This window comes from Somniosus microcephalus, chromosome 4 (assembly GCF_052327205.1).
Source record: "Somniosus microcephalus isolate GS21.2 chromosome 4, FLI_Smic_1.0, whole genome shotgun sequence".
NCBI classification, from domain to species: Eukaryota; Metazoa; Chordata; class Chondrichthyes; order Squaliformes; family Somniosidae; genus Somniosus; species Somniosus microcephalus.
In genome coordinates, this window is record NC_140990.1 from 155984512 (window position 1) to 156039159 (window position 54648).

A 54648-nucleotide genomic window follows, 5' to 3' on the forward strand; every position below is an offset into this window, starting at 1 on the left:
AGAGTCTGGAGAAGGCAGGTGTGTTGTCTAAGGTCGACTGGAGCGAGTGGGCGACACCCATCGTTCCTGTCATGAAGAAAACGTTAAGCAATAAGTCCGGGGAGCCAAGGAAGATTCGCATCTGTGGGGATTTCAAGGTGACAGTGAACCCAGTCCTTCACACAGTACAATATCCTCTTCCAAGGATAGAAGACATCTTCGCCTCACTGTCTGGAGGGAAGCGTTTTACAAAAATTGACCTAGCACAAGCATATTTGCAGATGGAGGTTGAAGAATCCTCCAGGAAGTATCTCACGATAAACACTCACAAAGGTCTTTACCAGTATCTTCGATTGGTATTCGGAGTAGCATCGGCTCCGGCGATATGGCAAAGAGCGATGGAACAAGTCTTGCAAGGGATTCCGGGAACTCAGTGTTACTTGGACGACATCCTTGTGACAGGTGAAGATGACAGTGAACACCTTAACAACTAGAACAGGTGCTCACTAGACTACGGGAACATGGGCTGCGAGCCAACCGTCCCAAGTGCGAATTTTTTAAGAAACAGATATCGTATTGTGGCCACGTGATTGATGAAGAGGGGTTACATAAGTCCCCTGACAAAATTGAAGCGGTTGTTAAGGCCCCAGCACCTGAAAATGTGTCGCAACTGAGGTAATTCCTCGGCTTGGTGAATTACTACCATAAGTTTTTGCCGAATTTGTTGACAATTCTGCACCCACTGAACGCCCTGCTACGAACGGGGGTAGCATGGAAATGGAGCGATGATTGTAAGCGGGCCTTTCAGAAGAGTAAGGACTTAATCACTTCAAGGGAAGTATTGGCTCACTACAACCCAGCACTGCCGATCAGACTGGCGTGTGATGCGTCTCCCTACGGCATTGGGGCGGTACTGTCACATAAATTCCTTGATGGTTTGGAGAGGCCGATAGCTTTTGCATCACGCTCGTTAACTTCTGCCGAGCGTAACTACGCCCAGATTGACAGAGAGGCCCTCAGCCTAGTGTGGGGGGTGAAGAAGTTCAATCACTACCTGCACGGTCAAAAATTTACTCTACTAACTGATCATCAACCTCTTGTCTCCATTTTCAACCCTCAGAAGGGCGTACCGATAATAACAGCGCAATGGCTGCAGAGGTGGTCCCTTTTCCTAGGGGCACACCAATATGACATCGAGTACAAAGGAACTAAACAGCATGGAAATGCTGATGGATTGTCATGCCTACCGTTGCCGACGGTGGAAGAAGAAGACCTTGCAGTGGATCCAATGGAGTTATTCCACTCGACCATAGTCGAATGTCTCCCTGTGACGAATGCAAACATAGAAAAGGAAACACGGAATGACCCGACACTATCACGGGTCTATGATTTAATGGTGAAGGGATGGCCAGCACATGGCGAACCACTGCTGCCAGCATTCTCGCTGAGAAGAGAACAGCTGTCAGTGTGCAGAGGAACCTTGATGTGTGGATCCAGAGTAGTAATTCCACCTAAGTTGACGGATAGAGTGCTCAATGAGCTTCATGAGGGTCATCTGGGTGGGGTAAAAATGAAGAACTTAGCCAGAGCGTTTGTGTGGTGGCCAGGAATCGATAGAGAAATCGAAGAGATGACCAAGAGCTGTGCAGGATGCCAGAAGGTCCAAAACGCCCCACCACAAGCTCCTCTGCATCCATGGGAGTGGCCCTCATCTCCATGGCAAAGGGTGCACATTGGTTTTGCTGGTCCCTTCATGGACTCGATGTTTTTAATTGCGGTGGATGCACATTCAAAGTGGCCAGAGGTAATAAAAATGTCCTCAACCACCACGGAAAAAACTATCACAGTTTTACGAACCATATTCGCCAGGAATGGGCTGCCTGAACAGATTTGCTCTGACAATGGACCACAGTTTGTGTCTGAAGAGTTCCGGAGGTTCTTAAAGAACAATGGTGTTAAGCATTACACATCTGCCCCATATCATCCAGCCACTAATGGATTGGCCGAGAGGTTTGTCCAAACATTCAAGAAGGCTATCAAGGCAATGTGTAATGAAGATATACCCCTACAACACAAGGTGGACAACTTCTTGTTTGCCTACCGGAATGCGACCAAACTCCAGCCATGATGTTCTTCAATCGAAGACTACGATGCCGCTTGGATTTGGTTAAGCCAAACGTCCGAAGAGATGTGGAGAACAGGCAGTTTCAGAATATGAATGAAAGGCCGACCAGGAGTTTCAACCAGTTTTGGCCCGGGACTACCGCACTGAGAAATGGCAGCCAGGAACGATTTGTACACGACAAGGACCTCTCATGTATACCGTGGACGTTGGGGAGAGCATTGTAAGACGCCATGCTGACCAGATTCTAGAGTCACTGGCAAACGTCAACTCCACACCATGATCTGATACACCTGGTAATGAAATCGACGTTCCAATTGCAGCTACCGCAGAACCGGTAGTATTGGAAGCAGATGAACCAAACAACGACATTGATCCCGACTCAACATTGCCAGAAGAACCTGATACCCCAAAGAGGCGTTATCCAGACAGAATCAGGAAGCCTCCTCAAAGACTGAACTTATAATTGCTTAAACTTAACCAATGTATCTAGCAACCGTAATTGTGATTGTAATTAGTTATCATTTAGTTGTTAAATGAATGTTATGTACTGTTCATCTAAAAGGGGAGGAATTGTTGTGTATGTACCTTTAAGAGAATAACTGGTCTCAGACTGCAGTACCGGCAGTGACCACCCCTGTATAAAAGGCGCTAGTGAGCCTCTGTTGTTTTCAGTTCACTATTGACTTCCATCAGTAAAGACCTGTTTTGTTCAACTCCTGCTGTCCGTGTCTCAATCATTCACGGACGTAATAAGCTGACTCCTTAGGAACAGGTGGAGGCCATTGAGCCCCTCGAGCCTGTTCTGCCATTCAGTGAGATCATGGCTGATCTGTGACCTAACTCCATACACCCGCCTTTGGCCCATATCCCTTAATACCTTTCGTTAACAAAAATCGAACAATCTCAGATTTTAAATTAACAATTGACCCAGCATCAACTGTCGTTTGGAGAATCAGAGAATCAGAGAAACTTACAGCACGGAAGGAGGCCAGTCGGCCCATCGTGCCTGTTCTGGCTCTTTGAAAGATCAGTCGCGCTTAGTCCCACATCCCCGCTTTTTGCCCGTAACCCTGTAAGTTCCTCATCCTCCAGTACCTGTCCAACTCCCTTTTAAAATTATTTATGGAATCAGCTTCCACCACCTTTTCAGGTCGAGCGTTCCAAATCCTGACCACTCTTATTCCTCATCTCCCCTCGAGATATATTTCCAGTGATTTTAAATCTGTGACCTCTGGCTATTGACCCACTATCCAGAGGGAATAGTTTTTCTCTCTACTTTATCAAAACCTCATCATCTTGAAAACCGATATTCGGCCAGCTCTTAACCGTCTCTGTTCAGGGGAGAACAGTCCTAACTTTTCCAACCTCTCCTCAACTGAAGTCCCTCATCCCTGGTATCATCCTGGTAAACCTCCTCTGTACCCTTTCTAAGGCCTTTACATCTTTCCTGAAGTGTGGTGCCCAGAATTGTCCACAATACTCCAGCAGAGGCCTAACCAGTGATTTATAAAGTTCTAGCATGATCTCTTTGCTTTTATATTCTATTCCTCTGTTTATAAACCCAAGTAACCCACATGTTTTATTAACCACCTTATCAACTTGCCCTGTCACCTTTAAGGATTTGTGTATATGGACACCAAGGTCTCTGCTCATCTACACTTTTCAAATTAAGATGTAGTATTAAAAAGTAGAAACAAGGTGCGCAGAGAACTGGGAGAGACAGTGTTAGAAATAATACAGAATTAGGTAGGATCATAGAAAATACACAGAGGTCTAAGTTAGGTTTGGAATGCATGTGTGTAAATGCGCGAAGCGTGGTTAATAAGGTTGGTGAGCTGCAGGTGCAAATAGCCACATGGGAATATGATGTAGCGGTGAGAACTGAGACCTGGCTCAAAAAAGGGGAGGATTGGATGCTTAATATTCCTGGGTACAGGGTATTCAGGAAAGATAGGAAAGGAAAACAAAGAGGAGGGGTAGCAGTTTTGATTAAGGAAAATATTACAGTGCTAGAAAGAGAGAATGTCCTTCAGGGGCCAAAGACAGAGGCCACGATTTTATTAGTGGAGGCGGGTTGGGTGCGGGTCAGGTGGTTTCCGGCTCACAGTCACCCCCCCCCCCCAGCTGCATCCGACCCACAGACATGATTTTGCCTTGATTGGCCTTGTTAAGCCCGCCCTGCGGGCTTGCCGGCCAATTAAGAGGAAGCGGGTCAGGTGATGTCATTTGATGATGCGTCATCTGCCGGTTTCCTTAAAGGGACCATGCACAATTTTATTTTGACAGTTGATTTCTCAGTGTTTGACAGCATTGAGGTGCTACAAACACTGACAATCACTGCACAAAGTTAACCTCTTGCACCCAGGCTCTCCAATGACTCCCTCCATCGGCTGGAATAGATGGCAGCTGCAGGTGAGGTGGCAGAAGCGATCTGTTACTGGTGAGCGAGGTTCTCCCAATGAGGTGGCACTGGACATGGATTTAGAAACTTGTAACCTAAAGAAAAGTGTAAATGTATTAAAAATGCAGTTCCCAACATTTTCTTTCCTCTGAGACTCACCAGTGCACTATTGGACCCTTCACCCCACTTCTGCAGCTGTCATCAATGCAGTAACATTACAGCAGACTCACAACACGCCACACCTACCTGGCGTGGTGTCCGGACATCGGGAAGCCCGAGGCAGAAGCGGCAAAATTCAAAAATAGCCTGTCAATTACTCTCAACTACCTGTTAACAGGCAGGTAATTGCCTTCAATCCTCTTCCCGCCGCTACGTGTCGGGTCCATTTGCAAATCGGGGACCCAGCACTTGGGAAAATTGTTTGGAGACGGGTTGACGGCGGGATCGCAACCTGTCGGCAATCAAAACCTTTGACCCGCCTCCAAACCCGCCCTCTGAGCACCGGCAAAATCCAGCCCAAAATCTATTTGGTTGGAATTAAGAAATCATAGTGGAGCTATTACACTACTTGGTGTATTTTATAGGCCAACAAATAGTGGGAAGTAGATAGAGGAGCAAATTTGCTAGGAAATTACTGAGAGGTGCATGAACTATAAAGTAGTGATAATGAGAGACTTTAGTTAGTCCAACATTGAAATGGGGCAGTGATTGTGTCAAGGGCAGAGTTGAGGAGGATGGGTGAAATTTCTGAATTGTGTTCAGGAGAACTTTCTTGATCAGTATGTTTCTGGCCCAATGAGGAAGGAGGCATTGCTGGATCTAGTCCTGGGGAATGAAGTGGGTTAAGTGGACAATGTCACACTGTGGGAGCATCTTAGGAATAGTGATTATAGTATCTTAAGTTCTAGATTAGTTATAGAGAAGGACAAGGAGCAATCTAGACTAAAAAATACTTAATTGGAGGAGGGCTAATTTCAGTGAATTGAGGAGAGATCTAGCCCAAGTAAATGGGAGTCAAAGACTGGCAGGCAGAAATGTAATGGAGCAATGGGCAGTCTTTAAAGAGGAGATGGCTTGGGTACAGCCTTGATACATTCCTCCAAGGGGGAAAGGGAGGGCAACCAAAGCCAGAGCTCCCTGAATGACAAAGGAGTTAGGGAGTAAGGTGATGCAGAAAAAGACAGATGTCAGCTTGATAATACAAGGGAGAATCAGGCTGGGTATAAAAAGTACAGAGGAGAAGTGAAAAAGGAAATAAGAGGGGCAAAGAGAGAATATGAGAATAGATTAGCAGATGAGATAAAAATAAAGAGGAGGTACTATAAAGGCTGGCTTAAAAGTAGGTAAGTCACCCAATCTGGATGAGATGCATCCTAGGATGCCGAGAGAAGTATGGGTAGAAATTGCAGAGGTACTGGCCACAATCTTCCAATCCTCCTTAGATACAGGGGTGGTGCCAGAGGACTGGAGAATTGCAAATATTACGCACTTGTTCAGAAAAGTGGAGAAGGGTAAACCTGGTAATTACAGGCCAATCAGTTTAGCGTCAGTGGTGGAGAAGGTTTTAGAAACAATAATCCAGGAGAAAATTAACAGCCACCTGGACAAGTATTGACTAATAAAGGAGCCAGCACAGATTTAAGGGCAAATCGTGTTTGACTAACTTGATTGATTTTTTTGATGAGGTAACAGAGGGTGGATGAGGTCAGTGATGTTGATGTTGTGAATATGGACTTTCAAAAGCTGTTTGATAAAGTACTAATGTTAGCAAAATTGAAGCCCATGGGATAAAAGGGCGGAGCAGCATGGATACAAAATTGGCTAAGGGATAGAAAACAGGGAGCAGTGGTGAATGGCTGTTTTTCAGACTGGAGGGAGGGATACAGTGGTGTTCTCCAGGGCAGTAGGACATAAGAACATAAGAAATAGGAGCAGGAGTAGGCCATACGGCCCCTCGGGCCTGCTCCGCCATTCAATAGGATCATGGCTGATCTGAATCTAGACTCACGTCCATTTCCCTGCCCTCTCCCCATAACCCCTAATTCCCTTATCTGCTAGGAAAATGTCTATCTCCATTTTAAATTTATTTAATGTTGCAGCTTCCACAGTTCTCTGAGGTAGCAAATTCCATAGATTTACTACCCTCTGAGTGAAGAAGTTTCTCCTCATCTCAGTTTTGAAAGGGCAGCCCCTTATTCTAAGATTATGCCCCCTAGTTCTAGTCTCACCCATCAGTGGAAACATCCTCACCGCATCCACCCGATCAAGCCCCCTCACAATCTTATATGTTTCGATAAGATCGCCTCTCATTCTTCTGAACTCCAATGAGAAAAGTCCCAACCTACTCAACCTTTCCTCATACGTCAACCCCCTCATCTCTGGAATCAACCGAGTGAACCTTCTCTGAACCGCCTCGAGAGCAAGTATATCTTTTCTTAAATATGGAAACCAAAACTGCACGCAGTATTCCAGGTGTGGCCTCACCAATACCCTGTATAACTGCAGCAAGACTTCCCTGTTTTTATACTCCATCCCCCTTGCAATAAAAGCCAAGATTCCATTGGCGTTCCTGATCACCTGCTGCACCTATATACTAACTTTTTGTGTTTCATGCACCAGGACCCCCAGATCCCTTTGTACTGTAGCACTTTGCAGTTTCTCTCCATTTAGATAATAACTTGCTCTTTGATTTTTTCTGCCAAAGTGCATAACCTCACACTTTCCAACATTATATTGCATCTGCCAAATCTCTGCCCACTCACTTAGCCTGTCTATGTCCTTTTGCAGGTTTTTTATGTTCTCCTCACTCACTGCTTTCCCTCCCATTTTTGTATCGTCGGCAAACTTGGATATGTTGCACTCGGTCCCTTCCTCCAAATCGTTAATGTAGATTGTAAAGAGTTGGGGTCCCAGCACTGACCCCTGCGGAACACCACTAGTTACTGATTGCCAGCCTGAGAACGAACCATTTATCCCAACTCTTTGTTTCCTGTTAGATAGCCAATCTTCCACCCATGCCAGTATATTACCCCCAATCCTGTGATTTTTTATCTTGATCAGTAATCTTTTGTGTGGAACCTTGTCAAATGCCTTTTCGAAGTCCAAATACACTACATCCACTGGTTCCCCTTTATCCGCCCTGTATGTTACATCCTCAAAGAATTCGAGCAAATTTGTCAAACATGACTTCCCCTTTGTAAAACCATGCTGACTCTGTCCTATTAAATTATGTTTATCCAAATGCATTGTTACTATTTCCTTAATAATGGACTCCAACATTTTGCCAACCACAGATTTTAGGCTAACTGGTCTATAGTTTCCAGCTTTTTGCCTACTTCCCTTCTTAAATAAGGGTGTTACATTAGCAGTTTTCCAATCTGCCGGGACCTTTCCTGAGTCCAGGGAGTTCTGGAAAATGATCACCAATGCATCCACAATCCCTACCGCCACTTCTCTCAAGACCCTAGGATGTAGGCCATCAGGTCCGGGGGATTTATCCGCCTTAAGTCCCATTATTTTACTGAGTACCATCTCCTTAGTGATTTTAATCGTGTTTAGCTCCTCCCTCCCCCATTGCCCCCTGTTTGTCCAGTGTTGGGATATTTTTAGTGTCCTCTACTGTAAAGACTGATACAAAATATTTGTTCAGCGTCTTTGCCATCTCCATGTTCCCCACCACTAGTTTCCCAGTCCCATCCTCTAAGGGACCAACGTTCACTTTAGCCACCCTTTTTCTTTTTATATAGCTGTAGAAACTCTTGCTATCTGTTTTTATATTTTTTGCTAGTTTACTTTCATAATCTATCTTCCCTTTCTTAATTAATCTTTTAGTTATTGTTTGCTGGCTTTTAAATGCTTCCCAATCTTCTATCCTCCCATTAGATTTGGCTGATTTATATGCCCTTGTTTTCAGTCGAATACTATCCTTTATTACTTTACTAAGCCACGGGTGGCTGTCTTTTCTTTTACTCCCCTTTTTCCTCAGTGGAATATATTTATCTTGAAAGATGTGAAATATCTCCTTGAATGTAGACCACTGCTCTTGAACCGCCTTACACTTTAATCTGTTTTCCCAGTCCACTTTAGTCAATTCTACTCTCATACCTTCATAGTCTCCTTTATTTAAGCTTAGTACGCTGGTTTGATATCCAACTCTCTCACCCTCAAACTGAATTTGGAATTCAACCATATTATGGTCACTCATTCCAAGGGGATCCTTTACTAGGACATTTTTTATTAATCCTGTCTCATTACACAGGACCAGATCTAAGATTGCCTGCCCCCTGGTTGGTTCAGTTACATACTGCTCAAGGAACCCATCCCTAATACACTCTATGAACTCTTCCTCAGTGCTGCCATGCCCAATTTGATTAGTCCAGTCAATATGAAAGTTAAAATCCCCCATGATTATAGCTGTTCCCTTATTACAAGCCCCAACTATTTCCTGATTTATACTCCGACCAACAGAGTTGCAACTGTTAGGAGGCCTCTAGACTACACCCACTAGTGACTTTTTCCCCTTATTATTCCTTATCTCCACCCAAACTGTTTCACTATCCTGATCCTTTGACCCAATATCATTTCTGACTATTGCAGTGATTCCATCCTTGATTAACATAGCAACCCCACCTCCCTTTCCTTCCTGTTTGTCCTTCCTAATTGTCAAATACCCTTGTATGTTTAGTTCCCATTCATGATTATCTTGCAGCCATGTTTCCGTAATGGCCACCAGATCATACCCATGTGTAGTTATTTGCACCGTCAACTTGTCAATTTTGTTACGAATGCTGCGTGCATTCAGATAAAGAACTTTCAAATATGTTTTCTGACAATTTATTCCTGCTTTTACCCCTTTTACTACTTTACCTTTATCATTATACATTGTGGTTTTTGATATAATGATTTGGACTTGGTGGGTACAGGGCACAATTTTGAAATTTGCAGATGACATGAAACTTGGAAGTATAGTGAACAGTGTTATGTCCCCATGAGACTTTTAGTATTGTGTTTTGTCTCCCCCTAGTGGTTTTACTACTTACCTCCTTATTGTTGATTTATGTCATGTGACATGATGAGAAAGTGAAAGTAAAACACAACCACGAGGGAGCCAGAAATCATGGCTGGCGATGTATACAGTATCTAATGCCATCCTTCCCAGTTTCCCCCTTTGACTGGCATTGTCTGTAAGTAGCCTTTTATCAGATGTCTTTATGTTTGATCTATGTCACCATTTCTTGATATTTGTGGCCAGATGAGTTAAAATATTGCACTTTGTGGAGTTTCCATGTGGCTGGCTATTAGTCTTTCTCCTGGCATTCATGTGTTAGACCTTTGATTGTTGTATCAGATTTACCTCAAATTGTAATAGAACCGTCGAGTTATAGTGGTAACGTTTCGTTCTACTATCCTAGGTTTATTTTGTGTATTCAGATCATGATTGTAATATCAATCGGCCTTATTTGATGTTGTAATTTCTTGCTTTCTTTGCAGTTTCACCCTGTGTCATTAAACTGGATTAAAAGTAACAACGCCTCCTGTTTGGTGATGAGGGTTTAGCTGTCTGTCGAATCATAGCCGTGAGGAGGACAGAACAGTGAAAAGACACCTTTCCCATGGGCGAATCTACTAAAGGTACAGATACTCAACACCAACACGATTCAATGCATCTCCGAAGCCACACATTCCAGACACGAGTCATAAAAGCTAAAATGGAGGAACAGTCACCATCGAAACAAGCAGAGGAGACCAGATCTCACTGTTCTGGCTCCTCCAGGCATTCAAGTAGGTCTGTTACTGGCGCAGCGATGGCCAGAGCCAAGACCGAAGCAGCCAAAGCAAAGATATCCTTTGCTCAAAGAGAAATGGACATAAAAATGGAAAAGGCACGTATTGAAGAAACATTAGCAGCACGGTGGCATAGTGGTTAGCACTGTTGCCTCACAGCGCCAGGGACCCGGGTTCGAATCCGGCCTCGGGTGACTGTCTGTGTGGAGTTTGCACATTCTCCCCGTGTTTGCGTGGGTTTCCTCCGGGTGCTCCGGTTTCCTCCCACAGTCCAAAGATGTGCGGGTTAGGATGATTGGCTATGATAAATTGACCCTTAGTGTTAGTGTTAGGGGGATTAAATACGTGGGGTTACGGGGATAGGGTGGGATATGTGTTGGTGTAGGGGTTACGGGGATCGGGTGGGATATGTGTCGGTGCAGGCTCGATGGGCCGAAATGGCCTCTATCTGCGCTGTGGGGTTTCTGTGATTCTGTGATTCTGTGATTAGCCGTATTGGATATGGAAAAAGAGGCAGCAGCAGCTCTAGCGGAGGCAGAAGTCCTTGAAGCAGCTGTTGAAGGTGAAGCAACAGGCAGCAACCTTAACCTTCATCTCCCTCACCAAGATCCAGTGCAATGCACCACAGAATACATACAAAGCCACTCCAGGTCACAAACTGTTAACTCTTCAATGCCCAACATAGAGCCTGTTCCAGAGTTAATACACAAACAGGAGGAGCCAGGCCATGCATCTCAGTGCCGCTGTGAGCTCAACAAAAACACTGTGGAAGAGGATGAACACAAGTTTCAACCAGAAGACCAAAGGCTAACCCATCATTATCGTTCACAATATCTGCAGACCTATCGCAGTCCAGCTGCTCTACCTCACTACAAACAGGCCCAAGGCATGTCAGATTTCGTGAGGTTCTTCGCACGTCGTGAACTCGTCACCACCGGGTTGCTACAGTTCAACGACCAACCTGAAGACTACAGAGCATGGAGGTCTACTTTTCGGAACACCATAAGAGGGTTAGACCTGTCAGCAAGCGAAGGAATCGACCTACTCGCTAAATGGCTGGGTAAGGAATCCTCTGAGCAGGCCAAGAGAATTCGAGCTGTGCACATTAACCTCCCGGAAAGGGGGTTGAAGAGGATATGGGATCGTCTGGACGAGAGCTATGGCTCCCCGGAGGTGGTTGAGAATGCACTGTTTAAGAAGCTGGAGAACTTTCCCAAGATCCTCAATCGAGACCGCCTGAAGCTCAGAGTTAGGTGACGTCCTAATGGAAATTGACTCAGCCAAAACTGAGGGATGTCTGCCAGGTCTTCTGCACCTTGACACGGCACGTGGGATAAATCCCATTGTTGAAAAGTTACCATTCAACTTGCAGGAAAGATGGATAACTCAGGGATCAAAGTATAAGGAAGATCACAACGTTCCCTTCCCACCTTTCTCCTTTTCTGCCAAGTTTATCTGCCAGCAGGCTAAAATAAGAAACGACCCAAGCTTCTTCTTCTCCACTCAAAGCCCTGGGCCACCGAAGACAGCACAGTCTGCTACAAGCTACAACCAGAGAACTCCAGTGTCAGTTCATAAAACTGAAATGTCACTGTCCACCACCTCCTCCAGCGACGACGCAGATGGGAAAATGGACGACCCCGTCAAGCAATGCCCTATTCACAACAAGCCGCACCCGCTCAGGAGGTGTCGGAGCTTCAGAGAACGGACTTTGGAAGATCGCAAATCGTTCTTAAAGGAACGTGGCATCTGTTATAAATGCTGTTCCTCTTCAACTCACCTGACATGGGACTGTATCACGGCCGTCAAATGTGCAGAATGCAATAGCGAAGGCCACAACACAGCACTCCACCCAGGTCCAGCCCCCTGGGTCTCAACGGCCTCTACCGCCGCAGCAGAGCACGGCGGGGAGGAAGAGGAAGACATTCTGACACCGGAAGTAGCCTCACATTGCACCAAGGTCTGCGGAGCACACATCAGCAGCAAATCCTGTTCCAAAATCTGTCTTGTGACGGTCTACCCTGAAGGACAGCAAGAGAAAGCCATAAAGATATACGCCATGCTGGATGATCAGAGTAACAGATCACTCGCCAAGTCTCAGTTCTTTGACCACTTTAACATAGAAGGAAACAGCTCCCCATATTCACTGAAAACTTGTGCCGGCCTAGTGGAGACATCAGGAAGGAGGGCCAGTGGTTTCGTAGTGGAGACCCTTGATGGAAAGGCGAGCCTGCCTCTGCCCACACTAATAGAGTGTAACCAGGTGCCTGATAACAGGTCAGAGATCCCTGCACCTGAAGCAGCGCTTCATCATTCTCATCTCAAACCAGTGGCTTACCAGATTCCACCGTTGAACCCTCAAGCTCCCATCCTGCTTCTACTAGGCAGAGACATATTGAGAATCCACAAGGTACGTGAACAGATAAATGGTCCACACGACTCACCTTATGCTCAGAGACTTACATAGAAACATAGAAACATAGAAGATAGGAGCAGGAGTAGGCCATTCAGCCCTTCGAGCCTGCTCCGCCATTCAACGAGATCATGGCTGATCATCCAAACCCTAGCACCCGGTCCCTACACCGACAGCCATCCCACACAAGCCCTATCCCCGTAACCCTGTAACCCCACGTATTTAATCCCCCCTAACACTAAGGGCCAATTTTTTATCATGGCCAATCAACCTAACCCGCACATCTTTGGACTTGACCTAGGGTGGGTCATCATCGGTGATGTTTGTCTGGGAAACGCCCACAGACCTGCCAAAGTGAACACATTCCATACAAATGTGCTGGAGAATGGTCGCCCCTCACTCTTTGATCCGTGCCCCAACAGCTTTCAAGTGAAAGAAAGATACGGCATACAGGTTCCAAGCTCTCTCTCTGATGATCCTACTGAGCAACCAGAACACGGAAAGCAAGAGGATTGTCTTGGCCAGGCAGTCTTCAAAGGGACGAGTGACGATGACAAGTTAGCTCCTTCCATTGAGGACAAACTCTTTATAAAGAACATGGATGAAGAGGTCTTCATGGACAGTAGCAATAGCTGGGTCGCTCCTCTACCGTTCAGAACTCCAAGACGACGGCTTCCTAACAACCGAGGACAGGCACTCAATCGACTCATCTCTCTCCGCCGCACGCTGGAAAGAAAGCCGGATACAAAGGACCACTTCATTTCATTCATGCAGAAAGCCTTTGCCTCAGAAGACCACGCCAATGACCTAAAGGACCTGGACCTTGGAGTTGACTTACCTCCTCTACAGCGCAGCCTTGGGCTCAGTTGGGACCTGAATACGGATACCTTTACCTTCCAAGTTGAAGACAGTGAAAAGCCCTTCACTCATCGTGGTGTCCTTTCTACAGTGAATGGCCTGTTCGACCCCCTTGGGTTTGTGGCACCAGTCATCATCCAAGGAAAAGCTCTGCTTAGAGACCTCACGGCAGACACAAACGATTGGGATTCACCACTACCTCGAGAAAAGGAGGGATCTTGGCACACTTGGAGAAACTCTCTCCAAGACCTCAGAAAGCTTCAAATTCCAAGACCCTGTACTCTCATCTCTCCCTCTGAAGCTCAACACGAAGAAATATGTGTCTTTTCTGATGCTTCAAACAATGCCATAGCTGCAGTTGCCTACCTCAAGGTCACAAACCCCAATGGAGAGTGTGAAGCAGGCTTCATCCTCGGCAAGGCAAGGTTAACACCACGTCCCGAACACAGCATTCCACGACTGGAGCTCTGTGCTGCCGTTCTGGCTGTAGAGATGGCAGAACTGATCACCTCCGAGATTGATCTCAAGCCTGACTCTATCCAGTTCTACACAGACAGTAAGGTGGTGCTGGGCTACATATGCAACCAGACTAGAAGGTTTTATGTGTACGTCAATAACAGAGTCCAACGCAGCAGAAGGTCAACACAACCTGAACAATGGCACTACGTGCCTACTCACCTGAATCCAGCCGATCACGCCACCAGATCTGTCACTGCAGTTCGCTTAAGGGATACCACATGGCTTATAGGACCTGAATTCCTGTGTTGTCCCCAGCAGAAAGTCACAGAAGTGTCATTCTTCTCCATACGTGGACCGGCCAAGCAGCTTCGATCTGACTGTGGTACCAACTTCATCGGAGCCTGCAAGGAGCTCGATATTCCTTCTTCTAACGATGACAACACAGTTAAGAGATACCTCGCAGACCAAGGTTGCACCTGGATCTTCAATCCGCCACATTCCTCACATATGGGAGGTTCATGGGAACGAATGATCGGCATCACACGCCGCATATTGGATGCAATGCTTCTGGAACATGGATTTTCCAGACTCACTCATGAAGTCCTCACCACATTCATGGCTGAAGTGGTAGCCATCATCAATGCAAGACCACTCGTCCCTCTGTCATCAGATGCAGAGTTCCCACTCATCCTGACACCGGCCACCCTCCTCACTCAGAAAGGAGAAGCCATTCCTACACCTCCAGGAGAGTTCAGCAGCAAGGACCTCTACAGACATCAGTGGAAGCAGGTACAGAGTCTGGCCAACGCCTTCTGGAGCCATTGGCGACGCGAGTACCTGTCAACTCTCCAAGCACGCAGCAAATGGCAGTCATCAAAGTCCAACGTCCAGACGGGGAACATAGTTTTAATGAAGGACAGTCAGAACAAAAGAAGTGAATGGCCGATGGGGATCATCTCAAAGGTTTTCCCCAGCAAAGATGGTAGAGTTCGGAAGGTAGAGGTCAAGATCCCAATCGGTGATGGGACAAAGCTCTTCTACAGGCCAATCACAGAGATCGTGCTTCTTCTCTCCAAGTAAGACCAGATGGTTGCTCCCTGATAAGTTGTATTTGCTTTATTATGTGACATCTTAGAGATACCAGACGGGGAGTGTTATGTCCCCATGAGACTTTTAGTATTGTGTTTTGTCTCCCCCTAGTGTTTTACTACTTACCTCCTTACTGTTGATTTATGTCATGTGACATGATGAGAAAGTGAAAGTAAAACACAACCACGAGGGAGCCAGAAATCATGGCTGGCGATGTATACAGTATCTAACGCCATCCTTCCCAGTTTCCCCCTTTGACTGGCATTGTCTGTAAGTAGCCTTTTATCAGATGTCTTTATGTTTGATCTATGTCACCATTTCTTGATATTTGTGGCCAGATGAGTTAAAATATTGCACTTTGTGGAGTTTCCATGTGGCTGGCTATTAGTCTTTCTCCTGGCGTTCATGTGTTAGACCTTTGATTGTTGTATCAGATTTACCTCAAATTGTAATGGAACCGTCGAGTTATAGTGGTAACGTTTCGTTCTACTATCCTAGGTTCATTTTGTGTATTCAGATCGTGATTGTAATATCAATCGGCCTTATTTGATGTTGTAATTTCTTGCTTTCTTTGCAGTTTCACCCTGTGTCATTAAACTGGATTAAAAGTAACAACGCCTCCTGTTTGGTGATGAGGGTTTAGCTGTCTGTCGAATCATAGCCGTGAGGAGGACAGAACAAACAGTGAGGAGGATAGTGATAGACTTCAAGAGGATAGAGACAGGCTGGTGGAATGACATGACATGACATGGTAGGTGAAATTCAATCAGAAAAGTTTGAGGAGATACATTTTGGTAGAAAGGATGATGAGAGACATTACAAGCTAAAAGAGTGGGGGAGTGGGACTAACTGGATTGCTCTTCGAAAGAGCCGGCACAGATTCGATAGGCCCAATGGCCTCTTTCTGTGCTGTATTTTTCAATGATTCTATGAACTAGGGATGGGCAATAATTGTCGGCCCGTGCCAAAGGCACTAACATTTCACATCTCACTTCACTACAAATATAAACACCAATTCCAAATCAAAGAACAAAAAAAAGTATCCAACAATTCATTTGCACCTGATAGTAATTATGAATCACTTTGAAGTATCAGTGGATCACTGAACCACTGACAAAAGCTTGTGACCATTGTTCAATGAACTGGTCATGACACGAGCGAGGTATCAGTGCTGGGAGTGGATCACTGCTCTGAGGGGGGGATAGGTGCTGGGAGTAGATCACTGCCCTGAGGGAGGGATCGATGCTCAGAGTGCATCACTGCACTGAGGGAGGGATCGGTGCTGGGAATGGATCACTGGTCAGAGCGAGGTATTGGAGCTGGAAGTAGATCACTGGCCAGAGCAAGGTATAGGTGTGGGAGTGGACCATTGATGGAGCGAGGTATTGGTGTGGGAGTGGATCAGAGGCCAGAGCGAGGTATTGATATGGGAATGGATCACTGGCTAGAGCGAGGTATTGGTGCTGGGAGTGGATCACTGGCCAGTGTAAGGTATCGGTGCTGGGAGTGGACCACTAGTCAGAGCGAGGTATTGGTGCTGGGAGTGGATCACTGGCCAGAGCGTGGTATTGGTGTGGGAGTGGATCACTGGCCAGAGCGAGGTATTGGTGCTGGGAGTGGATCACTGACCAGTGTAAGGTATCGGTGCTGGGAGTGGATCACTGGCCAGAGTGAGGTATCGGTGCTGGGAGTGGACCACTGGTCAGAGCGAGGTATTGGTGTGGGAGTGGATCACTGGCCAGAGCGAGGTATTGGTGGTGGGAGTGGATCACTGGTCAGAGCGAGGTATTGCTGCTGGGAGAGGATCACTGGCCAGAGAGATGTATTGGTTTTTGGAGTGGATCACTGGCGAGAGTGAGCTATTGGTGCTGGGAGTGGATCACTGGCCACAGCGATATATTGGTGTGGGAGTGGATCACTGGCCAGAGTGAGGTATCGGTGCTGGGAGTGGATCACTTCCCAGAGCGAGGTATTGGTGCTGGGAGTGGGTCACTGGCCAGAGCGAGGTATTGGAGCTGGGAGTGGATCACTGGTCATAGCGAGGTATCGGTGCTGGGAGTGGATCACTGGCCACAGCAATGTTTTGTGTTGGGAGTGGATTCTCGCCACCACGATGTATCGGTGCTGGGAGCGGTTCACTGGCCACAGTGAGCTATTGTACTTGGAGTGGATCACTAGTCCGAGCGAGGTATTGGATCTGGGAGCGGATCACTGGCCACAGCGAGCTATTGTGCTGGGAGTGCATCATTGGCAAGAGCTAGGTATCGGTGCTGGGAGTGGATCATTGGCCAGAGCGAGTTATTGGTGCTGAGAGTGGATCGCTGGCCACATCGAGGTATTGGTGCTGGGTGTGGATCACTGGCCAGAGCGAGTTATTAGAGCTGGGAGTGGATCACTGGCCAAAGCGAGGAATTGGTGCTGGGAGTGGATACTTGTCAGAGCGAGGTGTGGTGCTGGGAGTGGGTCACTGGCCAGAGCTAGGTATTGGTGCTGGGATTTGATCACTGGCCAGAGCGAGGTATTGGAGCTGGGAGTGGATCGCTGGCCACAGCGAGGTATCGGTGCTGTGAGTGGATCACTGCCCACAGCGAGGTATCGGTGCTGGGAATGGATCGCTGGCCACAGCGAGGTATTGGAGCTGGGAGTGGATCACTGGCCACAGCGAGGTATTGGTGCTGGGAGTGGATCACTGGCCAGAGCGAGATATCGGTGCTGAGAGTGGATCACAGGCCACAGCGAGGTATTGGTGCTGAGAGTGGGTCACTGGCCAGAGCGAGTTATTGGAGCTGTGAGTGGATCACTGGCCAGAGCAAGGTATTGGAGCTGGGAGTGGATCACTGGCCAGAGCGAGGTATTGGAGCTGGGAGTGGATCACTAGCCACAGCGAGGTATGGTGCTGGTTGTGGATCACTGGCCAGAGCGAGGTATTGGAGATTCGAGTGGAACATTGGCCAGACCGAGGTATTGGTGCTGGGAGTGGATCACTGGCCAGACCGAGGTATTGGTGCTGGGAGTGGATCACTGGTGTAAGAAATAGCTGTTAGATTCATAGATGGGTTTTAATTCTTAGAACAGAGACTGACAACAGGCAAGCGGAAAAAGATAGCATAAATGCCAGCAAGGTCGCATATCAAGCATCAAAAGACAAATAGAAGTGATAAGGGAATTGTAAAATGCAAGGAAACAGGGAGGATAACACCTGCTAGATAACAAGGAGCCATGAAGCCATAAAATGCCCTTGAAGAAACTTGACAAAACATTCCTCAGAAAGATAAGAGGGAGGCCTTGTCAGTCCTGCAGAAAGGGACGGCGAGGGTTGCCTTCCCGCTTCACAATTGGACAATAGGATGGGGATCAAATGATTGACACCAGGTGATTACCAGCCCACCGAAATAACTATAAATATAGACGACCAAGAGAGGAAACCAGGCAGTCAGGGGCGAAGGCTTCCCCGAGATGGCTACGGCCTAACGCCTTGGTCAAGTTTAGCCTCTGAGGTGGCAGACGGCCTCATACCTCCAACAGCTTGAGAGATGACCCAACGGAAGTGACCACTGCAGCAGACTGCAGGAATCCACCCAATCCGAGACCACCGTCCTGCCTCCTCGTCTGTCCGGTCATAGCATTCCGATTCGGGAGTCGTAGATCACTCCTACTGTCACGGGTTGTATGTCTATTATACTCGGCTTAAACCATATGTTATATCTGATTATGCTTTAAAACTGTAGCTCTTTAATAAAAGCCATACAACTTCTAAAGCCCTGTTGGGTAATCTGTGTGTGAGCCTAATCTTACAGTGGTGTCAGAAGTGGGATCACAGAGTTAGGAGTTGTAAGGTTCCAGTTGGGATGACCGGAGGGACCGGTTGAACGCACGTGATCGTTGCTTAGACTGTGTATAGTGTTTTTTTCCTCTCTGAAAGAAGGGAGCGCTCTGGTCGAATGTACGTGATCCTTGCTTAGACTGTGTATAGTGTTTTTCTCTCTGAAAGAAGGGAGCGGTAAAGAGCTTGTTGAAAGGTAAAACCAGAAATACAATGGCATTGGCATATCACCGGGAACAGTTGATAGATAGCCTGAAGGAGGTAAAGCATAAAGTGCAGGAGAGAGAGGGGGGAGATAGAGAAGGAAAAAGATCTAATTTGCAGGCTAACCAATCTGAAAACTCAGCAAAGGAAGGGCAAAACAGGGATTTGGAAAGCCAGGAAAAGCTGCTGACACACCGATTTAAAAAGGGGAAAAAAAGATAAATTTAAAGTTTTACCGACATGGAAGTTATTAACGTCTGTGCCGAGACAAATAAAATACAACTGAGTGAAAGGAACCTTAAAAAAATACTAGAATTTCAGTTTGTATGAAAATGGCTGTTAAATTCCTGACTATGAATGTTTAAGAAGTTACAGTATTTCTTTTGTCTGAAAAGTCTGTCTTTAAAAGAAAGATTCTGTTATGTGTGTTTTAGCTCCACCCACTACTCTGTGTTAAAAGCGTGTAAATCTTTTGTCTTGTCTTGGATTTTGGAAGTTTTAAGAATGTGCAAATAAGATTGTGCCCCAAGAATCGGAAAAAAACCTTTGAACTAATTTAAGTTAAGCTGGTGTGTAAGAACTGAGAAGAGCAACAAAAAGTTTGTTTAACAAAAGGTTACATTTCAGTCTAAGATTTAACCTTGGAGTCGCGATTGCTATGGTGAAATCTTATAAAGCAGTTTGATTTGATTTGTTTAAATGTGAAAAACTAATTTTTCTCCAGTTATATTCAATGGGGGAGAAATTCAGTTGTTAGCGCCACCGATTAACGCCTAAAGAGGCCGAGAAGTGGGGCGCTAGCCAATTTCCGGGTGGGCGCAAGGCGCCTAGCGCCTCGCCCCATATTGAGCATGCATTTAGTGCCGGCGCTAAATCTTGGCACCCACTCATGGGCGCAGGCTGATTATGACGTCATTTGAGTGTGCAACGCCTTTTAGGCGCCCCGGACTGGAAATTCAGTGGCACCCCCCACCGTAGCGCCTGGCGCTAATAGTGACAGCTTACCTGGACCTTACCAAGTCACTCTCGGGCTGGAGGAGCGTTATTTAAAGGGGACTGGTGTGGTTTAAAAGCGGCAGCCATTTTTGGAGCACAACTTCCTCGAGAGCTACAAAGAGTTGCTGAGCTGCACACTGAGAGCCATTTGACCACTGAGCCAGTGCAGACAGACGATCTTCAGCCTTCTGACCATCACCTTGCTGTTGGTGAGCCTTGACAATGGGGAACCTTCCTGTGGGCACTTATTATGGGGGCTGCATTGGAGGGGAACGTCCTGCTGCTGAATCATCTGGAAAGGGCACTGAGACGCTGGGAGAGGGGGCGGGCATGGCCAGACGGAGGAGGGCCAACAGACGTCGCCACAGCAGACCTTACGCTGGCAGGGTTTTCCAACAGCAGTTTTCCTACATGAACATGCCGGAGGAGCAGTGTATCAGAAGGCTGCGATTTAGAAAGGAGGTGGTGACTGAGCTGTGCCAGCTGCTTCAGCCAGATCTGCAGCCTCAGATAAGGTGCAGGACATCTCTGTCGGTGGCTGAGAAGATGCCTGCTGGCCTGAACTTCTACGCGAGTGGCTCTTCTCAGGCTGCGCGTCAGAGGCTGATCAGAAGTAGCTTCTAGGCCCCTCTCACGGAATGCTTGCTGCCATTCCAAGAACAGGAATGGAACTGGTCTGACACCCCCAAGCCTGTGAAGGGCAAGATGCATGTAAATAGCAGGCATGGCCATTGTAAATGAAGAAAGTGTTTCATTACACAAAATGTGGTTCCTTCAAACATGAGAAAGCTATGGCAACAGAAAGCAAAACGAATACACTGACACATAACTGCCTCTCACACCCGGGAGACTGTCCAAAACATAAATCACATTCCGACCATCTTCCTTGGCCTTGATTCCACTGCGCCAACCAAAGCATCCAATGCCCTATCAGTGAGGCATTCCGCCCTCTGCCTCACCCTTTCCATATCTTGCTAGGCTGGTGCGCCACAGGTAGGCTCCCACCGCTTTGAAGGCCTACAAGGCAGTGAGTGTATCTGGTGATGCCAATTGACCTGCCCCTTTAAGAGCTGGCCGGCGCCAGTGTGTCTCAGGGAAAGTGATTATTGACAGCACGCTCGCTGCGCCCCGCCACCACGAAATTGGGTTGCGCCACCGGGTTAGCGCCTTAGGAGTAGCGTGCAGTGCCTGATTTAGCGCCTCAATCACCTTTAGGGGCGCTGCAACCCAATATCGCGCTAGGTGGCGCTAAATTGTGCCTGGCGCTAATCTTTGCACATCGCCAGGACTAGCGCCCCAAACGCGGCTATACTGAATTTCTAGGCCAATGTTTTTACAGTATTTTGGAAAGATATCTGAAGAAAGGACAATAAGAAATATGACGTAATTTACTGTTTTCTGCAAGAATGTGCTATTTTGTTTTGTTTTACCTGTTCTGTTCATGTTTAGTTAAAGTGTGAAAACACAACTGCCTTTTCGATCAGGAAAGTTTTTTTAAATTTACGTGAAGTGATGCAATTGCGTGTGCCTGATAATGTTTCGCTCCACCTTCTTAAAAACTTGCAAAGGAGTTAACCCTTTCCACTGACAGCTGTTTAAGTTCACCAAGCAACAACTTCAGTATTACTGAATGAAATTTAAAGATATTAGACATTATTAAATTTAAGTTTCTTAATGTTAAGTTAATATTTCCCCATAGTGACAAGGAAAATTATGATTTGATATATTAACTCCTTGGGCTCTAAGCAGAGTCACAATGGATTATCTTCTTTCTTTTGTTATATGGAAGTTACCTTGTAAACTAATTGCAGCACTTCTGTCTCTAATGTTAAAACACTGTGGCCTAGAAATTCAGTTGCGTTCGCCAGCCGTTAACGCCATAAGAGGGGTAGATTTCCAGCGCTAGGCAGTTTGCGCCCGGGTGCAGGCCAGTCTGCGCCAACGCCCAACTTCAGTTGACATTTAGCGCCGGCGCAAAGTGTTTGCGCCCGCTCAGCTGCGCGCGCAGCTTATGACGTCATTTCGTCGTGCAACGCTGTTTGTGCGCCCCAAACCGGAAATTCAGTGGCGCCCGCCCAATGTGGGTGTGGCGCTGTTAAGAACTGTGAAGTGGAACGCAGCAGAGGCCCTGCGGGCCTCGGGGAGCGCTAATTAAAGGGCACTTACACTGAACTATAAAGGCCAGCCATTTTGCTGCAATGACTTTAGTGCTTTGGATTTCTGGACAGAGACCAAGGAACAGACCTTACTGATTTGGGACAACATAGGAGAGGTATTTTTAGCTTCTGGCCAGAGCTTGGAAATTTGACTCTTTGTGAATTCACTGTTTGCAAGTTTATTATGGGGGCTGCATGGGGTTCCAACCCTCAGTTCCAGCATTATGTGCGAAGGGCTCGCAGACGCTGTGTGAGAGGGGCAGCCATGCCTAGACGCAGAGGGGCCATCAGGCGTCGGCAACGTAGGCCTTACCCACTCAGGGAATACCGGCAGCAGGTGTCCTATCTCACCATGACTGCCGCGCATTGTGTTAAGAGGCTGCGCTTCAGAAGGGAGGTGGTTGCAGAGATCTGCCAGCTGCTTCACAGAGACCTGCGTCCACAGCTGATGTGCAGGACGTCTCTGTCGGTGGAAGTGAAGGTCACGGTGGCTCTGAACTTTTATGCAAGCGGCTCCTTCCAAGCCGCTGCTGGGGACATAGCGAACATCTCCCAGTTCGCCGTCCATCGCTGCATCCGGCAGGTCACCGATGCCCTTTTCGCAAGGAGACACCAATTCATCTCCTTCCCCATGACCCTAGAGAGGCAGGAGCAGCGTGCAGTCGGATTTGCCAGGATCGCTGACTTCCCCATGGTGCAGGGCGCCATTGACTGCACGCATGTGGCTATGCGGGCACCTATCGACAATGCCGAGGACTACCGCAACCGGAAGGGCTACCATTCCCTCAATGTACAGCTGGTGTGTGACCACAGGCAGTGCATCCTAGCTGTCAATGCCCGCTTTCCAGGAAGCAGCCATGATGCATTTATCCTGCACCAGACTACTGTGGCTGACATGTTCGAGGCACAGCCTCCACCAAGGGGATGGCTTATCGGGGACAAGGGCTACCCTTTGTGCACATGGCTCATGACCCCGCTCCGCGCGCCCAGGACCCCTGCGGAGGAGGCATACAACGAAAGCCATCAAGCCACAAGGAACATCATAGAGCAAACGATTGGCGTCCTGAAGCAACGGTTCCGCTGCCTGGATTGATCCGGCGGATCTCTACAGTATTCGCCGGATAGAGTCTCCCAGTTCATCGTCGTTTGCTGCATGCTGCACAACCTGGCTATCCGCAGGACTCAGGCACTGCCACCTCACGTTGGGCCACCACCTCAGGAGGACGAGCAGGAGGACCATGAGGAGGAGGAGGAGGAGGAGTACCAGCCCAGGAGGGAGCCACAAGGTCCAAGGGCCGTCCGCCGGCGGCTTATTGAACGACACTTCTAGGCCCCCTGTCAGGGAATGGCTTGTGGCAATGAACGCACCTGAATGCAGCCGCTCCGCAAGCCCTCAGCCGGTTAACGCAACAACCACTTGAAACATGACACCTGGACAAGCTGAATAAATAAAAAGCTTTATTTAACAAACTCAGGGCCCTTCCCACATGAAACAGAAAAACAGACAAGACCCCCAAAAAACAGTGAAAAACATATCTCACTCCCACAACCTGGGGAGGAATAACAAAACTTGTCAATCCAATTGGCCTTCATCTTCGGCCTTTCCAAAATAAGCCCCCCCCCTCCAGAACACAAACACCCCCATATAAAAAAAACAGTTGCCGACACCCTCTACTTGGTGTGCCGAGAGGGTGAGTCCTTGTGCAGGCTTCTCCGGCCCCTGCCCGACCTGTTGCTCCGCCTCAACCTGGACCCTGTGGGTGTTGGAAGGCTGGGGAAAGGCTCCTGAGGGCCGCAATGCGTAATGGCAGATGCCCTTGGGGGTCGGCCTAGACGAGGTCCGGCCCTGGAGGGTCCGGCTGCTGACTGCTGCAGCTGTGGCTGGGCAGCATCAGTCTCTGCAGCAGCTCGTCGCACCTTGGCTGGGGGAGTGGCAGTGGCGGCTGCAGCAATGGGGGCAAGCTGGTCACCAGAGACATTGGCACTCGGCTGGGCTGGCACTGCAGCAAGCGCAGCAATCTGGTGGAGGGCAGACCGCTGTGCTGCAGCAGGGCGGCGGGTGCCCTGTCGATGCTTCCGTGACACAGCGAGTGTGGCAGAAGTGAGTGCCCGAACTGCCCTGTTCTGTGCCCGCATCAGATCAGCCAGTGTCTGCATGGCACCACTCATGAACTCGCGACTCGCGTCCTGTGCTGCCGCGAGTTGGTCGACACCCCTGGCCTGTGCTGCCGCGAGTTGCTCGACACCCCTGGCCTGTGAGTCCCCGAAAGCGGCCACACTATGAGCCAGGGACTCAATGGCCTGAGGCAACTGTCCCACAACCCCCATGAACTCGTTGTGGCGCCGCTCGGAGGCCGCGGACATTTCATCAAGGAGGCGTACCTCCTGGGCGAGGACCGTCTCCGGACTGGAGGGCGGACTCTCCATCTGGGGAGAAGGCCGCCGAGCTGGCCGACCCTTCCCGCGTGCCTGGACGCCACTGGGCCCAGGAGCTGCACCCCCCTGCAACACTTCCACCTGGCTCTCCTCCAGGCAAGACGTGTCCCCTCCATTGCCATCCCCTGGCGCGGATGAGGGTTCCCCCGATGTGCCGCCTTCCTCTTGGTACTCGTCGTCCTCCTCTTCTGAGGGACTGGCACTCTCAGCTTCATGGACCTCCTCCTCACCAGCTGAAAGCAGGAAGGCACAAGAGTAGCTTTAGAGTGAGGACAGGGCATCAGCGAGGGAGGCATGAGTGGTGGCATTATGCGCATTGGTCAGACAGTGGCAAAGGATGTAGATCTGAAGCGCAAGGGGAACGAGAGAGGTCCAAACGGTCATGTCCTTACCATTGGGGCCCAGCACAGGGTCGGCATCTCCAATAGCAATGGGGCCAACCACCCGGCCACGCATGAGTCGAGCCACGCGCTCCTCCAGGTCACTGAGCTCCTGGAACTGGCCACGGCCTCCCCCGGTGACATTCCGGCTCTTCATATTCTTGGCCAGCTTGGCCTGCAAGAGAAAGGACGGCCTCTAAGTACAGTGTGTTGCCCTGTTGTTGTCTGCACTGCCTCCCATGGTCGATTAGCATGGCCAGTGTGGTGCCCTGTTGTTGTGTGCACTGCCTCCCATGGTTGAATAGCATGGCCAGTGTGGTGCCCTGTTGTTGTGTGCACTGCCTCCCATGGTCGAATAGCTTGGCCAGTGTGTAAAGTGCAGAAAGTGCTATTGATGATCATGCCAGTGCCATAGCTGCGGGAGGAGGGATGGCCATTAGGCCTTTGAGGTCCCTTTGCCCATAATGTGAGGTGCACATGCAAGGATGAGGAGGACACTGGAAAGGGTACTCACCCTGACCATCCGAGTGAGGTCGTTGTACTTCTTGCGGCATCGGTCCGCACTCCTGGGGACATCGCTGGTGGATGACACCCTGTGGGCGATTTCCCTCCAGGCTCTCCTGTACTGCCTCCTGGGAGCCTTCTTGCCACTGTCCGGGCACAAGATCTCTCTTCTCTTTTCAAAAGCCTTAAGCAGCACCCTCAAAGCATGCTCTGAGAAGCGCTGCGCTCGTTCACGGGCCTTCTGCATGGCTTCAGGCGCTATTTGGGTCCACCAGCAGTGTTCAGGCCTAGCTGCAGGGCTCCACTATCCAGGGCGTGGCAGCAGACAAAGTCGACCCTTCCCCCTTTAAGAGCTGGCCGGCGTCAGGGTGTCTGCTGTCAATCAAAACATGACCGCACCTGCGCTGCGCCCGGCCTCGGCGTTATCAGTCCGCACCGCCGGCTTAGAGCCTAAAGATAGGAGTGCAATGCCAGTTTCAGCGCTCGCCCAAACTCCTTGGCCAAATCTACTGAATTTCGGCGAAGTGGCCTACACTTTCCGGCGGGCGCTAACTTTAGCGCCCGCCCGACTTTAGCGCCCCAGAAGTGGCGCGACTGAATTTCTAGGCCTGTGTAAGCCACCTAGCCTGATAATTACATGTTTCTGAAATTGGAAATGGAGGATAAATTGATAAAAATGAAATTGAACATTGTCAGTTCAATAATACTGCTGTTTGGATTTTGGGATAATTTTGAAATGACAAAATGGACTCAGGCACTATATATTTGGTTACTTTTGGGAAAATAAAAGATTCTCTAAAATAATGATAAATAAAAAAGTGTTAATAACTTGGATCAAGTGAGAACGTTTGATCTATGTTTTCTATCTTAAATATTGTACTGGACAGTAAAGTTTCTCCAGGACTCATGAATGAGATATGAATGGTAATTAAAGGGAAGTGATTGGGGGTGTAAGATTGAAACAGGAGAATTACACTACTGAATGGGAATTTTCAGAACTTTCTAGTGAAAGTCAGGAAAGTGTAGTTAAGAATAGTAAATTGATAGCTTTCTCTTGGAGACATTTGTGTCCCTGCCTTTAATGAACTTTTAAGAAAACTGAATTTGATAGTCTGGCCACTACCCAAGACATCGGGACCATGCAGAGGAAGATGAGCAAAGATCTCCAGACGACTACAATCTTTCGATAAGATACCTGAAAGCCCGAGAAAGGCTTGTATCGGATAGCATGGGTGGCATGATATTGAGATACCGGTGTGAGTGTGCAAATGTGATTTGTTACGTATGAAGTAATTACCATCCAGGAATGTATGGTGAATTTGCACTGAAGAACGGGTCTCAGACATGCTCAGTTACTTGACAACAGCAAGACATGAAATGGTTAATGTGGCTCAGGAGAGCGAGACAACCTTTAAAGCATTGACACATACTCCATCGAGAAACTATCTAATTAATGAAACAATCAGAATAGAGTTAAACACTCTGGTACCTGTTAGAGGGATTGAAATTGAAGTTGAAGTGGAGAGTTACATGGAATCTGGATTGGGACAATTGAGGGCTAAGGAGAAATCATGTTTAGTAAGAATTATCCACAAGATGGGTACGAGCAAAAGAAAGATCTGGAGAATCTTTTAAGTCCACGATTTGTTGATTAGATGTGAAACTGTAATGTCACTTGAAATGATTGTAAGACTGAATTTAACTGTGACTGTAATAATTGTGTTTTGTAGGTAACAGAGCGTGGGGAAAAACCAGTACGAATCCAGTATGAGGTGATTTTGGTGGTACCTCCTGTGTCACTACTACTGCAATTACCATGCTTTACGGGTCTAACAGGACCTGCCCCATCAACCAACACGCTTTTAAGTATGAGCTACACAATTATGTGGCACAATTCGGATACTCGGATACGACATTCCCCTGTTGTTTGTGGGTTTCAGTGAGCTCATGATGTGACTGAACTCCTCCCTAAAGCATTTTTATGTTTTGGAGCAAGACAACTCGAGAATAGATATTGAAATTGACAGCATAGGGGACAACTCACACTGGTGGGATATTGGGCTTAATACATCAGCACACCCTTATGTTCATATTATTTCACATGCTCTGGTAGTTCTTCAGCTTATAATGATAGTGTATTTGATATATGTAACTTGTGTAGTAAGACTTTGATACATAACCAATTGGGTACTCATGCCCATGACTAACCAGCACTAACAAATTAATTGAGCACACTGAAAGAGAAGATCCGAAGCAATGTAGAGGAGACCCCAGGTGGGGTAACATCAGGAAAGAAAGAAGAAACAGAGGATATCCCAGGCGGGGCAGAATTGTACACCGGAACAGTGAATTGAATTTGAGTAAGGGGTCAGAGGCTGCTCCTTCTCCTCAAAAGGAATGGACTGTAAGGAAGGGAGAAATCTTCAAGACTCCCTACTAACTAACACCCAAGTTGAGAGAGCAGTAAGAGCTAGCTAGGTTAGTCAAGTGCCGATTGTGAGACGTCAATAAGGATATTTCCTTCTCAAAGAAGGGAATTGTAAGAAATAGCTGTTAGATTCAAAGATGGGTTTTAATTCTTAGAACAGAGACTGACAACATGCAGCGGGGAACAGATAGCAGAAATGCCAGCAAGGTCGAATATCAAGCATCAAAAGACAAATAGAAGTGATAAGGGAATCGTAAAATGCAAGGAAACAGGGAGGATAACACCTGCTAGATAACAAGGAGCCATGAAGCCATAAAATGCCCTTGAAGAAACTTGACAAAACATTCCTCTGAAAGATAAGAGGGAGGCCTTGTCAGTCATGCAGAAAGGGACGGCGAGGGATGCCTTCCCGCTTCACAATTGGACAATAGGATGGGGATCAAATGATTGACACCAGGTGATTACCAGCCCACTGAAATAACTATAAATATAGACGACCAAGAGAGGAAATCAGGCAGTCAGGGGCGAAGGCTTCCCCGAGATGGCTACGGCCTAACACCTTGGTCAAGTTTAGCCTCTGAGGTGGCTGATGGCCTCACACCTCCAACAGCTTGAGAGATGACCCAACGGAAGTGACCACTGCAGCAGACTGCAGGAATCCGCCTAATCCGAGACCACCGTCCTGCCTCCTCGTCTGTCCGGTCATAGCATTCCGATTCGGGAGTCGTAGATCACTCCTACTGTCACGGGTTGTATGTCTATTATACTCGGCTTAAACCATATGCAATATCTGATTATGCTTTAAAACTGTAGCTCTTTAATAAAAGCCTTACAACTTCTAAAGCCCTGTTGGGTAATCTGTGTGTGAGCCTGTGATCCTAATCTTTCACTGGCCAGAGAGAGAGAGAGTGCTGCGAGTGGATCTCTGGCCACAGCGAGGTATCGATGCTGGGAGTGAATCATTGGCCAGAGCGATGTATGGATGCTGGGAGTGGATCACTAGCCGGAGTGAGGTATTGGTGCTGGGAGTGGATCACTGGCCAGAGCAAGGTATTGGAGCTGGAAGTGGATCACTGGCCAGGGTGAGTTATTGGAGCTGGGAGTGGATCACGGGCCACAGCGAGGTGTCAGTGCTGGGAGTGGATCACTGGCCAGGGCAAGTTATTGTAGCTGAGCGTGGATCACGGGCCACAGCGAGGTGTCAGTGCTGGGAGTGGATCACTGGCCAGGGCGAGTTATTGGAGCTGGGAATGGATCACGGGCCACAGTGAGCTATCATTGCTGGGAGTGGATCACTGGCCAGAGCAAGGTATTGGAGCTGGGAGTGGATCGCTGGCACAGTGAGGTATCGGTGCTAGGAGTGGATCACTGGCAATAGCGAGGAATCGGTGCTGGCAGTGGATCACTGGCCAGAATGAGCTATTGGAGCTTGGAGGGGGTCACTGGCCAGAGCGAGGTGTTAGAGCTTGGAGTGGATCACTGGCCAAAGCAAAGCATTGGTGCTGGGAGTGGATTACTGGCCAGAGCGAGGTATCGGTGCTGGGAGTGGGTCACTGGCCAGAGCGAGGTATTGGTGCTGGGAATGAATCATTGGCCAGAGCGATGTATGGGTGCTGGGAGTTGATCACTAGCCAGAGCGAGGTATTGGTGCTGGGAGTGGATCACTGGCCAGAGCAAGATATTTGAGCTGGGAGTGGATCACTGGCCACAGCGAGGTATCGGTGTCGGGAGTGGATCACTGGCCAGAGAGTATCAGTGCTGGGAGTGGATCACTGGCCACGGTGATGATTGGTGCTTGGGGTGGAACACAGGCCAGCGTGAGGTATTGGAGTTGGGAGTGGATCACTGGCCAGAGTGAGGTATTGATGCGGGGGTTTGATCACTGGCCACAACTAGGTATTGGAGCTGGGAGTGGATTTCTTGCCAGAGCGAGGTATTGGTGCTGGGAGTGGATCACTGGCCAGAGCGAGTTATTAGAGCTGGGAGTGGATCACTGGCCAAAGTGATGAATTGGTGCTGGGATTGGATCACTGGCCAGAGCGAGGTATTGGTGTTGAGAGTGGATCACAGGCCACAGCGAGGTATTGGTGCTGAGAGTGGAACACTGGCCAGAGCGAGGCATTGGAGCTGGGAGTGGATCACTGGCCAGAGCAAGGTATTGAGGCTGTGAGTGGATCACTGACCAGAGCGAGGTATTGGAGCTGGGAGTGGATCACTAGCCACAGTGTGCTATGGTGCTGGTAGTGGATCACTGGCCAGAGCAAGTTATTGGAGCTTTGAGTGCAAATTGCCAGAGCAAGGTATTGGTGCTGAGAGTGGATCATTGGCCAGAGCGAGGTATTGGTGCTGGGAGTGGATCATTGGCCACAGCGAGGTATTGGTGCTGGGAGTGGATCACTGGCCAGAGCTAGGTATCGGTGCTGGGAGTGGATCACTGGCCACAGTGAGGTATCGGTGCTGGGAGTGGATCACTAGCCAGAGAGTATCGGTGCTGGGAGTGGATCACTGGCCACAGCGATGTATCATACTGGGAGTGGATCACTGGCCACTGCGATGTTTGGTCCTTGGAGTGGAGCTCTGGCCAGAGAGTATCGGTGCTGGGAGTGGATCACTGGCCACGGTGAGATATTGGTGGTGGGAGTGGATCACTGGACAGAGCGAGTTATCAGTGCTGGGAGTGGATTACTGGCCATGGTGATGTTTGGTGCTTGGAGTGGATCACTGGGCAATGGGAGGTATTGGAGTTTGGAGTGGATCACAGGCCAGAGTGAGCTATTAGTGCTGGGGTTTGATCACTGGATACAACTAGGTATTAGTGCTGGGAGTGGATCACTGGCAAGAGAGAGGAATTGGAGCTGGGAGTGGATCACTGGCCATGGCGAGATATTTCTGGTGTGAGTGGATCACTGGACAGAGCGAGGTATCGGTGCTGGGAGTGGATCACTGGCCATGGTGATGTTTGGTGCTTGGAGTGGATCACTGGCCAGAGCGAAGTATTGGAGCTGGCAGTGGATCACAGGCCAGAGTGAGCTATTAGTGCTGGGGTTTGATCACTGGCCACAACGAGGTATTGGAGCTGGGAGTGGATTTCTTCACAGAGCGAGGTTTTGGTGCTGGGAGTGGGTCACTGGCCAGACCGAGGTATTGGAGCTGGGAGTGGGTCATTGGCCAGAGAAAGTGGATCACTGACCAGAGCAAGGTATTGGAGCTGGGAGTGGATCACTTGCCAGAGCGAGGTATTGGAGCTGAGAGTGGATTCTGGCCACCGTGAGGTATCGGTGCTAGGACCAGATTACTTGCCATAGCGAGGTATTGTGCTTCGAGTGGGTCACTGGCCTGAGCGAGGTTTCGGTGCTGGTAGTGCATCATTGGCCACAGCGATGTATCGGTGCTCAGAGTGGATCACTGGCCAGAGCTAGGTATCGGTGCTTGGAGTGGATCACTCGTCAGTGTGATGTATTGGTGCTGGGAGTGGATCACTGGCTACACTGGGGTATCGGTGTTGAGAGTGGATCACTGGTCACAGCGAGATATTGGTGCTGAGAGTGGATCACTGACCAGAGCGAGGTATTGGAGCTGCGAGTGGCTACCTGACCAGAGCGAAGTATCGGTGCTGGGAGCGGATCACTGGCCAGAGCGAGGCATCGGTGCTGGGAGTGGATCACTGGCCACAGCCAGGTATCGGTGCTGCGAGTGTATCACTGGCCACAGTGAAGTATCCGTGGTACAAGTGGATCACTGGTTAGAGTGATGTATTGGTGCTGCGAGTGGATCCCTGGCAAGAGCGCGGTATTGGATCTGGGAGTGGATCACTGGCCACAGCGAGGTATCGGTGTCAGGAGTGGATCACTGGCCAGAGAGCATCGGTGCTGGGAGTGGATCACTGGCCATGGTGATGTTTGGTGCTTGGGGTGGAACACAGGCCAGCGTGAGGTATTGGAGTTGGGAGTGGATCACTGGCCAGAGTGAGGTATTGATGCGGGGGTTTGATCACTGGCCACAACTAGGTATTGGAGCTGGGAGTGGATTTCTTGCCAGAGCGAGGTATTGGTGGTGGGGGTGGATCACTGGCCAGGGCGAAGTATCGGTGCTGGCAGTGGATGACTGTCACAGTGAGGTATCGTGCTGGGAGTGGATCACTGGCCACAGCAATGTTTGGTGCTTGGAGTGGATCACGGGCCAGATAGTATCACTGCAGGTATTGGATCACTGGTGAGAGAGTATCGGTGCTGGTAGTGGATCACTGGCCACAATGAGGTATCGTGCTCGGAGTGGATCACTGGCCACAGCGAGGTATTGGTGGTGGGAGTGGATCACTGGGCATGGCAAGGTTTGGTGCTTGGAGTAGATCACTGGGCAGCGTGAGGTATTGGATCTGGGAGTGGATCACTAGCCAGAGCGAGGTCTTGGAGCTGAGAGTGGATTCTGGTCACCGCGAGGTATCGATGCTGGGAGTGGATCACTGGCAAGAGTGAGGTATCGGTGCTGGGAGTGGATCACTGGCCAGAGAGTATCAGTGCTGGGAGTGGATCACTAGCCACAGCGAGGTGTTGTGCTGGGAGTGGATCACTGGCCTCGGTGCTTGGAGTGGATCACTGGCCAGAGAGTATCGGTGCTTGGAGTGGATCACTGGCCAGAGAGTATCAGTGCTTGGAATGGATCACTGGCCACAGCGGGGTATTGGTGGTGGGAGTGGATCACTGGTCAGAGCGAGGTACTGGTGCTGGGAGTGGATCACTGGCCACAGTGAGGTATCGGTGCTGGGAGTGGATTGCTGGCCAGAGAGTATTGATGCTGGGAGTGCATCACTGGCCAGAGCGAGGTATTGGAGCTGGGAGTGGATCACTGGCCACAGTGAGGCATCGTTGCTGGGAGTGGATCACTGCCCACAGTGATGTTTGGTGCTGGGAGTGGAGCACTGGCCAGAGCGAGGTATTGGAGCTGGAAGTGGATCACAGGCCACAGTGAGCTATTGGAGCTCGGAGTGTGTCATTGGCTGCAGAGAGGTATTGGTGCTGGGAGTGGATCACTGGCCAGAGCGAGGTATTGGATCTGGGAGTGGATCACTGGCCAGAGCGAGGTATTAGAGCTGAGAGTGGATTCTGGCCACCGCGAGGTATTGCTGCTGGGAGTGGATCACTGACCACAGCGTGGTATTGTGCTTGGAGTGGATCACTTGCCAGTGCGAGGTATTGGATCTGGGAGTGCATTACTGGCAAGAGCGATGTTATGGAGCTTGGAATGGAACACTGGTCACAACAGGGTTTCAGTGCTGGGACTGGATCACTGGCCCGAGCGATGTATGGTGCTGGGACTGGATCACTGGCCACAGCGAGGTATTGATGCGGGGGTTTGATCACTGGCCACAACTAGGTATTGGAGCTGGGAGTGGATTTCTTGCCAGAGCGAGGTATTGGTGCTGGGAGTGGATCACTGGCCAGAGCGAGTTCTTAGAGCTGGGAGTGGATCACTGGCCAAAGTGATGAATTGGTGCTGGGAGTGGATCACTGGCCAGAGCGAGGTATCGGTGCTGGGATTGGATCACTGGCCAGAGCGAAGTATTGCTGCTGAGAGTGGATCACAGGCCACAGCGAGGTATTGGTGCTGAGAGTGGATCACTGGCCAGAGCGAGTTATTGGAGCTGCGAGTGGAACACTGGCCAGAGCGAAGCATTGGAGCTGGGAGTGGATCACTAGCCACAGTGAGCTATGGTGCTGGTAGTGGATCACTGGCCAGAGTGAGTTATTGGAGCTGCGAGTGGAACACTGGCCAGAGCGAAGCATTGGAGCTGGGAGTGGATCACTGGCCAGAGCGAGGTATCGGTGCTGGGATTGGATCACTGGCCAGAGCGAAGTATTGGTGCTGAGAGTGGATCACAGGCCACAGCGAGGTATTGGTGCTGAGAGTGGACCACTGGCCAGTGCGAGTTGTTGGAGCTGCGAGTGGAACACTGGCCAGAGCGAAGCATTGGAGCTGGGAGTGGATCACTAGCCACAGTGAGCTATGGTGCTGGTAGTGGATCACTGGCCAGAGTGATTTATTGGAGCTTTGAGTGGAACATTGGCCAGAGTGAGGTATTGGTGCTGGGAGTGGATCATTGACCAGAGCGAGGTATTGGTGCTGGTAGTGGATCACTGGCCAGAGCGAGGTATTGGAGCTGGAAGTGGATCACTGGCCAGAGTGAGGTATTGGAGCTGGGAGTGGATCACTGGCCCGAGCGAGGTATTGGAGCTGGAAGTGGATCACCGGCCAGAGCGAGGTATTGGAGCTGGAAGTGGATCACTGGCCAGAGCGAGGTATTGGAGCTGGGAGTGGATCATTGACCAGAGCGAGGTATTGGTGCTGGGAGTGGATCACTAGCCAGAGCGAGGTATTGGTGCTGGGAGTGGATCACTGGCCAGAGCGAGGTATTGGAGCTGGAAGTGGATCACTGGCCAGAGCGAGGTATTGGTGATAGGAGCAGAATACTGGGTACAGCGAGGTATTGTGCTTGGAGTGGATCACTGGCCAGAGCAAGCTGTTGGACCTGGGAGCGGATCACTGGCCAGAGCAAAGTTTTGGAGACTGACCACAACTGGGTTTTGGTGCTGGGAGTGCATCATTGGCCAGAGCGAGGTATTGGTGCTGGGAGTGGATCACTGGCCAGAGCTAGGTATCGGTGCTGGGGGTGGATCACTGGCCACAGTGAGGTATCGGTGCTGGGAGTGGATCACTGGCCAGAGAGTATCGGTGCTGGGAGTGGATCACTGGCCACAGTGAGGTATCGGTGCTGGGAGTGGATCACTGGCCACAGTGAGGTATCAGTGCTGGGAGTGGATCACTGGCCAGAGAGTATCTGTGCTGGGAGTGGATCACTGGCCACAGTGAGGTATCGGTGCTGGGAGTGGATCACTGGCCAGAGAGTATCGGTGCTGGGAGTGGATCACTGGCCACAGTGAGGATTCAGTGCTGGGAGTGGATCACTAGCCAGAGAGTATCGGTGCTGGGAGTGGATCACTGGCCACAGTGATGTATCATACTGGGAGTGGATCACTGGCCACTGCGATGTTTGGTCCTTGGAGTGGAGCTCTGGCCAGAGAGTATCGGTGCTGGGAGTGGATCACTGGCCACGGTGAGATATTGGTGGTGGGAGTGGATCACTGGACAGAGCGAGGTATCGGTGCTGGGAGTGGATCACTGGCCATGGTGATGTTTGGTGCTTGGAGTGGATCATTGGGCAACGCGAGGTATTGGAGTTTGGAGTGGATCACAGGCCAGGGTGAGCTATTAGTGCTGGGGTTTGATCACTGGCCACAACTAGTTATTGGAGCTGGGAGTGGATTTCTTGCCAGAGTGAGGTATTAGTGCTGGGAGTGGATCACTGGCAAGATGGAGGTATTGGAGCTGGGAGTGGATCACTGGCCACGGCGAGATATTGGTGGTGGGAGTGGATCACTGGACAGAGCGAGGTATCGGTGCTGGGAGTGGATCACTGGCCATGGTGATGTTTGGTGCTTGGAGTGGATCACTGGCCAGAGCGAAGTATTGGAGCTGGCAGTGGATCACAGGCCAGAGTGAGCTACTAGTGCTGGGGTTTCATAACTGGCCACAACGAGGTATTGGAGTTGGGAGTGGATTTCTTCACAGAGCGAGGTTTTGGTGCTGGGAGTGGATCACTAGCCAGACCGAGGTATTGGAGCTGGGAGTTGGTCATTGGCCAGAGAGAGGTATTGGTGCTGGGAGTGGATCACTGACCAGTGCAAGGTATTGGAGCTGGGAGTGGATCACTGGCCAGAACGAGGTATTGGTGCTGGGTGTGTATCCCTGGCCAGAGCGATGTATTGGATCTGGGAGTGGATCACTGGCCAGAATGAGATTTTGGCGCTGGTAGTGGATCACTTGCCAGAGCGAGGTGTTGGTACTGGGAGTGGATCACTGGCCAGTGCGAGAAATTGGAGCTGGGAGTGGATCACTAGTCAGAGCAAGGTATTGGAGCTGGGAGTGGATCACTGGCCAGAACGAGGTATTGGTGCTGGGTGTGTATCCCTGGCCAGAGCGATGTATTGGATCTGGGAGTGGATCACTGGTCAGAATGAGATTTTGGCGCTGGTAGTGGATCACTAGCCAGAACGAGGTATTGGTGCTGTGAGTGGATCACTGGCCAGATGTGGTATTGGTGCTGGGAGTGGTTCACGTGCCAGAGCGAGCTATCAGTGCTGGGAGTGGATCACTGGTCAGAGTGAGGTATTGCTGCTGGGAGTGGATCACTGGCCAGATGTGGTATTGTTGCTGGGTGTGGATCTCTGGCCAGACTGAGGTGTTGGTGCTGGGAGTGGATCACTGGCCAGTGCGAGAAATTGGAGCTGTGAGTGGATCACTGGTCAGAGCGAGATTTTGGTGCTGTGTTAGGGTCACTTGCCAGAGTGAGGTATTGGTGATTGGAGTGGATCACTGGTCAGGGCGATGTATTGGAGCTGGGAGTGGATCACTTGTCAGCGTGAGGTATTGGTGCATGGAGTGGATCACCAGCCAGACCTAGGTATTAGAGCAGGAAGTGTATCGCTGGCCAGAGTGAGGTATTGGTTTTGGGAGTGGATCACTGGCCAGAACGAACTATTGGGTCTGGAAGTGGATCACTGGCCAGCGGAAGGTATTGGTGCTGGGTCTGGATCCCTGGCCAGAGCGATGTATTGGAGCTGGGATTGGATCACTAGCCAGAACGAGGTATTGCTGCTGTGAGTGGATCACTGGCCAGATGTGGTATTGGTGCTGGGAGTGGTTCACGTGCCAGAGCGAGGTATCGGTGGTGGGAGTGGATGACTGGCTAGAGCGATGTGTTAGTGCTGTGAGTGGCTCACTGGCCAGTGTGAGGTTTTGGTACTGAGATTGGATCACTTGCCAGGGTGAGGTATTGGTGCTGGCATTGGATCACTGGTCAGAGCGAGTTATTGGTTGCTGGGAGTGGATCACTGGCTTAAACGAGCTATTGGTGCTGGGAGTGGATCACTGGTCAGAGCGAGGTATTGCTACTGGGAGTGGATCACTGGCCTGGCATGGCATTGGTGGTGTGAGTGGATCACTTGTCTAGCAAGGTATCGGTGGTGGGAGTGGATCACTAGCCAGAGTGAGATATCGAAGCTGGAAGTGGATCACTGGCCAGAGCATGGTATTGGAGCTCGTAGTGAATCCCTGGCCAGAGCGAGGTGTTGATGCTGGAAGTGGATCACTGGTCAGAGGATGAAATTGGAGCTGGGGGTGAATCACTGGTCAGATCGAAGTTTTGGTGCAGGGATTGGATCACTTGCCAGACCGAGGTATTGGTGGTGGTAGTGGATCACTGGTCAGAGCGAGGTATTGGAGTTGGGAGTGGATCACTGGCCAGAGCAAGGTATTGGTGCTGGTAGTGGATCACTTGCCAGAGCGAGGTGTTGGTACTGGGAGTGGATCACTGGCCAGATGTGGTATTGTTGCTGGGTGTGGATCTCTGGCCAGAGTGAGGTGTTGGTGCTGGGAGTGGATCACTTGTCAGCGTGAGGTATTGATGCATGGAGTGGATCACCAGCCAGACCTAGGTATTACAGCTGGAAGTGTATCGCTGGCTAGCATGAGGTATTAGTTTTGGGAGTGGATCACTGGCCAGAATGAGCTATTGGGTCTGGAAGTGGATCACTGGCCTGAGGAAGGTATTGGTGCTGGGTGTGGATCCCTGGCCAGTGCGATGTATTGGAGCTGGGATTGGATCACTAGCTAGAACGAGGTATTGGTGCTGTGAGTGGATCACTGACCAGATGTGGTATTGGTGCTGGGAGTGGTTCACGTGCCAGAGCGAGGTATTGGTGCTGGGAGTCGATCACTGTCGAGAGCGAGTAATTGGAGCTGGAAGTGTATCACTTGCCAGAGCGAGCTATCTGAGTTGGGAGTGGATCACTGATCAGAGCAAGGTTTTAGTGCTGGGATAGGATCACTTGCCAGAGCGAAGTATTGGTGATGGGAGTGGATCACTGGTCAGAGTGAGGTATTGGAGCTGGCAGTGGATTACTGGCCAGAGCGAGGTATTGGAGCTGGATTCGGCTCAGTTGCCAGCACGAGCTATTGGGGCTGGGAGTGGATCACTGGCCAGAACGAGGTATTGGAGCTGGAAGTGGATCACTGGTCAGAGCCAAGGTTTGGTGCTGGGATTGGATCGCTTGCCAGAGTGAGGTATTGGTGCTGGGAGTGGATCACTGGCCAACGTGAGCTATTAGTACTGGGATTGGATCACTTGCCAGAGCGAGGTATTGGTGCTGGGAGTGGATCACTGGTCAGAGCGAGGTATTGGAGCTGGGAGTCAATCACTGGCCAGAGAGAGGTATTGGCGCTGGAAGTGGGTCACTTGCCAGTGTGAGGTATCGGTGGTGGGAGTGGATCATTGGCCAGAGCGAGGTATTGGACCTGGGAGTGGATCGCTGGCCAGAGCGAGGTGTTGGTCCTGGGAGTGGATCACTGACCAGAGCAAGAATTTGGAGCTGGGAGTGGATCACTGGTCAGAGCAAGGTTTTGGTGCTGGGATATAATCACTTGCCAGAGCGAAGTATTGGTGATGGGAGTGGATCACTGGTGAGAGTGAGGTATTGGAGTTGGGAGTGGCTCACTGGCCAAAGCGAAGTATTGGAGCTGGATTCGGATCACTTGCCAGCGCGAGGTATTGGTGCTGGGAGTGGATCACTGGTCAGAGCGAGGTATTGGAGCTGGGAGTCAATCACTGGCCAGAGAGAGGTATTGGCGCTGGAAGTGGGTCACTTGCCAGTGCGAGGTATCGGTGGTGGGAGTGGATCATTGGCCAGAGCGAGGCATTGGACCTGGGAGTGGATCGCTGGCCAGAGCGAGGTGTTGGCCCTGGGAGTGGGTCGCTGGCCAGAGCAAGGTGTTGGTGCTGGGAGTGGATCACTGACCAGAGCAAGAAATTGGAGCTGGGAGTGGATCACTGGTCAGAGCGAGGTTTTGGTGCTGGGTTATAATCACTTGCCAGAGCGAAGTATTGGTGATGGGAGTGGATCACTGGTCAGAGTGAGGTATTGGAGTTGGGAGTGGCTCACTGGCGAAAGCGAAGTATTGGAGCTGGATTCGGATCACTTGCCAGCGCGAGGTATTGGTGCTGGAAGTGGATCACTGGCCAGACAGAGGTATTGGAGTTGGAAGTGGATCACTGGCCAGAGTGAGGTATTGGTGCTGGGTGTGGATCCCTGGCCAGAGCGATGTATTGGAGCTGCAAGTGGGTTACTGGCCAGACTTGGTATCGGTGCTGGGAGTGGATCACTGGGCAGAGTGAGGCCTTGGTTGTGGGAGTGGATTATTAGCCAGAGCAGGACATTGGTGCTGGGAGTTGATCACTTGCCAGAGGTAGTAATTGGAGCTGGAAGTGAATCACTTGCCAGAGCGAGCTAACGGAGCTGGGAGTGGATCACTGTCCAGAGTGAGGTATTGGTACTCAGAGTGGATTACTGGCCAGAACGAGGTGTCTGAGCTGGAAGTGGATCACTAGCCAGAGCAAGGAATTGGAGCTGGGAGTGGTTCCCTGGCCAGAGCTATGTATTGGAGCTGGGAGTGGATCACTGGCCAGAGCGAGGTGTTGATGCTGGAAGTGGATCAGTGGTCAGAGGATGAAATTGGAGCTGGGGGTGAATCACTGGTCAGATCGAAGTTTTGGTGCAGGGATTGGATCACTTGCCAGAGCGAGGTATTGGTGCTGGTAGTGGATCACTGGTCAGAGCGAGGTATTGGAGTTGGGAGTGGATCACTGGCCAGAGCAAGGTATTGGTGCTGGTAGTGGATCACTTGCCAGAGCGAGGGGTTGGTACTGGGAGTGGATCACTGGCCAGACGTGGTATTATTGCTGGGTGTGGATCTCTGGCCAGAGTGAGGTGTTGGTGCTGGGAGTGGATCACTGGTCAGGGCGACGTATTGGAGCTGGGCGTGGATCACTTGTCAGCGTGAAGTATTGATGCATGGAGTGGATCACCAGCCAGACCTAGATATTACAGCTGGAAGTGTATTGCTGGCCAGCGTTAGATATTGGTTTTGGGAGTGGATCACTGGCCAGAACGAGCTATTGGGTCTGGAAGTGGATCACTGGCCAGAGGAAGGTATTGGTGCTGGGTGTGGATCCCTGGCCAGAGCGATGTTTTGGAGCTGGGATTGGATCACTAGCTAGAACAAGGTATTGGTGCTGTGAGTGGATCACTGGCCAGATGTGGTATTGGTGCTGGGAGTGGTTCACGTGCCAGAACGAGGTATCGGTGCTGGGAGTGGATCACTGGTCAGAGCGAGGTATTGCTGCTGGGAGTGGATCACTGGCAAGCTGTGGTATTGGTGCTGGGAGTGGTTCACGTGTCAGAGCGAGGTATCGGTGCTGTGAGTGGATCACTGGCCAGTGTGAGGTTTTGGTACTGGGATTGGATCACTTGCCAGAGCGAGGTATTGGTGCTGGTAGTGGATCACTGGTCAGAACGAGGTATTGGAGTTGGGAGTGGATCACTGGCCAGAGCGAGGTATTGTAGCTGGAAGTGAATCACTTGCCAGCACAAGGTATCAATGCTGGGACTGGATCACTCGCCAGGCGTGGTATTGGTGCTGGGAGACGATCACTGGGCAGAGCGGGATAATGGAGCTGGGAGTGGATCACTGTCCAGAGTGAGATATTGGTACTGGGAGTGGATCACTGGCCAGGGTGAGGTGTCGGAGCTAGATGTGGATCACTGGTCAGAGTGAGGTATTGCTGCTGGGACTGGATCACTGGCCAGAGCGAGGTATCGGTGCTGGGAGTGGATCACTGGCCAGAGTGAGGCCTTGGTTGTGGGAGTGGATTATTAGCCAGAGCAAGACATTGGTGCTGGGAGTTGATCACTTGCCAGAGGTAGTAATTGGAGCTGGAAGTGAATCACTTGCCAGGGCGAGCTAACGGAGCTGGGAGTGGATCACTGTCTAGAGCGTGGTATTGGTACTCATAGCGGATTACTGGCCAGGGCGAGGTGTCGGAGCTGGAAGTGGTTCACTGGCCAGAACGAGGTATTGATGATGGGAGTAGATCACTGGCCAGAGTGAGTTACTCTGACTGGGAGTGGATCACTGGTCAGGGCGATGTATTGGAGCTGGGAGCGGGTCACTTGTCAGCGTGAGGTATTGATGCATGGAGTGGATCAGCAGCCAGACCTAGGTATTAGAGCTGGAAGTGTATCGCTGGCCAGAGTGAGGTATTGGTTTTGGGAGTGGATCCCTGGCCAGAACGAGCTATTGGGTCTGGAAGTGTATCACTGGCCAGATGTTGTATTGGTGCTGGGTGTGGTTCACGTGCCAGAGCGAGGTATCAGTGCTGGGAGTGGATCACTGGTCACAGCGAGGTATTGCTGCTGGGAGTGGATCACTGGCCAGATGTGGTATTGGTGCTGGGGGTGGTTCACGTGTCAGAGCGAGGTATCCGTGGTGGGAGTGGATCACTGGCTAGAACGATGTGTTGGTGCTGGGAGTGGATCACTTGCCAGTGTGAGGTTTTGGTACTGGGATTGGATCACTGGCCAGGGCGAGTTATTGGTGCTGGGAGTTGATCACTGGCTGCAATGAGCTATTGGTGTAGAGAGTGGATCACTGGCCTGAGCGAGGTATCGGTGCTGTGACTGGATCACTGTAGAGAGCGTAGTATCGGTGCTGGGACTTGTCACTGGCCAGAGCGAGGTATCGGTGCTGGAAGTGGATTTCTGGCCAGACATTGAATCGGTGCTTGGAGTGGATCACTGGGCAGAGTGAGGCATTGGTGGTGGGAGTGGATCATTAGCCAAAAACAAAGTATTGGTGCTGGGGATCGATCACTTGCCAGAGCGGGTAATTGGAGCTGGAAGTGGCTCACTCACCAGAGCGAGCTATCAGAGCTGGCAGTCGGTCACTGGGCAGAGCGAGGTATTGGAGCTGCGAGTGGATCACTGGCCAGACCGACTTATCGGAGCTGGAAGTGGATCACTGACCAGAGCCAGGTACTGTTGGTGGAAGTGGATCACTGGTCAGAGCGAGGTATTGCTGCTGGAAGTGGATCACTGGCCAGACGTGGTATTGGTGCTGGGAGTGTATCACTGGCCAGAGCGAGATATTGGAGCTGGTAGTGGATCACTGGTCAGAGCGAGCTTTTGATGCTGAGATTGGATCATTTGCAGAGCGAGGTATTGGTGCTGGGTGTGGATCACTGATCAGAGCGACGTATTGGAGCTGGGAGTCGATCACTGTCCAGAGCGAGGTATTGGAGCTGGAAGTGGGTCACTTGCCAGTGCGAGGTATTGGTGGTCGGAGTGAATCACTGGCCAGAGCGAGAAATTGGAGCTTGGAGTGGATCACTGGTCAGAATTAGGTTTTGTTGCTGGGAAAGGATCACTTGCCAGAGCGAGGTATTGGTGCTGGGAGTGGATCACTGGCCAGAGTGAGGTATCGGTGCTGGGAGTGGATCACTGGCCAGTGAGGTATCGGTGCTGGGAGTGGATCGCTGGCCAGAGTGAGGTATCGGTGCTGGGAGTGGATCACTGGCCAGAACGAGGTATCGGTGTTTGGAGTGGATCACTGGCCAGAACGAGGTATTGGATCGGGAAGTGGATCACTTGCCAGAGGAAGGTATTGGTGCTGGGTGTGGATCCCTGGCCATAGCAATGTATTGGAGCTGGGAATGGATCACTAGCCAGTACCAGGTATTGGTGCTGGAAGTGGATGACTGGTCAGAGTGAGGTATTGTTGCTGGGAGCGGATCACTGGCCAGTGTGAGGTATTGCTGCTGGGAGTGGATCACTGGCCAGATGTGGTATTGGTGCTGTGAGTGGATCACGTGCCAGAGCGAGGTATCGGTGGTGTGCATGAATCACTGGCCAGGGCTAGGCATCGGTGCCCGGAGTGGATGACTGGCCAGAGTGAGGTATTGGTGCTGGAAGTGGATCACTGGCCAGAGTGAGTTATCGGTTACTGGGAGTGGATCACTGGCTGCAATGAAGTATTGGTGATGGGAGTGGATCACTGGCCAGAGCGAGATATTGGAGCTATGAGTGGATTACTGGCCTGAGCGAGGTGTCGGTGCTGGGACTGGATCATTGTAGAGAGCGAGGTATCGGAGCTGAAAGTGGATCACTGGCCAGAGCGAGGTAACGGTGCTGGGAGTGGATTTCTGGCCAGAAGTGGTATCAGTGCTGGGAGTGGAACACTGGGCAGAGCGAGGCATTGGTGGTGGGAGTGGATCATTAGTCATAGCAAGGTATTGTAGCTGGGAGTGGATCACTTGCCAGTGCGATTAATTGGAGCTGGAAGTGGGTCACTTACCAGAGCGAGCTATCGGAGCTGGGAGTGGGTCACTGGGCAGAGCAAGGTATCAGAGCTGGGAGTGGATCACTGGCCAGAGCAAGGTATTGGAGCTGAAAGTGGATCACTGTCCAGAGCAAGGTATTGGTACTGGGAGTGGAACACTGGCCAGAGCGAGGTGTCGGAGCTGGAAGTGGATCACTGGGCAGAGCGAGGCATTGGAGCTGGGAGTGGATCACTGGCCAGAGTGAGATATTGGAGCTGAAAGTGGATCACTGTCCAGAGCAAGGTATTGGTACTGGGAGTGGATCACTGGCCAGAGCGAGGTGTCGGGGCTGGAAGTGGATCGCTGGCCAGAGCGATGTATTGGAGCTGGGAGTGGATCACTGGTCAGAGCAATGTATTGGAGCTGGGAGTGGATCACTGGTCAGAGCAAGGTATTGGCGCTGGATTCGGATCAGTTGCCAGCGCGAGGTATTTGTGCTGGGAGTGGATCATTCGCCAAAGTGAGGTATCGGTGTTGGGAGTGGATCACTGGCCAGAACGATGTATCAGTGTTTGGAGTGGATCACTGCCCAGAATGAGGTATTGGATCAGGAAGTGGATCACTGGCCAGAGGAAGGTATTGGTGCTGCGTGTGGATCCCTGTCCGGAGCGATGTATTGGAGCTGGGAGTGGATCACTAGCCAGTACCAGGTATTGGTGCTGGAAGTGGATGGCTGATCAGAGTGAGGTATTGTTGCTGGGAATGGATCACTGGTCAGAGCGAGGTTTTGCTGCTGGGAGTGGATCACTGGCCAGATGTGGTATTGGTGCTGGGAGTGGATCACGTGCCAGAGAAAGGTATCGTTGGTGCGAGTGGATCACTGGCCAGCCCAATGTGTTGGTGCTGGGAGTGGATCATTGGCCAGTGTGAGGTATTGCTGCTGGGAGTGGATCACTGGCCAGATGCGGTATTGGTGCTGGGAGTGGATCATGTGCCAGAGCGAGGTATCGGTGGTGGGCATGAATCACTGGCCAGGGCATGGCATCGGTGCTGGGAGTGGATGACTGGCCAGAGTGAGGTATTGGTGCTGGGATTAGATCACTGGCCAGAGCGAGTTATCGGTTACTGGGAGTGGATCACTGGCTACAACGAAGTATTGATGCTGGGTGTGGATCACTGTCCAGAGCAAGATATTGGAGCTATGAGTGGATCACTGGCCTGAGTGAGGTGTCGGTGCTGGGACTGGATCACTGTAGAGAGTGAGGTATCGGAGCTGAAGTGGATCACTGGCCAGAGCGAGATATCGGTGCTGGGAGTGGATTTCTGGCCAGACGTGGTATCAGTGCTGGGATTGGAACACTTGGCAGTGCGAGGCATTGGTGGTGGGAGTGGATCATTAGTCATAGCAAGGTATTGTAGCTGGGAGTGGATCACTTGCCAGTGCGATTAATTGGAGCTGGAAGTGGGTCACTTACCAGAGCGAGCTATTGGAGCTGGGAGTGGATCACTGGGCAGAGCGAGGTATCGGAGCTGGGAGTGGATCACTGGCCAGAGCAAGGTATTGGAGCTGAACGTGGATCACTGTCCAGAGCAAGGTATTGGTACTGGGAGTGGATCACCAGCCAGAGCGAGGTGTTGGAGCTGGAAGTGGATCACTGGGCAGAGCGAGGTATTGGAGCTGAAAGTGGATCACTGTCCAGAGCAAGGTATTGGTAATAGGAGTGGATCCCTGGCCAGAGCGATGTATTGGAGCTGGGAGTGGATCACTAGCCAGTACCAGGTATTGGTGCTGGAAGTGGATGACTGATCAGAGTGAGGTATTGTTGCTGGGAGTGGATCACAGGTCTGAGTGAGGTTTTGCCGCTGGGAGTGGATCACTGGCCAGATGTGGTATTGGTGCTGAGAGTGGATCATGTGCCAGAGAAAGGTATAGTTGGTGCGAGTGGATCACTGGCCAGCCCAATGTGTTGGTGCTGGGAGTGGATCACTGGCCAGTGTGAGGTATTGCTGCTGGGAGTGGATCACTGGCCAGATGTGGTATTGGTGCTGGGAGTGGATCACGTGCCAGAGCGAGGTATCGGTGGTGGGCATGAATCACTGGCCAGGGCGTGGCATCGGTGCTGGGAGTGGATGACTGGCCAGAGCGAGGTATTGGTGCTGGGATGAGATCACTGGCCAGAGCGAGTTATCGGTTACTGGGAGTGGATCACTGGCTACAACGAAGTATTGGTGCTGGGTGTGGATCACTGGCCAGAGCGAGATATTGGAGCTATGAGTGGATCACTGGCCTGAGTGAGGTGTCGGTGCTGGGACTGGATCACTGTAGAGAGCGAAGTATTGGTGCTGGGAGTAGATCACTGGCCAGAGCGAGATATTGGAGCTATGAGTGGATCACTGGCCTGAGCGAGGTGTCGGTGCTGGGACTGGATTACTGTAGAGAGCGAGGTATCGGAGCTGAACGTGGATCACTGGCCAGAGTGAGGTGTCGGAGCTGGAAGTGGATCGCTGTCCAGAGCGGCATATTGGAGCTTGGAGTGGATCCCTGGCCAGAGCAAGATATTGAAGCTGGGAGTGGATCACTGGTCAGAGCTAGGTTTTGCTGCTGGGAGTGGATCACAAGCCAGAGCGAGGTATCAGTGGTGCGAGTGGATCACTGGCCAGAGCGATGTGTTGGGGCTGGGAGTTGATCACTGGCCAGTGTGTGGTTTTGGTACTGGGATTGGATCACTTGCCAGAGCGAGGGATTGGTGCTGGAAGTGGATCACTGGTCAAAGTGATGTATTGGAGCTGGGAGTGGATCACTGGGCAGGGCGAGGTATTGGTGCTGGGAGTGGATCATTGGCCAGAGCAAGTTATCGGTGGTGTGAGTGGATCACAGGCCAGAGCGATGTGTTGGTGCTGGGAGTGGATCACTGGCCAGTGTGAGGTTTTGGTACTGGGAGTGGATCACTGAGCAGAGTGAGGTATCGGTGGTGGGAGTCGATCACTGTCGAAAGTGAGTAATTGGAGCTGGAAATGTATCACTTGCCAGAGTGAGCTATCTGAGCTGGGAGTGGATCACTAGTCAGAGCGAGGTATTGGAGCTGGCAGTGGAGCACTGGCCAGAGTGAGGTATCAGTGTTGGGAGTGGATCACTGGCCAGAACGAGGTATTGGATCTGGAAGTGGATCACTGGCCAGAGGAAGGTATTAGTGCTGGGTGTGGATCCATGGCAAGAGCGATGTATTGGAGCTGGGACAATCACTAGCCAGAACGAGGTGTTGGTGCTGGTAGTAGATCACTGACCTGAGTGTGTTATTGTTGCTGGGAGTGGATCACAGGTCAGAGCGAGGTATTGCTGCTGGAAGTGGATAACTGGTCAAAGCGAGGTATTGGAGGTGGGAGTGGATCACTTGCCAGAGCGAGTTATCGGTTGTTGGGAGTAGATCACTGGCTGCAATGAGGTATTGGAGCTGGGAATGGATCAATGGCCAGAACGAGGTATTGGTGCTGGGAGTGGATCACTGGTGAGAGTGAGTAATCGGTTGTTGGGAGTAGATCACTGGCTGCAACGAGGTATTGGAGCTGGGAGTGGATCACTGGCCTGGCCGATGTATTGGAGTTGGGAGTGGATCACTGGCCAGAATGAGGTATTGGTGCTGGGAGTGGATCAATGGCCAGTGCGAGGTATTGTTGCTGGGAGTGCATCACTGGCCAGAGCGAGGTATTGCTGTTGCAAGTGGATAACTGGCCAGACGTGGTATTGATGCTGGCTGTGGATCGCTGGCCAGAGCGAGATACTGGAGCGGGGAGTGTATCACTGGCCAGAGTGAGGTTTTGGTGCTGGGATTGGGCTGCTTGCCAGAGCGGGGTATTGGTGCTGGGAGTGGATCACTGTTCAGGGCGAGATATTGGAGCTAGGAGTGGATCACTGTTCAGAGCGAGCTATCGGAGCTGGGAGTGGATAACTGGGCAGAGCGAGGTATCGGAGCTGGGAGTGGATCACTGGCCGTGCGAGGTATCGGAGCTGGAAGTGGCTCACTGTCCAGAGCAAGGTATTGGTATTGGGAGTGGATGACTGGCCAGAGAGAGGTGCCGGAGCTGGAAGTGGATCGCTGGCCAGAGCGAGGTATTGGAGCTGGGAGTGGGTCCCTGATTAGAGTGAGGTTTTGCTGCTGGCAGTGGATCACTGGCCAGATGTGGTATTGGTGCTGGGAGTGGATCACGTACCAGAGCGAGGTATCGGTGGTGCGAGTGGATCACTGGCCAGAGCGATGTATTGGTGCTGTGAGTGGATCACTGGCCAGTGTGAGGATTTGGAGGTGGGAGTGGATCACTTGCCAGAGCAACGTATTGGAGCTGGGAGTGGATCACTTGCCAGAGCGAGGTATCGGTGCTGCGAGTGGATCGCAGGCTAGAGCGATGTGTTGGTGCTGGGATTGGATCACTGGCCAGACCGAGGTATTAGAGCTGGAAGTGGATCACTGGCCAGAGTGAGATATCGGTGTTGGGAGTGGATCACTGGCCAGAACGAGGTATTGGATCTAGAAGTGGATCACTGGTCAGAGGAAGGTATTAGTGCTGGGTGTGGATCCCTGACAAGAGCGATGTATTGGAGCTGGGACTGGATCACTAGCCAGAATGAGCTATTGTTGCTGGTAGTGGATCTCTGACCAGAGTGAGTTATTGTTGCTGGGAGTTGATCATTAGCCAGAGCGAGGTATTGGAGCTGGGACTGGATCACTTGCCAGCATGGGGTATCAGAGTTGGGAGTGGATCAATGGCCAGAGCGAGGTATTGTTGCTGGGAGTGGATCATTGGTCAGAGTGAGGTATTGCTTTTGGGAGTGGATCACTGGTCAGACGTGGTATTGGTGCTGGCAGTGGATCGCTGGCCAGAGCGAGATATTGGAGCAGGGAGTGGATCACTGATCAAGTGAGGTTTTGGTGCTGGAATTGGATTGCTTGCCAGAGTGAGGTATTGGTGCTGGGAGTGGATCACTGGTCAGAGCGACGTAATGCTGCTGGGATTGGATCACTGGCCAGATGTGGTATTGGTGCTGGGAGTGGATCACTGGTCAGAGCGACGTAATGCTGCTGGGATTGGATCACTGGCCAGATGTGGTATTGGTGCTGGGAGTGGATCAATGGCCAGAACGAGGTATTGGTGCTGGGAGTGGATCACTGGCGAGAGCAAGTAATCAGTTGTTGGGAGTAGATCACTGGCTGCAACGGGGTATTGGTGCTGGGGGTGGATCACTGGCCTGGCTGATGTATTGGAGTTGGGAGCGGATCACTGGCCAGAATGAGGTATTGGTGCTGGGAGTGGATCAATGGCCAGAGCGAGGTATTGGTGCTGGGAGTGGATCACTGTTCAGGGCGAGATATTGGAGCTAGGAGTGGATCACTGTTCAGAGTGAGCTATCGGAGCTGGGAGTGGATAACTGGGCAGAGCGAGGTATCGGAGCTGGGAGTGGATCACTGACCATGCGAGGTATCGGAGCTGGAAGTGGATCACTGTCCAGAGCAAGGTATTGGTATTGGGAGTGGATGACTGGCCAGAGAGAGGTGCCGGAGCTGGAAGTGGATCGCTGGCCAGAGCGAGGTATTGGAGCTGGGAGTGGATCCCTGGTTAGAGTGAGGTTTTGCTGCTGGCAGTGGATCACTGGCCAGATGTGGTATTGGTGCTGGGAGTGGATCACGTACCAGAGCGAGGTATCGGTGGTGCGAGTGGATCACTGGCCAGAGCGATGTATTGGTGCTGTGAGTGGATCACTGGCCAGTGTGAGGATTTGGAGGTGGGAGTGGATCACTTGCCAGAGCAACGTATTGGAGCTGGGAGTGGATCACTTGCCAGGGCGAGGTATTGGTGCTGGGAGTGGATGACTGGTCAGAGCGAGGTATCGGTGGTGCGAGTGGATCGCAGGCTAGAGCGATGTGTTGGTGCTGGGATTAGATCACTGGCCAGACTGAGGTATTAGAGCTGGAAGTGGATCACTGGCCAGAGTGAGATATCGGTGTTGGGAGTGGATCACTGGCCAGAACGAGGTATTGGATCTAGAAGTGGATCACTGGTCAGAGGAAGGTATTAGTGCTGGGTGTGGATCCCTGACAAGAGCGATGTATTGGAGCTGGGATTGGATCACTAGCCAGAACGAGCTATTGTTGCTGGTAGTGGATCTCTGACCAGAGTGAGTTATTGTTGCTGGGAGTTGATCATTAGCCAGAGCGAGGTATTGGAGCTGGGACTGGATCACTTGCCAGCATGGGGTATCAGAATTGGGAGTGGATCAATGGCCAGAGCGAGGTATTGTTGCTGGGAGTGGATCATTGGTCAGAGTGAGGTATTGCTTTTGGGAGTGGATCACTGGTCAGATGTGGTATTGGTGCTGGCAGTGGATCGCTGGCCAGAGCGAGATATTGGAGCAGGGAGTGGATCACTGATCAAGCGAGGTTTTGGTGCTGGAATTGGATTGCTTGCCAGAGTGAGGTATTGGTGCTGGGAGTGGATCACTGGTCAGAGCGACGTAATGCTGCTGGGATTGGATCACTGGCCAGATGTGTGGTATTGGTGCTGGGAGTGGATCACTGGTCAGAGCGACGTAATGCTGCTGGGATTGGATCACTGGCCAGATGTGGTATTGGTGCTGTGAATGGATCACTGGCCAGAATGAGATATTGGAGCTGGGAGTGGATCACTGGTCAGAGCAAGGTTTTGGTGCTGGGATTGGATTGCTTGCCAGAGCGAGGTATTGGTTCCAAGTGTGGATTACTGGCCAGAGTGAGGTATTGTTGCTGGGAGTGGACCATTGGTCAGAGCGATGTATTGCTGCTGGGAGTGGATCACTGGCCAGATGTGCAATTGGTGCTTAGTCATAGTCATAGAGTTATACAGCACAGAAAGAGGCCCTTCGGCCCATCGCGTCCGCGCCGGCCATCAAGCCCTGTCTAATCTAATCCCATTTTCCAGCATTTGGTCCGTAGCCTTGTATGCTATGGCATTTCAAGTGCTCATCCAAATGCTTCTTGAAAGTTGTGAGGGTTCCTGCCCCTACCACCCTTTCAGGCAGTGAGTTCCAGATTCCAACCACCCTCTGGGTGAAAAAGTTCTTCCTCAAATCCCCTCTAAACCTCCTGCCCCTTACCTTGAATCTATGCCCCCTGGTTATTGACCCCTCTACTAAGGGAAAAAGTTCCTTTCTATCTACCCTATCTATGCCCCTCATAATTTTGTACACCTCAATCAGGTCCCCCCTCAGCCTTCTCTGCTCCAAGGAAAACAACCCCAGCCTGTCCAGTCTTTCTTCATAGCTGAACCAGACGAGGTATCGGTGGTGGGAGTGGATCACTGGCCAGGGCGATATATTGGTGCTGGGACTGGATCACTAGCCAGGATGATGTTTTGGTGCTGAGAGTGGATCACTGACCAGAGTGAGTTATTGTTGCTTGGAGTGGATCACAGGACAGAGCGAGGTATTGCTGCTGGAAGTGGATCACTGGTCAAAGCAAGATATTGGAGCTGGGAGTGGATCACTTGTCAGAGCAAAGTATTGGAGCTGGGAGTGGATCACTGGCCAGGGCGAGGTATTGATGCTGGGAGGGGATGACTGGTCAGAGCGAGATATTGGTGCTGGGAGTGGATCACTGGCCAGAGCGAATTATCGGTTGTTGTGAGTGGATCACTGGCAGCAACGAGGTATTGGTGCTGTGAGTGGATCACTGTCAAGAGCGAGATATTGTATCTGGGGTGGATCACTGGCCAGAGCGAGGTATCAGTGCTGGGAGTCGATCAATGTTGAGAGTGAGGTATTGGAGCTGGAAGTGGATCACTGGCCAGAGTGAGGTATTGGTGCTGGGAGTGGATCACTAGTCAGAGCGAGGTAATGCTGCTGGGATTGGATCACTGGCCAGATGTGGTATCGGTGCTGGGAGTGGATCACTTGCCAGAGTGAGGTACCTGTGGTGGGAGTGGATCACTGGCCAGAGCGAGATATCAGAGCTGGAAGTGTATCACTGGCCAGAGCGAGTTCTTGGAGCTGTGAGTGGATCACTGGTCAGAGCTAGGTATTGGTGCTGGGAGTGGATCTCTGGCCAGAGTGAGATATTGGGGCTGAGAGTGGATCACTGGTCAGAGCAAGGTTTTGGTGCTGGGATTGGATTGCTTGCCAGAGTGAGGTATTGGTTCCAAGTGTGGATTACTGGCCAGAGTGAGGTATTGTTGCTGTGAGTGGACCATTGGTCAGAGCGATGTATTGCTGCTGGGAGTGGATCACTGGCCAGATGTGCAATTGGTGCTTGGAGTGGATCACGTACCAGAGCGAGGTATCGGTGGTGGGAGTGGATCACTGGCCGGGCAAAATATTGGTGCTGGGACTGGATCACTAGCCAGAACGAGGTATTGGTGCTGGTAGTGGATCACTGACCAGAGTGAGTTATTGTTGCTGGGAGTGGATCACAGTACAGAGCGAGGTATTGCTGCTGGAAGTGGACCATTGGTCAGAGCGAGGTATCGGTGCTGGGTGTGGATCACTGGCCAGGGCAATATATTGGTGCTGGGTGTGCATCACTGGTCAGAGCGAGTTATCAGTTGCTGGGAGTGAATCACTGGCTGCATCGAACTATTGGTGCTGGGAGTGGTTCACTGGCCAGAATGATATATTGGAGTTGGGAGTGGATCACTGGCCAAAGCGAGGTATCGGTGCTGGGAGTGGATCACTGTAGAGAGCGAGGTTTTGCAGCTGGATGTGGATCACTGGCCAGAGCGAGGTATCGGTGCTGGGAGTGGATTACTGGACAGACGTCGTATCGGTGCTGGGAGTGGAACACTGGGCAGAACGCGGCATTGGTGGTGGGAGTGGATCATTAGCCAAAGCAAGGTATTGAAGCTGGGAGTGGATCATTAGCCAGAGCGAGCAAGTGGAGCTGAAAGTGGATCACTTGCCAGAGCGAGCTGTCGGAGCTGGGAGTGGATCACTGAGCAGAGCAAGGTTTTGGAGCTGGGAGTGGATCCCTGGCCAGAATGAGGTATTGGTGCCAGGAGTGGATTACTGGCCAGAGTGAGGTATTGTTGCTGGGAGTGGATCATTGGTCAGAGCGAGGTATTGCTGCTGGGAGTGGTTCACTGGCCAAATGTGGTATTGGTGCTGGGAGGGGATCATGTGCCAGAGCGTGTTATCGGTGCTGGGAGTGGATCATTGGCCAGGGCAAGGTATTGGAGCTGGGAGTGGATCACTTGTCAGAGCAACGTATTGGAGCTGGGAGTGGATCACTGGTCAGAGCGAGATATTGGTGCTGGGAGTGGATCACTAGCCAGAGCGCATTATCGGTTGTTGGGAGTGGATCACTGGCTGCAATGAGGTATTGGTGCTGTGAGTGGATCACTGTCCAGAGCGAGATATTGTATCTGGGTGGATCTCAGGCCAGAGCGAGGTATCAGTGCTGGGAGTCTATCACTGTCGAGAGTGAGGTATCGGAGCTGGAAGTGGATCACTGGCCAGAGCGAGGTATTGGTGCTGGGAGTGGATTACTGGCCAGACATGGTATCGGTGCTGGGAATGGATCACTGGGCAGAACAAGGCATTGGTGGTGGGAGTGGATCATTAGCCAGAGCAACGTATTGGAGCTGGGACTGGATCACTTGCCAGAGCGAGTAATTGGAGCTGCAAGTGGATCACTTGCCAGAGCGAGGTATCGGAGCTGGGAGTGGATCACTGGCCAGAATGCGGTATTGGATCTGGAAGTCAATCAATAGACAGAGGAAGCTTTTGGTGCTGGGTGTGGATCCCTGGCCAGAACAAGGTATTGGTGCCAGGAGTGGATTACTGGCCAGAGTGAGGTATTGTTGTTGGGAGTGGATCATTGGTCAGAGCGAGGTATTGCTGCTGGGAGTGGTTCACTGGCCAAATGTGGTATTGGTGCTGGGAGTGGATCATGTGCCAGAGTGAGTTATCGGTGGTGGGAGTGGATCATTGTCCAGGGCGAGGTATTGGAGCTGGGAGTACATCACTGGCCAGAGCGGGTTATCACTTGCTGGGAGTGGATCACTGGCTGCAATGGGGTATTGGTGCTGGGAGTGGATCACTGGCCAGAGCGAGATATTGGTGCTGGGAGTGGATTACTGGCCAGATGGGGTATCGGTGCTGGGAGTGGATCACTGGGCAGAGTGAGGGATTGGTGGTGGGATTGGATCATTAGCCAGAGCAAGGTATTGGAGCTGGGAGTGGATCACTTACCAGAGTGAGTAATTGGAGCTGGGAGTGGATCACTTGCCAGAGCGAGCTATCGGAGCTGGGAGTGGATCACTGGGGAGAGTGAGGTTTCAGAGCTGTGAGTGGATCACTGGCCAGAGCGAGATCTCAGAGCTGGAAGTGGATCACTGTTCAGAGCGAGGAATTGGTACTGGGGGTGGATCACTGGCCAGAGTGATCTGTCGGAGCTGGAAGTGGATCACTGGCCTGAGCTAGGCATTGGAGCTGGGAGTGCATCCCTGGCCAGAGCTGTGTATTGGAGCTGGGAGTGGATCATTGGCCACAACGAGGTATTTGTACTGGGAGTGGATCACTGGCCAGAGTGAGGTATTGTTCCTGGGACTGTATCAATAATAATAATTCAACTTTATTGTCATTGTACAACAAAATGTGATCTTGCAAGCTCCCATGAGTCCAGTACAAATAACATTAACATTAAACGTAAATAGCACCGTCCTGGGAGAAGCAAAGCCGCTGCGTCTGTGCGCACCGCCATTCCATTTCCACCATTCCTCCTGTCCGACAATCTTCAGCCCAACGCCCGGGCCTGCTCACCAGCCGCCCCTCCCAGGGCTCCTTCTGTGACCTTCTCACCAACCGCCCCTTCTCGGGGCTCCTTCCGTGACCTCCTACACCTGGGCCTAGAAATTGGGTTTTGGCTTAGCCAGGGCTTTAGCGCCGGAAGTTAGTGCCGGCGCTAAGTCCCCTGCGCGCGCCAAAAATTCAGTGGCGCCGCGCCCAAACGGCTGCCGGCGCTACTGAAGGGTCTTTGCGGCGGTACATCGGCGCTAACTGCCGTTTCGCGCCGCAATTCCGGCGCTGCGGCACCCGATGCGGTGCGGCAGGCTGGGGACGTGCAGGCCTCCTCCTCCCGTTAAGGAGGAGCTGCCTGCACCCGGCCGCGGCCCGCGCAAATCAGCTTAAAAATGAGCCCGGCACCTCGGACAAGTGCCGGGCTTGCATCTGTTCCGGGGGGGGGGGGGGGGAGAAGTCCGGGGAGGGAGCTGCGGGCAGGCGGCCGGCGGGAAAGTGGCCGGCCGCCGCGGGGCCTTTAATGCGCCGGCGCAAACTGGAGTAAGGCACCTCTGCCAGAACGTTGCTTGCGGCTGCCACGGGCGAGGCG

The 54648-nt window shown here is 51.1% G+C and overlaps 1 protein-coding gene across 2 annotated transcripts; it reads left to right on the forward strand.

The window, feature by feature from the left end:
• Positions 1–9521: 9521 nt before the first annotated feature.
• On the forward strand, positions 9522–28878 carry LOC147119940 (uncharacterized). Of its 2 annotated transcripts, XR_015078102.1 has the most exons (4): positions 9522–9688; positions 9996–10136; positions 15686–15859; positions 27338–28878. XR_015078102.1 is itself a non-coding variant. In XM_085985377.1 (3 exons), exon 1 carries the CDS (start codon positions 12961–12963, stop codon positions 15097–15099), a length of 2139 nt encoding a protein of 712 aa, XP_085841503.1. In that variant the 5' UTR covers positions 12598–12960; the 3' UTR covers positions 15100–15378; positions 15686–15859; positions 27338–28878. The 2 variants fall into 2 exon arrangements, 1 of the variants encoding a protein (XP_085841503.1); XM_085985377.1 differs by lacking the exons at positions 9522–9688; positions 9996–10136 and adding an exon at positions 12598–15378.
• The last annotated feature ends 25770 nt before the right edge of the window (positions 28879–54648 follow it).

Coding starts and splice junctions, on each gene's coding strand:
- LOC147119940 (XM_085985377.1), top strand. CDS start 12,961: ATGGCCAATCAACCTAACCCGCACATCTTTGGACTTGACCTAGGGTGG.